The sequence below is a fragment of the Ochotona curzoniae genome, unplaced genomic scaffold (assembly GCF_017591425.1).
Source record: "Ochotona curzoniae isolate NIBS_2020 unplaced genomic scaffold, NIBS_Ocur_1.0 contig_3520, whole genome shotgun sequence".
Taxonomy (NCBI): Eukaryota; Metazoa; Chordata; class Mammalia; order Lagomorpha; family Ochotonidae; genus Ochotona; species Ochotona curzoniae.
The window spans coordinates 7,480,981-7,541,928 of NW_024465894.1; the positions used below are offsets into that span (position 1 = coordinate 7,480,981).

The window sequence follows — 60,948 nt, forward strand, 5'->3', positions numbered from 1 at the left end:
CCCAGGGGGCAAGCAACCGCAGCACAATGTCCTGGGGGAGGGCTTAGGCTGTCCTGGGAGCCAGGGGTGTGTCACCGCTATAGTGACACAACCCACAGCAGCAAGTAAGATCAAGGGTCTGGGTGGTTCCTCCCCATGGGGAAACCTTCACAAGGAAGGGGCTCCCTCAGAGTCACAGCTGTGGGCTCTGCCAAGTCCTCAGGACTGGCCCTTGTGTGGAGGAAGTGGTTTTTTTTTTTAAGTCTTATTTATTCTTATTGGAAAGGTGGATATACAGAGAGGAGGAGAGACAGAGAAGATCTTTTGTCTGATGGTTCACTCCCCAAGTGGCCACAATGGCTGGAGCTGAGCCAATCTGAAGCCAGGAGCCCGGAGCCTCTTTGTGTCCATTTGGGATCCCAGCGCGTGGAAGGCGAGAACTTTAGCTGCTAGGCTATTGTGCTGGGCCCAAGGGGGAACAGTTTCAAGAACAAAACTGGGCAGCCACGTGAAGCAGTCTAAGTCACCAAGGGATTCTGGAATGGATGAGGAAGCCGGAAGTCAGTCAGCACCGGGTGTGCTCTCTTGTGCCTTCTGTGCTGTCTGTTTCAGTGGCCAGGTCCCCACCTGTGTCACCCATATACCCAACAAGCAGCTTCTGACCTTACCCAGAATTGTTGCCGCCGTCCAACTCGGTGGCAGCTGAACCCCTCACTCCCACCAAGTCTGGCTTGGCAGACGCTTAGCATCTAGCAGAGAGAGGGAAATACAACAAAATAGCACTGTGATCTGTCAGTAGTCCTGAGGGTCCCACAGGCAGACACAAGCCCCACCCTGGCACCTCCAGGGTTCCTGGGCTTCCGGGGACTGTGGGTGGGGCAGGAGCATTGGGCTCACTCTCCAGGGCATCACCTCTGCTTGGGAGAGCACCCGTTCCTTTCTTTCTAGGCTACAGGATACTGGCTTGGGGGCAAGCAGGGGGTGCTGCAACCCCCTAGTCTGGTGCGCCCATGGTCTGCATTCAGTCCCTAGCTAGCCCTCCGGCCTCCAGCAGCGCCAGAGTGGAAACACCCCTAGGCCCCTCCCCCGTCCCTGGCGCTCTGAAGGAGGCTGGGCTGCCCGGGGGGCTATTTTGGGAGCAGCTTCGGAGATCCAATGGCCTTGTTAGGGCAACACTGACCTTTCCGTCCAGGGGGCGGGCAGCCAGGGAGGAGGGGCGGGGCCACGGTGGGAGAGCCACAGCCCCGCACACCCACTGGGGTGCAGGAGAAGGGGGCCAGTGGGCTGCAGAGCTCAGCTGGGGGCTGGGGCTGCCGCCGCAGGGGAAGCGCTGAGGACCCCGCCTGCCCACCCCCTTGCACTGTGCCTCTTCCGGGGCCGCAAGAATTTTCGTCGGACCCCATGGAAGCCCAGCTGCGGATGCTTTGTGGGGTCTTCGTGGAATCTGTCCGGCCTGATGGCCTTCCGAGGGGCAACCTGCCTCTGGCTGTCTGAGGGGCGCCTCCCAGGCATGGCTCTGCCCAGCGTGCACCCGGTGGTGCTGACCTGGCTCTTGGGCTCCTGGCGCCCTTGCTGGCCTCTTACTTGCTGCAAGGTTTTGAGGGCACGGTGGTGAGTCTGGAGGCTTGAGGGCGTCGCCCAAACTGGAGGACGGGCAGGTGGCTGGGCGCGAGGATGCGATGAGTGGGGGCCGCTTCGACTTTGATGATGGAGGGGCGTACTGCGGGGGCTGGGAGGGGGGGAAGGCCCATGGGCATGGGCTCTGCACAGGCCCCAAGGGCCAGGGCGAGTACTCCGGCTCCTGGAACTTTGGCTTTGAAGTGGCCGGCGTCTATACCTGGCCCAGCGGAAACACCTTTGAGGGCTACTGGAGCCAGGGCAAGCGGCACGGGCTGGGAGTAGAGACCAAGGGGCGCTGGTTCTACAAGGGCGAGTGGACGCATGGCTTCAAGGGCCGCTATGGCATCCGGCAGAGCAGCAGCAGCGGTGCCAAGTACGAGGGAACCTGGAACAACGGCCTGCAGGACGGCTATGGCACAGAGACTTACGCCGATGGAGGTGAGCCTGGCCGGGGGCTGCAGACTGAGGAAGGTGTGGAGGGCGGCGAGAGCCAGGGATCCTTGGCACGAGTTTGGGAGGAGGGCTAGGATGGCATTGGCTGTGTGGCTTCGGGCATACGCTGCTTCTCTGAGCTTCACTTCCTTGTTACCAAAGGTGGTGGCAGTAAGGTTCCTGAGAACATTGGCAGGGACTTTCTCACAAGCCTGAATGTAAACGCAAAATGTTGGCACGCTCAGTAGCCGGGCAGCAGGTGTCAGCTTTTGTTGTGTAGCATAGGGTTCCTTCTCAACTCTGCCATGACAAGTTACTACTCTTTTCAAGTCACAGAGCATGAGTGTTCTTTCATCCACCCACCTGTCTGCCCACCCACCTGTTCACGATGCCCCCATGCCTTCTTCCATTCACTGCATATCCTTTTGGCTAGGTATGATACAAAGAATGAGGTATCGAGAGGAATAGGTACTGGTCCCTGACTTCCAACCTAGACTAGCACACCAATTGTTACACCCCAGTTGTGTGCTGAGTGCTGGTGCAGGAACAGTGAGTGGGAAGAGACCGGGCATGTGGGTTGAGGTGAGGGGTGGGGTGGGGTTGCTTTAAGAGGAGGTGACACTGGGGCTGGAGCTTGACTGGAGAGCATGTTGGTGCGGGCGAGAGTGAAGGCTGTATAGGCAAAGCAGGGAGGGATGGGGACCCACAACAGGAACCCGGAACAGCTGCTGCTGTTCCCTCCCCTGCTGGGGGTGACTTTCTGGTCTTGGCCTCAGTTTTCTCATCCATAGAATGGGACACTTTAAATTTAGGTACAGTTCAAAATGTGGGTGGCGGACAGGCCTGACCACCAGTTAGAGATGTGAATTCAGGGTGCTGCCCTGCCTCCGGAGGCTCGGTCTCTGAGCAGCGGCCCCAGGAGATTCTGAACAAGCTTGCTAGGTGATTTTTATACATGTTTAATTTTATACTGGGTGTAGATCACAGGTCCAGGGGGCCTACTTCCTGTTCAGTATAGTGTGGAGGCTAAGAGTGGTTTGTTTGTTTGTTTGTTTCTTTCCTTCTTTCTCCTTTTTTAAAATCTCATTTTTAAAAAGACTTACTTTTATTGGAAAGGCAGATATACAGAAGGAAGGAGTTTCACTCCCCAAGGGGCTACAGTGGCTGAAGCTGAGCTGATTTGAAGCCAGGAGCCAGGAGCTTCTGGGTCTCAAATGTGAGTGCAGGGTCCCAAGGCTTTGGGCCGTCCTCAACTGCTTTCCCAGGCCGCAAGCAGGGAGCTGGATGGGAGCTGGAACAGCTGCAATATGAACCAGCCCCCGTATGGGATAGTAGTGCTTGCAAGGGGAGGATTAGCCAATTGAGCCATTGTGCTGGATCCATCTAAGTGTGCTTACACACTTCTGCATGTTGGGGAGGAAAAAGTGAAAAGAGGAACAGTGTTTTGTGATATGTGACAACTCTCATGGTCCCTAAGGACGCCCCAGTTGGCCTGCTACCTGGCTAAGCCTGGCGCTTTGGCTGTGTGACTTCTGTGGAAGTGGAAGCAGGTTGCCCCTCTGGCCATGAGTGTTGTTAACATCGGACCCAGGGTGATTGTATGGCATCTTTCTTTTTTTTTTTTTTTTAAGATTTATTTTTATTGCAAAGTCAGGTATACACAGAGGAGGAGAGACAGAGAGGAAGAATTTCCATCTGATGATTTATTCCCTCAGTGGCCACAACGGCCGGTGCTGCTCCGATCCGAAGCCAGGAACCAGGAACTTCTTTCTGGGTCTCCCACTCAGGTGCAGGGTCCCAAGGCCTTGGACTATCCTTGACTGCTTTCCTAGGCTACAAGCAAGGAGCTGGATGCAAAATGGAGCTGCCAGGATTAGAACCGGTACCCATATGGGATTCTGGCATGTTCAAGGCGCCACTAGGCCACAGCACCAGGCCCTGTATAGCATCTTTCTAGCAGGTTGTTTAGCTGGAAACCATGGCTACTGGAAGGCATGATCTCTGGTCTCAGAGGTGTTTCTAAGGGAGGGTGCTTGTCGCTGCTCTCCCCTCTTTGTCCCAGAGTGGGCCGTGGCCAGGGTGGGAGCCTGGTGTGTGGGGTGTGAAAAGTCTGGGTGCAAGGTTCATTCTTGCTTAGGTTTTGGGGTTGCTGAGACACCCTGGGGGGCAGGTGTGAGCTTCCCCAGGGGGCAGATGCCTGGCTGAGTGCTGCCCCTGTGCACCTAGGGCTCATGTTCCCTGAGTCTCTGAGGTCACCTATGGGATCTACAGGGTCCTGGCTAAAACTATACAGCCCTGAGGACAAAGCCCTGCTCTCCTGTTCACTGGCTCTGTGACCTAAAGCCATCTGTGCTAACTCCATGCTCTTCCATTCATCAGAAGTTGTTGCTGTGTGTTGGGGTCACAGCTGGGAGCAGGCTTCAGTTTCCCTGGCTGTACACTGCAGGTGAGCCTTGAGTCTTGCAGAGGTGCAATGTGCGATGCGGTGCCAGTAGGCATGTGCCAAATGCCCCCTGCCCTTCCAGCTTTGTTCCTCCCTCTGTCCACATTGAGGATAGGCACGTATGTGCCTGTGAGTCACAAGGATGTATGTAACTGGGCTGACCTGAGCGTGGAGAGTGCTAAGCAGATGCCAACATGTTGAAAAAGAGAAAATCCCATTCATTTGTTCGTTCATTCATGTGTTGTTACTGAGCCTGTACTCTGTACCAGAAACTGTCTCACTTCATGTTCTAGGGACTAATGAGCAAAACAAGGAGAGGAGAACTCAGAAAAGCGCATGGGATCGTCAGAAGTTAATAGTGCTGTGAGAAAGCAGCAGAGGGAAGGGGGCAGATGTAGATGGGTTGGTTGTAAAAGCAAGATGGGGAGGGTTAGAGAGGAGGTAAAGATTTCAGACAGAGAGTGGCAGAGGCTCTGAGGCAGGACTGGCTCAGCATGTGGGGGAGGAACAGCAAGAATGCCCAGAGAGGATGAGATTTCCAGCAAGAGCAGGCACAGCTGGAACTGTGGAGGGGAACCAGGTCACCTCGCTTTGCAGGTTCCAGGTTTTATTCCTGGTGTGCCAGGGCTCTTTAGGTCAGCTTGCCAGAGCACCTGCTGCTTGGGGTTGCCCAAGACCCAGACTTCTTCAAAGTGAGTCAGTTCCACATCCAGGGGGTCTGCAAACCTCCCTGGTTCTCTGTCCCAAGCCACACACAACGTGTAACTCTCCAAAATTAGACATGGCCACTGCTTTGGAAAATCTCTTCAATCAGTCTGTCAGCAGTCCTTGGGTGGCACTGAGGGTAATGGCAACAGATCAGATGCTGGGGTTATGGATAGGCAGGTGTCGGTAGCCGCAGGCTACCCCAGCCCCTCGTTTCATCTCTTGTCAGACTTCACTTCCTAAGCAAGGATAAAATGGAACTCTTCTTGAACCTCTTACAAGACTTTCCATGGGATAAATGAGCACGCCACTAACGATAGGGGATGTTACTGCTCTGTATTCATTCATTCAATAAGTATTCATGGACTGATGATGAAGTGAGTTGTGAAGTTACTAAGTGCTTACCAGGCTACTGCACTGTAGCAGGAGGTGGTGAAATGAACAGAACAGAGAGATGCCAACAGGGAGATTGTGCTACAGCCCAGGGTTGTGGGGGGACAGGGGCAAGAGTGCCTGCTGGAGCAAGGTGGGATCTGTGCCTCCTGGTGTGTGCAGGAGAGCGCGGGCACCCCGGCACTGCACAGGATCTGGGAGAGTAGACTAACCCTTGCCTCTCCTCCTCCACAGGTCGGGGCCGTGGGGGGGGGGGGCTGAGCTCTTATGGGTCACAGGAGCTGAAAACCGCAGTGCCCACCGCTGAAGGTGGCAGATTCGCCTTAGTGGGAAAGATCTCACAGGTTTTTAAAGTGAAAGAATAGGCTAGAAAAAGCGAGACTGTTTCATAGTGAATAAGAGAAAGTATGATTTCCCCCACCCACTGCCCCTAGGGCCTAGGGGTAGCGTACGTACATGAGTGTGTGTTCGTGTGTGTCATGATAGAAGACACCGCTCTTACCCTGTAGTCAGGGACAAGAACCTGACAGTCACAGTTCTCAAGGGGCTTGAACAGACTACAGGGCCAACTGTACCTGGCTCTGCTGCCCTCCTTACTGCCCTCCCTCCCCTCCCCGGCCTCGGCTGCCGGTGAAGGTCCCTCTCTCATGTGGAAAGGGGCAGGAGAGGAAGACATGTGGGCACCTGCCTCCCAAGCCCCTGGACACCCTCCCCCTCCTGTGGTCCTCATTCCTCCCTGGCCATATATAGCCAAGCTAAAAATAGCTGCTGATTTAAAACTGGCGCACCCCATTGCCCTGGCCATGAAGTTGGCGTGTGTGGCTGCCAGCTGTTCCTGTCTAGTGGCCACAGGGGCCATCGGGGACCCTTGCTTTCTGGGCTTTGTAGCCAGGGCCCCTGCCTTGGTTTCAGAGGCCTGGCATGTCCCCTAACTGGCTGGTTGTATACTTGTGTGCTGGGCCAGCTGGGCTTTGCTCTCAGGCTTTCTCCTAGCATGTCATCAGATTTTTTTTTAAGATTTATTTATTATTTTTATTGGAAAGTCAGATATACAGAGAGGAGGAGAGACAGAGAGGAAGATCTTTCGTCTGTTGATTCACTCCTCAAGCAGCTGCAATGGCCAAAGATGAGCCAATCCAAAGCCAGGATCCAGGAGCTTCTTTCAGGTCTCCCACAAATGGGTGCAGGGTCCCAAGGCTCTAGGCTGTCCTTGACTGCTTTCCCAGGCCACGAGCAGGGAGTTGGTGGGAATCAGGACCTCCGGGATTAGAACTGGCACCCATATGGGATCCCAGCGCAGTCAAGGCAAGGACTTTAGCTGCTAGGCTACCATGCCAGGCCTGTCATCAGATTCTTAAAGTCATCTTGTATTCTGATCTGTTCCAGAGCCCTGATAGAATTTTACAATCCCCTCTCCTAAAAGTGCCATGGCAAAACCAGCTAAGGTAGATCTGTTGCAATAATAATAATAATAATAATAATAATATTCGGAGAATGCCTACTCTGTGCTGAATGTGGTTTTAGTATTTGGGCCATCATTCACTACTTTCCCAGGCACATTAGTAGGGAGCTGAAGTGGAAGTGGGATCCTAGGACTTGAACTGGTGCTCATATGGAATGATTGCACCATAGGCAGCAGCTTAATCCACAATGCCACAATGCCAGCCCCACCATGTAATAAGTTCAAGGTGATCACAGCAGGCATTGACACAGAGCCAGGCTTTTGGCATTTGCATGGGTCCAGAACCAGTGAAGCCCATCTTCACAAGCGTGGTAATGTGCACCTGCCATGTGTTGAGTTGTCACTGCATACAGGCTCCATGCTAGGAATCCTATGTGCATTATCTTGTTTAGGCTTCTTCCTCCTTCTCCTTCTTTTGGAAAGGCAGATAAACAGAGAGAAGGCGAGAGAGAGAGAAAAATCTTCCATCCGCTGGTTTACTACTCAAGTGGCTGCAATGGCTGGAGCTGAGCCGATCTGAAGCCGGGAGCCAGGAACCTCTTCTGGGCCTGCCGTGTGAGTACAGGGTCCCAAGGCTTTGAGCCATCCTCCACTGCCCACCCAGGCCACAAGCAGGTAGCTGGATAGAGAATGGAGCAGCTGGAATATGACCTGGTGCCTTTATGGGATAGTAGTGCTTGCAAGGGGTGGGGAGGATTTAGCCATTGAGCCATCATGCCAGCTCTGTTTTCTACCCACAGCTAACAACATCAGTGCGTGGCCCCTGAAGCTAAGTCAATTTGCCAGGAAGGAGGACTGGGCAGTGCCTGGTGTTCATTGTCTGGTCCTGTAATATGTGTTCCAAGGAGACATGAGCTTAAAGAAGCTTAACCTTTGAATTTGTTCGTTTATTTACTCCCCAAAGGAATATCTTTTCTGTTGGTGTGTATTTGTCTTTGCCAGTACTGTGCTGTCTTGGTTATGCAGCCCCTATTAGTGGATCTTGGAATCAGAGTAAATCCTCCAGCTTTGTTCTTCTCACTCAGGATGGGAGTATTCTAGATAATTTCCATTTCTTTATGTATGACACACTCAGCTTGTCAATTGAACACAAAGTTTTCATACTTTTTCATATTCTGTTTAAATGTTTTATTTTATTTTATTTGAAAGGCAGAGTTACAGAGAAAGAGAGAGAAAGGGAGAGACGTTTGTCCTCTGGTTCATTCTTCAAATGGCCACAACAGCCAGAGCTGGGCTGGGCCAAACCCAGGAGCATCTCCTGGTTTCCTATGTGGGTACAAGGTTCCAGGCACTTGGGCATCTTCCACTGCCCTCCCAGGCTCATTGATAAGCATCTCTGAACTTTCATATGTTTTTTTTGTTCAATAGGGATTTTAAAATCTTCCTCAATATAAATGTGAGGGTGTGAAATGTGATGTTATATATAAAACACCGAATATAGTGTCTCTCCTTCCTTTCTTGTACTGTTTTCACACTCCAAAGGGCAAATTAACCCAGGATGGCCAGAGCCACAGCCATCCTTATTAAACTTCAGGAGATTATTTGAGTACAAAACCCAGCTTTTTGATTTTGGAGGCGTAAATAAACCAAGTCTCTGATGCACTTGCTGCTGCCTTGAGTCCTGCCAGGCATGGTTCCATTTCCAATGTGGAATCAGCATAATTGAACCTCATCTTGGAAGGCTCACATCTACATTCACAGCCAGGGGTCAGCGTGACAGCTGGCCGAGTTAATGTCTTGGCGCCTTCTCGGCATTATCTGGAGACCCCAGGGCAGCAGAGTGGACCGGCAGCAAGAGGAGGAAGTGGTCATCCTGAGTCCTTCCTCCCCATGGTCCTGCTCTGCATTTCAGAAGACTGGATGGAGCAGGTGTTTGTAGACTCGACCCTGTCCAAAGCGGGGCCCTGTCATTCATGACTTGCCTGCTGATTCTGGGCCTCCAGCAGTTGTCCCTGGAGGCCCAGCTGTCCCACCACACCCTGGAAAAGAATGTTGTGTGTCATTCACTGCCTGGGACCCTGGCTGAGGGTAGAGTGCATGATGAGGGGACAGCTGGCTTCCTGCTATAACTAGAGGGCCATTCTTGGTTTTGCCATGTCCTTGTAAGCCGGAGCTGCCAGAGTCAGCAGGCGGTGAGGCCTGACCCTCCTCACTCCCAGGAGCTTCCCACTCCTTGCATAAGGTGGAGGTGATAAGAGCTGAGTGGCAAAGCTACACACCTGGCAGAAGCCACGGAGCAGCCCAAGGCTGCAGGGACTCAGAGCTTTCCTTCTGCAGGCCAGGGATGAGCTCCTAGGGCCTAGGGATGTTTGAATGTCTACCAGTGATCATTTCTGTAGACTGTATTAGAGGCCTGAGGGTGCGGGGCAGCCTGTAGGAAGTGTGCTGGCTAGTCTCACTTCTGTGGTTTTGTTGTTGTTGTTGTTGTTCTAAAGATTTATTTATTTACTTTTATTGGAAAGGCAGACTTACAGAAAGACAAAGATCTCCATCCACTGGTCCACTCCCCAAATGACCACCATGGCTGGAGCTAAGCTGATCAGAAGCCAGGAATCAGGAGTGTCCTCCGAGTATACCATGTAGGTGCAGGATCCCAAGGCTTTGGGCCATCCTTGACTGCTTTCCCAGTCCACAAACAGGGAGCCAGATGAGAAATGGAGCAGCTGGGATACGAACCGGTGCTCATATGGGATAGTAGTGCTTGCAAGGACAGGATTAGCCAATTGAACACTGGGCTCTCAATGTCTGTGATTTTTAATTTCATTGGGATCTTTTATGGATAGAATTTTCAGCAGGTGGTCAGAATTAGCATCATCAATGATACAACAGCCTGACAGTCTGTAACCCAGATGGGATATCCAGGGAAGAATGCAACACCCTCCATGTCACATTCCTGCCCCAAGGGTTAGAGGGTTATGTCTGGCCCAGTAGGCTTGGTGAGATTTGCGGCTTCACTCTGGGCAAAATGAGGACTGGAAGGGAGAGGCCCTGACTGTGGAGTGGGATTCTTTAGCTCCTGTGTTGAGAAGAGGCTAGATGAGGACATGTGTTGTGTAAGGATGGTATCCCATCGCCGGCTTGAGTCCCAGCTGCTCTTCTTCCCATCCAGTTTTCCACTAATGTACCTGGAGAAGCAGTGGAAGATGATCCATGAGTTTGAGCCCCTGCCTCCCACGTGGGAGACCTGCATAAAGAATAGAGTAGGTTGGGGAGGAGGCAGTGCTGAGACTGTTTAGTGAGTTCATTGTCATAACACAGAGGAAGACAATGGCCCAAGTGACTGCCTCATAGCAGCCAATGAAGAGCTGGTAGATTTTGCTGGTAGTTGGATCAGAGGAATAAGAGGGATCAAGATGGTACCAGGGCTTTGATCTGGGCTGTAGAAGAAAGGTGTGGCCTGAGTTGAGATGGCTACACCGTGTGTGTGTACCTGTTCTCCTCGCCCACAGGCAGCCCCCTTTGAACCCAGACCTTCCTTTTGGCCCCATTTGCCCCCCACACTCCTACCCACTTGTTTCTGGACTCCAAAACCTTCAGGTTTGCAGACAGCCTCAGGACTGTGGCACTGCCCCAGGCTGCCTGCCCCGAGCTGTCAGCAACAGGGCCTGGCTAATCCTCTGCTTCTTGTGTGAGCCGTGGGGTGGCATCCGGGGCAGCAGCCTCTGGCTGTGGGGGCGGCGGAGCCCTGCTGGCAGAGGGAGAACTTCTCATCCTCTTGCTGCAACCCAACCCGGCTCCCTGGAGCTGCTCACAAATGCTGCCCAGTCCTCTGCTCAGGGTTGTCTGTCTGTGATCCCAGGAAACCAGAGACACGAGCTTTGATGGACAGCAGCATGTGGGAGCCTTGGGAAGAGATTTTGGGGCCAGTGTTGTGGGGCAGGCCAGGGAGTGAAGCCTCAGGCTTGTTCTGGGAAAACGCGATCTATGCGCTCACTGAAGGGACTCTCAGATTTGTCCACAAGGCCAGCTGTGGAGTGCTGTAAGCACTGGAGAGACCTAGGGAGACCCACGCATCCTCTTGGGAGAGGGACCAGAGCATCCATGGTGTCTGGGGTGCCTGTGTACACTGGGGCGTGTTCTCATGGTGGGGTGTGGGTGAGGTCAGGAGCAGCCACCCTTTGGTTTGTTTTCAAAGATGCATTTGGTTTATTTGAAAGGCCAAGTGTGAAAGAGGGAGGGAGACATCTTCCATTCACTAATTTCCTTCCTATTAATGTTTCCAATGGCTAGGGCTGGGCCAGGCTGACACCAGGAGCTTGGAACTCCATGGGTGACAAAGGGCTCAAATACTGAGGGCATCCTTCACTGCCCTCCCAGGTGCGTTAGCAGAGAGCTGAACTGGAAACGGAATAGGCATTGAACCAACACTCATATAGGATGCTGGGGTGGACAGACTTAATCTGTGCCACAATACCAGCCCCCATCTATTTGTTTTATGTAGATGCTGTAGGGAGTAGAAAAGACCAGAGAGGACTTAAGTTGTAAAGAGTGGTTCCCCCTGGGGATGATGGAGGTGTCTTTTTATGTTTGAACATTTTGCAATGATCATTTAGGACTTGGCTTCCAGATGTTTTTCTGAACAAGTTTCCTTCCCCGAAGTACACACAATATTTACATGTAGACTTGAAAGGAAGACCTTAGGACACAAAGAGTTTGAGGGGTTTTAAGCAGAGTTCCCAGCAGCGAGGCCCAGAATCTCAACTGGCTCCCCCTTTGGGCCTCTTCACTCAAGACCAGTGGCAGGAGGGAAAGGGCAAGTCTGTTCTGTGGTCCCAGCTGAGCTGCCGCCTGGCTGTGTGGCTTTGGGCAGGTTCCCCTACTTTGCTGGGTCTCAGCTTCCTCTCGATGTTATAAGGATGCTGAGCCACATTTACCTATAAAAGTAGGGTACTTTTTGCCCACACACAACACTAGCTAATGAGCTGTGGGAAAAGTAATGAGGGGAGACTGTGAGACCATATTGAGTATCATGATTGGTAAGGTCTGTTGAGGACACAGGATGGGTTAAGGTGGCCAATGAAATTATTCATTGCTTTGGTTTAGATGGTCTCTGAGCTGCACTCCAACAGGCTTTAGGTTCTCTATGACCATGTCACATACTGCAGATCTCTGGAACAGGTTTTTCTGTTCCCATGATTCTCTGCTGTCCCAAGGTGCCTCAACTCTGCCTTGGTTTCTCCAGGACACTAGGTCCCAGTCTTTACCCAGTGGGGACAGAGCTAATCTGGGGTGTCTCTTTATACAGAAGTAGCTACTCAGCACCTGTGGCACCAGCGTGGGCATCCACTACCCTGTGTGTCACTGGCCTTGGTGTGTTTGGACAAACACCGTGAGCTCTGGGCTCTGGGGTGCCCAATGCATACCTGTCAAGCTCCATCTGAATCCCTGGGGGTTGGGAGGGAGATCTGCTGATGACGCTTGTGGGGGCCACCCAGAGCATACATGCTGACCTGTAGGAGGGGCCCGAAAGGAGCAAGGATGGCCGTTAGACCAAGCTGATGAGATCAGACCCATGAGCGTCCATGGCAGGCAGGGAATGACCAAGATGGCCAGCCAGGAGAGTTCTGAGGCAGGCAGGTGCTCCGAGGTCTTGGGCAGATAGGGCTGGCTGTTGCGTTGGAACCGGGACAGTCAGGATTTCCCTGGCAGAGGGGACACCAGGAGGAGCCGGTCCTGGTTCCTGTCCCTGCATCTCTGTCGCTTCCCACGGGACACTGGCGATCCAAGCTCAGATGCTTTCCTAGAAACCAGAAGGCGCTGCGAGCCAGATGGGGTGGGTGTTGGCGTGTCCGCTCTGGCTGGAGGCGGAGTCCTTGGTTTGCCCCCTCAGTCTCCTTGCCTTCCCCTGGGTTTCTGCAATGTCTGTGTGCTCTATCCAGAGCCGGGTTTCTGGTGAGGCTGTGGGAGGGGTCTCCTTGGATTGTCCCAAGAGTGAGTTCTGCAGGGCTTTCAGCTATTTCTTTAGCAACTGTCAGTTTTTCTGCTGTCAGGTTAGAAGAGATACCTGTACCTGTCTTTGAGTTGTTTAAATCCACAATTTACTGAAAGCCCTAACTCCAAATGACGCTTAACACAGCCGTTTCTAATTGGCATGTAGTGGAAGCTACCTGTATAATTTAACATTGTCTAGTATCTGTGTTTAAAAAGGTCAGATATATTCTAATGATAAGTTTTATTTAGCACAGTACCCAAAACTATCATTGGTTCTCTGTTATCAGTGGATATTAGTGTTATTGATGGAGCTGTTTTACATTATTTTCTGTACTGATTCTTTAAAAGTTCGTGCTCAGTGACCAGATTTGGCTAGAGGATACCGTGTCACGCAGCACAGAGTTAGAACAATTGGAATATTTATGATTTAGTATAAACAAAAATCTCGGGCTGGGGCAGCCCTAGGAGGCGCATCAACAAAGGCTTCGGTTTGCAACACCTTTTCTCTGAGCTATCTACAGCAAAGCGCCTCTGCTCCCAGGGAGACTCCCTCGTGATCCCAACATGGCTGCCACAGTCCCCAGAGTCACCTGCAGCATGCATCCAATTCTAGCAGAGGGAGAGGCTGTGTTTTGCTGTGTGTGTCTCTTTGCTGCCTTCCCAGCAGGCTAACTTTCCCTCAGGTCTCTACATCAGGTTCCGTTACACACTCACCTCTAATGGAATCCCTGGTGAGGCGAATGGACTTCGAAGTCCAGCTTTCAGAGAATAGGGTTTCTCCCCGAGTCAGATGGGTTGCCCTTCCCTGAGCTCATGCAGGAGGCCGGACGCCAGAATAAAGCGGGGGCACACCCCGTTGAGATGTGGGGAATTGCTGGGTGAATGAGGCGCAGCCAGCCGTATCTGCACAGCGTCTGCTTCACCACCCGTGCCAGGCTGCCTCGTGTGAACATGATAACACGCTCTGGGCATTTCCCCAAACTGAGTTCCCTGCAACACAAATCCCAACAGATACTCCACAAAAAAGACTCTGGTAGAAAACTCAGTTTATTTCTTCATTGGGTATATTGATGAGCTACAGGGTGAGGTCTTGTGCTACGTATATTGTAGGAAGACCCAAGGCAGCTAATTAGCATATGCATCTCCGCCCCCCTCCTATCCCCGACTTTCTTCTTTGGTGGTGGAAATAGACATTGCAAGTCCTCTTTTAGTAACTTGGAAATCTACAAACCTGGTCATCCCACAGTGTGACTGGTCACGGCAGCTTCCTCTTCCAGCCTAAGTCCCTCCCATGTTTCCTGGTCCCCAACTTTCCATCTCCAGCTTCCGGATTACCATGCTTCTACTGCCTGTTGCCATGAGCTTAACCTGCAGAAGTTGCATCATGTACGTTTTCTCTTTCTGTGCCTGGGCTACCTTGCAACTACCTTGTGGTTAAATACAGTGCCCGCTTCTCGGCAAGTCTTGGCAACCACACATGTCCTTAGGGCTCTGATGAGGCCCTTATGGGAACTTACCTGGAAGTTTCTCAGATTTCTCTGACTTCAGGACTTTTTCCTTCCCCCAAGGTTGGAACACATTCACACACAGTTTACAAACATTTGTGTAACTCCTGCCTCACTGAGTTAGTCCAGCAGGGAAAGGCTTGCACTGACATATGCAACCCACGTGGCCTCATGTGGTTGGCCCCAGTAACCACTGCTCCTGCTGGGAGAAGTCCTATAGACCCTGGCGATGATGGAACACCCGGGTGTCATTACCCCAAAGAAGAACAAAAATTGATGTCCCCACCCTGGCTAACTGCATCCAAACCTTGGATCCTTACCCCATGGCAAAACTGGACATCCAAGGCCAAGGGCAGATCCAAGGCCAAGGGCAGATGGCTACTTGCATCTTCCTTGGTGATCCATCTGGCTTTCTTCTGGGGTTGGACACAGACATCTAAGAATAATCAAGTATGTTTAGATTTCTGTCTAATTCATCAGTGCCATTTGTAAGTTAGTTACTAAGTCAGCAAAAGCAGAGCAATGAACAGTGGTACACGTATCTTCTAACTTCTCTGATAACCGTGTATAATATAACGCATGGTCATTCAGCTGGTTTTGACCAGGCTCCTGTTGGATGGAGTTCCACCTTATCTTTCTTGCATCTCCCTCATGTATCATCTACAAATTTGTTTCTTTTTCTTTTTTAAAAATATTTATTTTATTGGAAAGGCAGATTTACAGAGAGAAGGAGAGACAGAAAGGCCTTCCATTTGCTGATTCACTCCACAAGTGGCCACAGTGGCCAGAGCTGAGCTGATCTGAAGCCAGGGGCTTCTTCTTTTGGGTTTCCTATGTGGATGCAGGGTCCCAAGGCTTTGGGCCATCATCTATTGTTTTTCCAGACCACAAGCAGGAACTGGATAGGAAGTAGAGCAGCTAGGACAGGATCTGGCATCGATAAGGGATCCCAGCGCATGCAAGGTAGAGATTTAGCCATGGAGTCATTGCTCCAGGCTCCAATTTCCATTTCATTAAAGACTGAAAGACAAAGTGGAGAAAATGTGTAAGCTGTCACCAATTTCTTCCCAGTCTTCCATATCTATCATATTCCTCCGAAGCCAGGTGCGGGGCAGTCTTTTTGGGACTTAGCTTGTGTTTAGAGAACCAAGAGTATGCACTCATACCACATGATGTAAATGGTAAGTATTACCAGATCACATACTTTTAAGAAGGATTCCTTTATTGCTTTGAAAAACAGAGTTACAGAGAGAGGGAGAGGGAGAGAGAGGTCTGTATACAGATTCAGTGCCCAAGTGGTCCTGATGGCCGGGTCTGGGCCAGGCTGAAGCCAGGAGCTCCATCTAAGTCTCTGACATGCTCTTTGGCTGTCTTTTCCAGGCATATTAGCAGATAGCTGGATCAAAAGTGGAGCGGGGCCTGGTGCGATAGCCTAGTGGCTAAAGTCCTTGCCTTGCATGCTTTGGGATCTCATATGGGTCCCGGTGGCCCTACTTCCCATCCAGCTCCCTGTTTGTGGCCTGGGAAGGCAGTCGAGGATGACTCAAAGCACTGGGACCCATGTGAGAGTCCTGTAGGAGGCTCCTGGCTCCTGGCTTCAGATTGACGCAGCTCTGGCCATCGTGGCCACTTTGGGAGTGAGCCAGCGGATGGAGGATCTTTCTCTCTGTTTCTCCTCTTCTCTGTGTATCTGACTTTCCAATAAAAATAAAATAAATCTTAAACAGACAAAAAAAAAAAAAAAAGTGGAGCAGCCGGGCCTGAACCCAACACCTGAATAAATTGCCAGTGTCTTAACCCACCAGGCCACAGCACCGGTCCCCAATCATCTATTTTTCTTTTAAGATTTATTTTATTTTTATTGGAAAGTCAGATATACAGAGAGGAGGAGAGACAGAGAGGAAGATCTTCTGCCCGATGATTCACTCCCTAAGTGAGCGCAACGGCTGATGCTATGCCGATCCGAAGCCAGGATCCAGGAACTTCTTTCAGGTCTCCCACATGGGTGCAGAGTCCCAAAGCTTTGGGCCATCCTCAACTGCTTTCCCAGGCCACAAGCAGGGAGCTGGAAGGGAAGTGGAGCTGCCGGGATTAGAACCGGTGACCATATGGGATCCCGGGTGTGTTCAACGCGAGGACTTTAGCCACTAGACCCCCGGGCCCCCAATCATCTATTTTGAATAATAGGCACCACTGAAGTAACCAATCATATTAAACTGAACGTGTGACTGTGGATTGGAGCCTGCGAGTGCTAAGGATGTTGGTTAGCACCTGTGACCATGGGAATGCAGCATGCTAGGCTACTGGAGGTCAGCACGGAGGTGATCAGGCCGTGTTTGGAAATTCTCTGCTTGAAAGATATGAATTCTTCCTCAGGGTGGTCACATCTGCAGAGCAGGAAGGAGCATTGTGCCATGGAAGCCACTCTGTGCTGTACGTGTGGGGTTGGGAGACCAAGGAGCAGCACCTGCATTTCCTTCCTGCTAGGGCTCTGGCCTCTGAGGTCTGCTCCTTGAGCTGGGGCCATGGGGCACGTCCCTGAGTACAAACACACTTGCTCACCGGCACCTGGACCCAGACAGGAAACTGGAGCCCGGCGCCGCCCCAAGCCCAGGGCTCCGTGTCCTGCCTGGCTCTTCCTCATCTTTCCACTTAATCCTTCCGGGCCAGCTTTCCTGGCGAGCTGACCTGCCAATGGGTAAGCCTGTCTCGAGAACCTCTGTGTGCCGAGCACTGTGCGAACCACTTCTCACAAGGTTCACTTAATCTTCAGCCCCTCAAGCCCTCCCTTCCCGTGCCACTCAATCCCAGGACCGTCCCCCCACCCCCACCTCAGGCCCCTGCTGTAGCTGCCATCCCTTTCATTTTCTGACCTAGAACTTCCATGCCATCTTGCCCTGGCACTAGACTTTAGCCCTAAAGAGGGGGAAGGGGAGCTGTGTCTCTAGCCAGCTGCTAAGAGTGCCATTCCCAGCCTGGGGAGTGTATGGTCAAATCATTTGAAGTAGCTGTCATTATCTCCATTTTACAGAAGGGCAAACTGAGGCTCAGCAGGCATATGTGATTAATGCATGTTTTAGAAACATTCAGCATCAGTTAAGGTTGAAGTTTCAATCCAGGTTACACTGCACCAAACCAAAAAGCAACTGGATCTGTTCCATCAGGAGCATGGTCTGTGTGACAGGTCTGTATTTCCCCTGGGTACAGCCTTTGCCAGCCTTTCACAGGGAGCCCAGCAGCTCCCATCGTTTGAGCTGATGGATCCCTTGGTGGGCAATGCTATCCATCGTTGAGCACCTGCTGTATACATCGTTGAGTCACGAGGGAAAGGAGGTTGGTTCTCATCCCTTGAAGAATGTAGAGGCTCTCCACAGGAAGTGACACGAATTGACCAGGTGTTCATTGGGCTTGGGGACTGTGCTGGATGCTGAGAAAAAGCTAGAGGTGGCTCCCTCATTCTTGGAAGCCCACATGGGCATGGGGGAGGTATGTCGGGTCATCCAGGAGAAGGCTACAAAGAAGGTAATGTGAGAACAGGTAGCTGTCCCCAGTAGGGGACGAGATTCAAGAGCCTGAATGAAGTCTCAGGGAAGCTGAAACTTATCAGTGAGTTAGCCAGGGGAAGGAGAGAGGAGGTGGGGAAAGGGGAGAGCTGGTGCAAAGGCCCTGAGGTCGGAAGATGAGTGTGACAGAGAAGTTCAGGCTGCAGCAGGAGCAGAGGCTGCATGGTGCTGCTTGTTGCCCTCACAGAGGCCCGTGGTGGCTGGATGGCTGTAGCCAGGCTCATTGCTGTCCTCCCCACCCCCTGCCAGGGTGCTTTCCTCCTGTCTGCCTGTGAGGACTGTCCTGTCTTAGGAAGCAGCAGGCTGGGGATGGCCCAGCACTTTGCTCTTCCCACTGCCCAGCACCCCAGAGCTCCCAGAGTTCCCAGCCTCCCCTGGGTGTCCACGCCTCTTGCCACTTGCTGCCGCTGAGTTTCCTAATATAGTCTGGCCGTTTCCTCCCCGATAGTGGCCAAGAACTAAGCGCAGTTTCTCTTGGGCTTAAAGGGACCATGTTAGCCCATCTCACATCAAACTGAGGCTGAAGGAAAGTGGTTGGATTTAGCGTCATAGCCTTGTCCCTTCCCCCATCATCATTTTCCCGTCTTTCTTGCTGTTCACTTTCCCCCTTCGCAGGCCACCCCTCTTGCTTCTGAGCAGCCAGGTGTCGGGGGGGTGGGTGGGTACAGAGCTAGGCTGGCTCATATATTAGACTCGATCTCTCGGGCAAGTCCCTTGTCCCAGCTGATGCTCCTCCAGGGAATTTTGCAGCACAGTTTTCAGACAGGATAAAGTAGCGAAGAGCTGCCGAGCTGTGAAAGAAGGCGTGCTGCCCATGTCCTCTTGTGTGCATCGTGTGCCTGCTTGGTTCTGTGTTGGGCACTGAGGGTACAGTGGAGGGCACAGGCCAGGGAGACAGTCAGCAAGAAGAGGAAAAACAAAACCTAGAGTGAGTGACAGGCTGCAAGGAGAAATAAAGCAAAGAAAGAAGATAGGGGAAGAGGAGTTCACTTTTCAGTAGTGTGGTCAGGGGAGGCGGCACGGATTGCTGAGTTAGGGCTTGAAGGTGTGAAGGAGTGATCCCCAAGGATTGCTGGGGGAAGAGTGTGGTGCACAGTAGGAACAGCCTGCGCAAAGCTGTGTGTGTGGGGTGGCAACAGCAGAGATCTTTGTGGCAAGAACTGAACCAGCAAAGGAGAGAACGGGAGCAGATAGGAGGAGCGAGGAGTGATGGGGAAGGGGCTAGGGAGGGTCTTGCGGGCCACAGAGAACTCCAGCTTTTCCTCTGCGTGAGAAGCGGCGTGGCAACATTGCCATCTGACTTAGTGCATCTGAACAGAGTCCCACGGGTGCTGTGCTGGGAACAGATCAAAGGGACAAGAGCAGAGAGATTCTTTAGGGTGACTTGCAATGCAGAAGGGCAGGAGCAAGAAGGGAACTTGCACCAGAGAAGCTGGGTGGGGGCCAGGCCATGTAGAGGCATCCGGACATGGCATATATTGCCTTGGGAGTCCCAGTGCCCCAATTCCTGGGATCCAGCATCTCAGAGATGGGGCGATCTCTGGTGTTTCCCACTCACTACTGTATACATAAGGTCTCACACTGCTTCGATCACTTGCTTAGCCCCAGATCATGGTGGCACTCAGATGGCCATGCATATCTCTTGGACACTTAGTGCTGCCCAGACATCTTCCCCTGCATTCACAGGACGGTGCAAACCCGCTCGTCTCCATTCACGACCTTCGACATTCCCACCACCTTGAACACAGGATAACTGGGGAGCACATTCAGCCTCGTGTCCTGGCAGGACCTGATTGTTCACACAACTTTGCACTTCTTGACCTGTTAATAGCCTTGCACCCTCGAGTCTCTCACACCCTTAGCTGCGTGTCACCGTTTCTTGCTCACACGGCCTTGGCTGGCCTCTGTGCACATCCTGCTTTGCACACTCCTCACATGCAGTCCTGCTGCTGCATACACTGGTTCTCTTCATGCATTTTCTTACGGGACGCGAAATCTGTGCACACGCAGAGAGCTCACCTGCTCGTGTCACTGCACATGGTAACACTGTGGCTCAATCAACCGCACCTGAGCTTACACACATGTGATCACGGCATGCTCCCACCAACAGGACTGATCACCTCATCGTGCAAATGCCTCTTGGCTTGTCTACTAGTGTTCTTGTACTCTCGTTCAACTTTCCCCATCCCCAGGGCCACACCTGCACACTCAGACTCATACACCTCACCTTTTCTTGCACACCTGTGCCCACTGATGGAAAATTCCACTTGGCTCGCCCCTCGTGGCCTTGCACACTCTTGTGACTTACTGACTGCATGACTGCATACCCAGCCCCTTCTTCCAACTCTACCCTTGCCCACCGCCCTCCCAGTGCACGAGTGGAAGTACTGGTGTCGCCCCCTGACGCCCTTCTCCTTGCCCGCAGGGACATACCAAGGCCAGTTCACCAACGGCATGCGCCACGGATACGGCGTGCGCCAGAGTGTGCCTTACGGCATGGCCGTGGTGGTGCGCTCGCCTTTGCGCACGTCGCTCTCGTCCCTGCGCAGCGAGCACAGCAATGGCACTGTGGCTCCCGACTCGCCCACATCGCCCGCTGCCGACGGCCCGGTGCTGCCCTCGCCCACCATCCCGCGAGGCGGCTTTGCGCTCAGCCTGCTGGCCAACGCCGAGGCAGCGGCACGGGCGTCCAAGAGCGGCGGCCTCTTCCCGCGCGGCGCGCTGTTGGGTAAGCTGCGGCGGGCCGAGTCCCGCGCGTCCCTGGGCAGCCAGCGCAGCCGGGTCAGCTTCCTCAAGAGCGACCTCAGCTCGGGCGCCAGCGACGCTGCCTCCACCGCCAGCCTGGGCGAGGGCGCCGAAGGCGTGGATGAAGCTGCACCCTTCGAGGCCGACATCGACGCCACCACAACGGAGACCTACATGGGCGAGTGGAAGAACGACAAGCGTTCAGGCTTCGGCGTGAGCGAGCGCTCCAGCGGCCTCCGCTACGAGGGCGAGTGGCTGGACAATCTGCGCCATGGCTACGGCTGCACCACGCTGCCCGACGGCCACCGCGAGGAAGGCAAGTACCGCCACAACGTGCTGGTCAAGGACACGAGGCGCCGCATGCTGCAGCTCAAGAGCAACAAGGTCCGGCAGAAGGTGGAGCACAGCGTGGAGGGCGCCCAGCGCGCGGCTGCCATCGCGCGCCAGAAGGCCGAGATCGCCGCCTCCAGGTAGGACCGCTGGCACAGAGGAGGGGATGGCTTCGTCCGGAAGGGGGCTTGGACCAGGGCACCTGAAGCGACCCTGGGCCTAGGTCTGTTTCTGCTGCCTTTTACCATCAAAGATTCCCTTCTGACCTTTAGGAACTTGACTTGAGGAACTTCTGAAATGAATGTCATTTATTACCCCATTGGTTTAAACATCCATTCACTCATCCATGCGCTTTCCCAGCCACCCAGCCACCCATCCACTTACCCACTCACCCACCCATCCATCCATCCATCCATCCATCCATCCATCCATCCATCCATCCATCCACTTTCTCATCCACCAGTTTGCCCATCCATCCATATATGTGTGTGTGCATATATATATATATATAACTTATTGAAAGGAGAGAGGGGGAGAGACAGAGGTCTTCCATTGCTGATTCCCTCTCCAAATGGCCACAATGGCCAGAGCAGAGCTGATCCATAGCCGGGAGCCAGGAGCGTCTTCCAGGTCTCCCACATGGGGTGCAGGGTCCCAAGGCTTTCCCAGACCATAGCAGAAGCAGGATTGGACATACAGCAGCCAGGGCTTGAACTGGTGTCCATTTGGGATGCTGGTGCTGCAGGTAGAGGCTTATCCTACTATGCCATGGTGCTGGCCCATTCCATCCACCTTTCTTCTAATATTCACCTGAAAACCATTTTTCCATCTGTAATCCATATCTACTCCTCATCTGTTCCTCTGCCTTCTGTAATAACCCATTTGCCCATCCACCTAATCCCATCAATCATCTAATTTGTTTTAAAGCTTTATTTATTTTTATTGGAAAGGCAGATATAAAGAAAGGAGAGACACAGAGAAAGATCCTTTGCTGGCTCATTCCCTAAGTGGCCGCAACTGCTGGGGCTGAGCCAATCTGCAGCTGGGAGCCAAGAGCTTCCTTCAGGTCTCCCACATGGGTGCAAAGTTGCCCAAGGCTTTGGGTCATCCTCTATTGGTTTCCCAGGCCACAAGCAGGGAGCTGAAGGGGAAGTGGAGCAGTCGGGCCACAAACCAGCACCCATATGGGATGCTGGCACTTGCAAGGCAAGGATTCAGTCACTAGGCTACCATGCTGCGCTCCACCAAATTATTATTTTTTCTTTTTTTTCTTTCTTCCTATATCTGGGGTAAGTGGGGGAGATAAAGGGAGAAGCACTACCCAGCCTACCAACCATTCCAGGGTCCCCGATGTGGGGCATGCTCCGAGGGCACTGCTCACGTGGTTTTGAGAGTTCAGCAGTTCTGAATTGTTGCCAATCTCACCATTCCAAGCACGATGAAATCTTTCCAGCATCCACTGGTATTTTTAAATACCCACATGAATAGCCACCCATCCACTCAGCCATTTCAAACTTTCTTTTAGGTGCCCACTCATCCATCACCCATCCATCTAACTACACAGACAGCCATTCAACTATCTGTTCTATCTACCAGTCACTGGCATTCACTCAATTGCCTAGCCACCAGTCCTAACATCCAATTACATATCCACGCATCCAGCCATTGTCCCTCACCTCAACTACACTTTCATCCATGGAACAACATCATTCCCCCGCATCTAATCCTCCAGCTACCCCCATCACTCTTTTATCAACCACCTCCATGGCCCATCCACACTTGCAACAGCCATCACATTTCCATTTACTCAGCCAGCTTTACCCACCATCCTCATCCACCCATCCTTCCATCCACCAAGTGCTAACTCTGTCCTCTCCGTATCTTCTCTTTGTACTTAAGATAACATTGTCTCCTTTGTAGTATGTGGTATGTGTACGACAGTTTTAAGTGGTTTATAAATATCGACATATGTTTCTCTCTGAAAACCCTTGTAAGATATTCTATTTATATGTCCATTTTCCATTTTATTGAGCTGGACAAGACAAGGTGAATTGTTCAGATTTACCCATTAGTGGGTGGCCTTTCACAGTCTGTGCAGCCTCACCTTGTGGCACTCTTGCCCTGGGCCTGGGTCTTTTTCCTCCGTGGTAGGTACTCTGGCCGGGGTCACCCTTCTTGAGATGCTCTTGCCAAATGCCTTTTGTGCTGACTTACCTGCCGTACGGCTCCTCTTCCACCTGCTGTCCATGTGATCCCACCCCTCTCCCAGCTCAGGTCAAGCCGAAGTCCCTTAGAGGGCCGAGAAAGTCCAAGCCCCATGCAGACACTCCCTTGGCCTTACGGGTCTGACCTCAGAACACGGTGGTTGTGACTCCACATCGCTTGCATTGTTTGTGGACAACCCACCATTCACTAGAGGGCTGCCTAAGTGCCAGCTGCAGCCCTGAGACCTTACATGTACTTGTTCATTTCATCTTTCTGAAGTCTGGTCGAGGTAAGTACTATATTCCTGTTTCACAAATTGGGAGTGAGCAGCAAGGACAGCCGTGGCTGTGGCAGGGCAGAGGTGAAAGGCACCACTGGTGCTATGAATGGCCTGGGCTGTGGTGCATGGCCTTTAGAATGTAGCAGACCCAGGACCAAATCTACCTCTGCGGTCTTGGAGCTCAGTGATGGGGCCAGATCCCTTGGCCTGTGAGTCTCAGTTTTCTCCTCTGTGATGCCACCATTTCTTTGTTGTGTGTCTTTGCTGGCTTGAGAGGTCCCATCTGTAATCCTGAGGGTTGGGGCAGTTGGGGCCAGGAGGGAGAAATTGCTCAGGCTTGGGGATACAATCACAGTGTTCACCACAGACAAATGACGAGTCCTGGCCATCCTTGACTGAATGTATTTGACACATATGGATACTGAGAGCAGAGGGAGAATGAAATATGCCCAATGCTACTGGCAAGTAAGTTGGAGGGCTGGAGCCTTGGGCTTTTATTTTCTAATGCAAAAGGCTTAACTAGCATGTTCTGCTCTCTGTAACCAATCACATCGTTGTGATTGTGTGATAGCATCACTAAGGGCAGAAGGTTGATGGCTTCTTGGCTTGGAGATGCTATGGTTTGACTGGCACCTTAGGAGCTCATGCCGAATGCACCCACCGTGTGATGGGATGAAGGGGTGAATGGGCCATGAGGGCTCTGGGTGGAGTTCTTGCTATTACAGAAGTGTGAGTTCAACTCCCCTGTGCACCTTGACCACCCCCCTCCCCCGCCTTTCTCCTCTGAAGGCCACAGCTTGCAAGGTACCATCTTGGGAGATAAGAACGGCCCCACCTAACTCCAAACCTGCTGTTACCTTGGTCTTCCCAGACTATGGAACTGCAAGTTAATGCATTTCTGTGTTGGTCACACAGTACCCAGCCACAAGTATTTTGTTATAAAAGCACAAAGGGGCCAGGAGAGAGCAGACCTGGGTGTATGACCAGGTGATCACATCATTCTGTCTAAACCTGGCTACTTTTAGGTGGGGACACCTGCAAAATTGGGGACTCACTGCTGGTGCCACCAGCTGGTGATCACTTGTTCAGGGTAGTGTCTACTCAGTCCTCAGATATAGTGTAAAGGCATTTTGTTCTTTGGAATGCAGATGTTAAATTCAGCCCACCAAGAGGCATAGGGTCTGGGATCAAGCTTCCCCAATTGGGATACCTGCAGGTGTTATTTTGTTATATTGAAGATTTATCCCTTCTCCTGCAGGGAGCATTTTAAATAGCCATGCCACATATGTATGGTTATGACAGGTGTAAGCCAGGGCTAGGCAGAGGTGCCCTGGAACGTGGAGGTGGGGTGGAGGGAGAACTCAAATACATCACACAGAAGACCGAATTGGAACCCTAGCTCCCTGTTGACAAGCTGTGTGGCTTGCTCAACTCACTCCACCTCTCTGAACCTTGGCCCCTCTCCCTCGCAGGGGAAAGCCATGGGTTGAGGCCTGTGAAAGGCTTGGCACAGGCTGGCAATGAACACGGTCATTGCCATCACCCAGCAGCTGGGTTTCAAAGTTGGGAAAGGAAGCATGGGGGCATGGCGTGGGATTCCTCGCCTCATCTGTAGGGGTGCAGTCTCGCCCCTCTCTGTCCTCCATGCCAGTGCCGTTTCCTCAAATGGGCAAGTGCTGAACTCTCAGCTCTCCCCCTCCCCCCTCCCCTTGCCCACCAGAAGGTGACCAGACCCGCGTCCGAGGCTCATGTCTGCAGTGAGAGGTCGGTGCTGTAGTCCCACCTGCCATGCTGCTATGCACGGAGTGGAGGTTGAGTCTCTCCTGTGAGGAAGGAACCCTGTCTGTCCCAGGGGGCTGGCACCATGTGGGTAGGAGGGGCGGCTGCCTGGCTTGGTTTCCAGCTGAGGTGGAGTTTCCAATTAAGGGAATCTCTGGGATGTGTAGAAAAGCGGGACAGCAAGTGTCCCTGCATCCAGCAGTCTTCTGGCGCCCAGACAGGTCTGGGCTCTATCCACTATATCCACTTGGGTGGATGTGGAACTTGTCAGCTCAGAGTCTCTGCTTGGCAGAGTCTTGTAGGAGAAGGGCAAGGGCTAAAACGGCGCCTCCCCTATAGCTGGGCTGTGGATTGGGCAAGAGGCTAGACCTGTGTGACATATGTGCCTGTGGAAACACACACTGGGTTGCATAGACTTGTTATCGGGAGAATGTAAAGGAACCTGTTGATCTTAAAACATTGAATATTTGTTGAATGTGATTACATTTTAGATCAAATGAGTTAATTAAAATACACATGGGAATTTGCTTCACCTGTTTCTTTTTAAAGATTTATTTATTTGTATTTGAAAAGTAGATTTACAGAGAGAAGGAGAGATAGATTGTCCATCTGTGAGTTCATGCCCCCAAATGGCTGCAATGGCCAGAGCTGAGCTGATCTGAAGCCAGGAGCTTCTTCCAAGTCTGCCACACGGGTGCAGGGTCCCAAAGCTTCAGGCTATCCTTTACTGCTTTCCCAGGGCACAAGCAGAGGGCTGGATGGGAAGTAGAGCAGCTTGGAACACGAACTTGTGTCCATATGGGATCCCAGCACAGGCAGGTGCAGGATTAGCCAGTTGACCTATTGTGTGGGCCCCCAGTTTTACCTGTTTCTTTTTCCTTAATGTATTACTAGAACTTTTTAAGATCAAGATTATATTTGTGTTGGATAGTTTTGCTTGACTTGTCCAGGACCCTTGGAGGTAATGCCACCCCTTCCTCTACTAGATAGAGGAATTGAGAAACAGAGAAAGATGTGCTCCAGGCCATTCAGTGGTCAGCAGGGAGCTTCATCCTTGCTTTCTAATTTGGTGCCTCTGTGCTGCTGACACCTTTGACAGTCGTGGGTGTTGAGGGTTGCCCATGCTTGTCTGGTTGCCACGCCAATGCCCTGCTGAGTGGCTCCCTTCTGCTGGAGCCCCGGAGGTCACTCTGCCTTTGCCTCTGGCTTGCTGTCTTATCTTCTCTCCAGACCTCTTTTTCAGAAGGAGAGTAGTGCGGTCTTCCAGAAGTACTTTCACATGATCTAAGGCAGAGCTTAAATATGAAACAGTTAAACACCTGGAGTAGGGCTGGCATATAGGAAGCCACTCCCTACCCGCCCCCCCCCCCCAAAGAAACAAAAACAAACAAACAAAAAAACCTCAGGTGCAGTTGTCTCCCACTCTTGCTGTGCTCCAGGCCGGGCACAGTTGTGCCTTGAGGAGTCCTGAGCCACTCTGGGATGTGGGGTTGCAGCAGCTTAGGGTGGCACCACCCACCCGGCCTCTGGCCCTTCTCCACTCTCACCCTTATCCTCTCCCCAAGTTGGCCTGTGGAGCTCCTGTGTTGAGCACAGGGGTGGAGTTGGCTTTGAGAATTGTCAGGTGCCCCAGTGGTGCGGGGGCTGTGGCGCCAGATAGATCTAGGTTGGAGTCTAAATTCATTCTCTTACAAGCTGGGTGACCTTTGTCCTTCGACCTTGACCGGTGTTATCTTGCCTCTCCAGGGCTCACTTTCCTCCGCAGTCAAGTAGTATTAAGTCCTTGTGCTTAGTGTTTCATCAGGAATGAGAGAAGCAGCCCATGTGGATGGGGGGTACTTTGCAGGCATGCGAGGGGGAATAAGCCATTATGATGACCCATGTATGATGCTGTACTGAACAAGATTCTCCGTAGAGACAGAAATCTCCACAAATGAAGGCCATGTCTTCCGTCATGGTCCACACAGTTGTCTTTCTAAGTCCCTTATTTAAGCTGGCATATTTAATCCTCAGAACAGCCCCATGAAGAAGGTGCTGTTATTCCCCCTAAGTAGGTTAGGAGACCGAGGCTCAGACACGGAAGCATGTCACATGAGGGCATGCAGCTGAGTTAAAGGCTCCTCTGATTCTAGAGAAGGAGCCAGGAGGTCTGATTCCAGAAGGTTCTTTTTTTTTTTAAAGATTTTATTTTTATTATTTTTTATTGGGAAGGCGGATATACAGAGAGGAGAGACAGAGAGGAAGATCTTCCATCCGATGATTCACTCCCCAAGTGAGCCGCAACGGGTCGATACTATGCCGATCCGAAGCCAGGAGCCTCTTCCGGGTCTCCCACGCGGGTGCAGGGTCCCAAAGCTTTGGGCCGTCCTCAACTGCTTTCCCAGGCCACAGGCAGGGAGCTGGAAGGGAAGCGGGGCTGCCGGGATTAGAACCGGCGCCCATATGGGATCCCGGGCATGCAAGGCGAGGACTTAACCACTTGCGCCACCGCGCCGGGCCCATGATTCCAGAAGGTTCTTGACCATGGTCTGGTTGATTTTCTTCCACAAGCTTTGACCAGCTCTCACTTTAGGTGGGGATGCTGGATATACAGTGGTAGATTGGCGTGGGCAGCATTCTCTAGGCACCCGCAGCCCACCAGGGGAGATGGGACACAGCCAACGATGAAGTGGAGGAAAGAACAGGCTGAATGCAATAGGTCCAAAGCCAAGAGCAACTCATTCTTCCGGGTGTGTTGGAGGGATAGCTGCCTGCAGGTGGCTGCCAGGTCGGGGAAAGGGAGAGGTCGCTCCAGGTAGAAGCATTAGGATGGGTGAGGGCCTGGAGGTAGGAATGTGTGTGGTGTATTTTGGGAGTGATGAGTCATTGAGTGTGAGAGTGGGGTGGGGGAGAGATTAAAGTGGGACTGGGCAGGCAGCCTCGGCCAGGGTAGTTTGGGCATTGAGTGCCAGTACCTGATGTTACAAGTTTAAATATTGCAGCGCTCAGGCAGGTTGTAAGTGTGTATCCGGTTCGCTGGGGACCTTCCCAGGCTCCCTTGGGATGGACCATGGCTTCCTAGGGGTAGAGCCCAGGGCCACAGCCTGACAGGTGTGGACTTGCCACTGGTATGGTCCTTGAGTTTTCAAGAGAAACTGGGGATTTACATTTTGACACAAAATCTCCTCTATTGCCATGTCGTTATTATAGGAAAAATTGGACATTTATGAAAGTGGGGAAACTGGCATATGGTACCCATGTGTATTCATTAACTGACGTCAGTAATTGTTCACAATTTTGTCATCATTGCTTCTCAAGTAAATGCTGGCTGTCATGAGACTACTTGTATTAACACAGTTTACAGTGAACTCCTAAAGCATCAAGGCATTCCTGGGCAGGTGTTAACAGTGCAGTAGGTTAAGACATCACTTGAGATGCTTGCATCTCATCAGAACACTGTTCAAATCCCAGCTACTCCTGTTCAGATCCAGCTGCCTGCTCATGCACCCTGAGGGGAAGCATATCAGATGCCTGGGTCCCTCCACCTGTCCAGGAGACCTGCCTGGAGTTGTGTACCTCTGGCTTTGGCCTGGCCCAGCCCAATCCTGGCAGTTGTGAGCACTTGGGGAATGAAGCAGTGATGAATTCTCTCTCTCTCCTTTCCCCCTGTCACTCTGCCTTCTACTAGGTGAAAATAAACAGACTCTAACATAGTTCTTTAGGAGTAATTCTTGCTCCATGTTATCCAGCATGATTCCCACCTAATGTATCCAGATGAGGAGTTATTTTGCTGATTTTGATGTGTGTTTTTCCCCCTGGTCACTAGCAATGTTGAGCATCTTGTGGGTTTTGTTTTGTTTTTGGCTGCCCATGCCTCTTCTTTGGAAAAATACCTATTCAAATCCTCTCATCACTTTTAAATATTCTTTTTATTATCAGCTGGGGAGAATTTTATTTCAATATAAGTCCCCTATCAGATCAGTGATGTGCAAGTATTTTTCCCCAACCTGTAGATTGTATTTTAAAATAATTAAAAAAAAATTTTTTTTTTAAGATTTATTTTTATTATTTTTTCATTGGAAAGGCGGATATACAGAGAGGAGAGACAGAGAGGAAGGTCTTCCGTCCGATGATTCACTCCCCAAGTGAGCGCAACAGGCCAATACTCTGCCGATCCGAAGCCAGGAGCCTCTTCCGGGTCTCCCACGCGGGTGCAGGTTCCCAAAGCTTTGGGCTGTCCTCGACTGCTTTCCCAGGCCACAGGCAGGGAGCTGGAAGGGAAGCGGGGCTGCCGGGACTAGAACCGGCACCCATATGGGATCCCGGGCGTGCAAGGAGAGGACCTTTAACCACTTGCGCCACCGCGCCGGGCCCGAATTTTTTAAAAATTTTATTTGAAAGGCAGAGTTCTAGGCACACACAGAGAATCTGATAGTTCACTCCCCAAATGGCTGCAATGGACAGCTTCTATGGGATGCCAGGGTCACAGATGGCAGTTGGCAGTTTAACATAGAGTACCATCATACCATCCTTTTTTTCACTTTCTTGATGATACTTTCTGAGGCCTGAACATTTTTAATTTTGAGAAGTCGAATTTATCTGTTTTTTCTTTGATAGCCTGCGCTTTTATGTCATGGCCAAGAAAACATTGTCTAATCTAATTTCTATTATTTTTTTTGGCAAGACTTTTCTCTCTTAAGACTTTAATTCTTTCTTCTTTTTCTTTTTAATATTTATTTCGTTTTATTGGAAAGGCAGATTTACAGAGAGAAGGAACTTCCATTCACTGAATCACTCCCCAAGTGGCTGCAACAGCTGGAGTTAAGCTGATCCAAAGCCAGGGAGCTTCTTCTGGGTCTCCCACGTGGGTACAGGGTCCCAAGGGATTGAGCCATCCTCTCCTGCCTTTCCATGCTACAAGAAGGGAGCTGGAAGGAAAGTGGAGCAGCTAGAATAAGAACTGGTGCCCATATGGGAGCCTGACACTTGAAGGGGAAGATTGAGACATTGCACTGATTAGAGTCCTAACAATTCCACTTCTGATCCAGCTCCCTGTTATTGGGCTGAAAAAGGCAGAAGTCGATGGCCTGAATGCTTGTGCCCTTGCCACTCATGTGAGAGACCTATGTGAAGCTCCTGGCTCCTGGCTTCAGCCTGGCTCAGCCCTGGCTGTTGTGGGCATATTGGGAATGAGTTCATGGGATGGACAGTCTCTGTCTCTCCTTTTCTCTCTGTAACTTTTTCAAACAAATAAATACATCTCTTAAAAAGAAAAGGAAGATTATTGTCAGGGAGAGGCAGATCTACAGTTAGGTTTTCTATCAGTGGATTCGCTGCATCCATAAAATTATCAACTTGAATGCTTATAAGAACTCAGCCACTCTCCAATTTACCAGCCCCCACCAGGTAACTGGAAGAACATGGCCCTCCTGCCCTGGGGGTCGACACTCAGTCACTTCTGATCTTGCATCTGGCTTTGCCAGTTGTTTGCAGACAGTTGGTGTTCCAATACCATCTTAAATATCACCCCCCCCCCCCCAACTCCTGGTCCTTACTCCTGGACCAAGTTATCCTTGCTCGGTGTCCCTGCTCTGCCTCCAGAGACTGCTGCTCCTGTTGAGTGAGGTGAAACTGCGGGGGCCTGGGCCTGAAACATCAAAGGGCCCGTGCCACAGACACCTGCCCTCCCTGGAGACCCACCTCTGTAGATCAGCAGATGCAGATGACATTGCCTCACACCCAGGGCCTGAAGCCTGGGGCTGGAGGAATTTCCTGAGCTGTCAGAATGGGATTCTTGTGGTGTACATGAGGCAGCTGGGACTGAGAAGTTGAGCCAGGGGTGGGGAGAGAAGCACTTGCCTGGTCCCAGTCATGGTCACTCTTGTCATCATTCATCTTCTTACCTAGAGGCCAGTGGGACTTGGTGATGCCAGTGTGCCCCTTGTAAGCTCCCCCTTTTCCAAATACGTTGAGCTCCCCTGGGTTTCCAGAGCCTCATCCAACTTCCACTTGACTTCCTAAGTCCGTATCAGCAATCCCTGTGGTCGGGCAGGGAGTTAAAAATAAAGCCAGCCTTCAAATCCTTCAAGTAAACACCCAGCTTGCTAAAAATAGCCCCTGTGCCGCAGGTCTTGGAGCCGGGCTGGGCCTTGGGATGTGGCATGTGAGGCTGGTTCTCCAGGCCCGGCTGGACCTGGATAAGGCCTGGATGTCAGCCCCTCCTGCCTGTGGAGCCTCAGGCCCTGTGGGAGCTGAGCACACTTGCCTCCAGCCATTTCTCTCTGCCTCTCCTGCCTGCAGCCCTGCCTTTTCACTGTCCCTGGCAAGGGTCCCTGCCTGGTTCTCCACTCTTCTCCCTGACCGCAGCGTTCAGCTCTCAGCCTGAGACAGCAGAGGCTGAGACCAGGATTGGCTGCTGGTGATTGATTGGGGAGGTGATGCCAGGAGGGAGAAGGTGAGGCAAGGGTGGGGTGGATGAGAGAGGAGGGGAAACCAGGGCAAATGGGGAGGCATCATTGCAGGCCACTGGGGATGGGATCTAGCTGGGACCTCAGTGCTCCCAGGTGGCCCTGAAGGCGGGGCTTGGTTCCAGTCCTAGGAACACGGCACAACTCCCCTGGGGCTGGAGTGTCCCCTGGCCCCACTTCCAGTTGGCAGTTATTCTTGGGGTGATGGTGAATGAAAGCAGCTTCCCGCAGCCTCCTAGCAGGCTCTGGACACCTGGGCTGGCTCTGACAATGCAGGCCCTGTAGGATCGCACATGGAGCTGTCTGCCACTCCCGGGGTGATGTCAGATCTAAGACCAGGATGTCTGCTCTTGGGCTCACCTCCAGCCCCCACCAGCACCACCAACCCCCATGTTGCCCATAGCTATGCCCCTCCAGAAGCTGCCCTCCTTGCACCTTGCTCCTCCTGTACGGTTTTCCTCAACCCTGCCCTTGCTAACACCTGCTCGTTCGGCCACTTGCTCAGCTAGACTGCTCTGTCCTGGGGAATCTCTGCACCTCCTCCTAGTTGAGGTCCCCAGGTTGTGTGTTCTGGATGCACTAGTCCCAGACACCAGCACCTGGTCAGGCCCCTGCTACCTGTGTAGAGCTTAGGGAGCATGGGTAATAAACTTTAGGGCTATGTCATCTTCAGTTGGGAAACCCCTTGGGATAGAGGCAGCCATTGTTTTACTCTGTTAAGCCCTCACACACATTTGGCAAAATTGCATTAAGAGCTGGCTTTGTGTGAATGGTGTTCTGGGCCCATGGGGAAAGAAAGGCAGAAGATCTTGCCTTCCCAGCTTTCCCATTCAAGTTAGGCAGGCAGATTTTAGAGAGAAGAGAGACAGAAAGATCTATCTGCTGGTTCGTTCCCCAGATGGCCACAATGGCCAGAACTGAGTCGATCCAAAGCCAGGAGCTTGGAGCTTCTTCTGGGTCTGCCGTATGGTTACAGGGTCCCAAGGCTTTGGGCCATCCTCTGTTGTGTTCCCAGGTCACGAGCATGGAGCTGGATGGGAAGTAGAGCAGCTGGGACATGAACTGATGCTTATATGGGATGCCGATACTTGCAGGTAGAGGATTAACCTGTTGAGCCACTATGCTGGCTTTCCTTTCCCCTCCCCCATGGCATTTTCTCTAAGTGGCCATGATAGGTCTCATGGACTTTCCTGGGAGACAGACAGATGGACAGAGCTTCATATGCTGGTTCACTCCTGCAGTGCTAAGCCAGGTTACAGCCTGGGTTTGGGGACTCTATGTGGGTCTCCTGCGTGAGTGGCAGGGCACCAGCTCCTTGGGTCATCATCTGCCGCCTCCCAGGCAGGACAATGGCGCCCCTAGCTAGCGATGGCTGAACAGTGGCACCTAATGCCTGTTTTCTCCATGTCTTACGTAGAGCCACGAAGGGGCTGGAAGTGTTGTTCAGGGGTGCCAGGGAGTATGGCAACTGTCAGATCAAGCAAGGAGATGCTCTGGGCTTGTGTACTCTGGGGACGATAGGGGCACTGGGGTGGCCGCAGTGGAGGGAAGTGGAAAGGAGGAGAGGAGGCGAGCACATGGGGCAGGCGGGAGCAGGTGTGCCTAAGGTCACTGGAGGTGCAGAAGTGGGAAGGGTGCTTTTGCAGCTGCAGTGTCACATTGGCTGGCACTGATGGAAACTGCTGTCTGTGCCACCGCAGATTCTCCTCTCAGGTCACTGTGTGGCTGACACGCCTGCCCATGCATAGCTGGGCACGCGTCCCAGACTCCTTTCCTCACCTCTCAAAGTAGGTGTGATAAAGCACACAGGACCACGTGCTCCAACTAGTTCCTGTCGTCCTCACTGAGTTGGTGTCTGTCGCCGCCCCTTTGTCTGCAGGCATGAGGAGCTCCTGGCCTCACGAGCAGGTGCACATCTGTGAGAGGCTTTGAAAATGGAATTGCAAAAAGCAGAGGGACTTCTGCCTGTCTGGGGCTTCTGCTTACGGGCCCCTGCCGCTGAGGGCTCCGTCAATGCTGGCTGTGCCCACAGAGCATTGCTCAGGCTGACTTTTGCTGCTCCCAGGACCAGAGAGGCAGTGTGCGGCCTTGAGCTGGGCCGCACTGCCATCTTTCACTCCTGCTGACCTTATGGAGTGGCCTTTATCCTCCAGCTCCATAGATGCCAGCTGAGACCCTCACCTCCTCTGCAGGTGCAGGTCAGAACTCTGCAGCGTCCCCTTGTGGATTTGCCCTTCCCTGGGAAGCTGGGAAGGTGACAGTTCAGCTGCAGATGTGTGATGTCCCTGAGCAAGACTGGACCCTTGTGGGGGCTGGGAGGAGGACTGGGCATTGCTGAGTGGTAGTCACCACCTGCCCCTCCTGGCATCTGGCAGAGACAGGAACGTTCCGCCTCCCATCTGGAATCTCTTTAGCTAGCACCCCCCCCCCTTTTTTTTTTAATTTTTAAGTTAAATTTAAATTTTTCATGATATAGTTCCATAGGCTCAGGGATTTCTCCTTCCCCCCTTCCCCTTCCCTCTCACTGTTTCCCTCATGTTATTATAATAGTACAGTCCTTCAGCAACAGTGGCAAGTCCATCACTCTGCTATGTAAGTGTAACATAACATTGTAGATATAGATAATGGTAGGAAGCCCAGGCTCCTACTGTCAAGACATACTTATTTATTTTAAAGATTTATTTTATTTGTATTGGAAAGGCAGATATACAGAGAAGATAAAAGTCAGAGAAGAAGATCTTCTGTCCATTGATTCGCTTCTCAAGTGGCTGCAGCAGCTGGAGCTGAACCAATCCAAAGCCAGGAGCCAGAAGCCTCTTCTGGGTTTCCCACGTGGGTGCAGGGTCCCAAGGCTTTGGGCCATCCTCAGCTGCCTTCACCAGGTCACAAGCAGGGAGCTGGATGGGAAGTTGGGCCACCAGGATTAGAACCGGCACCCATATGGGATCCTGGTGCTTGCAAGGTGAGGACTTTAGATGCTAGGTTACCGCGCTGGGCCCAAGACATGTTTAGCAGTTTCATTGGAGGTCCTCCTTTTATTCAGGAGTAGAGATGCATACTGCAATATGTCTCCACTTCTCGGTCTGCCAGGTGAATACATGTATATACATGTGTACTTACATATCTATTGATCTTGTATTTTGCATGAAGTTTGCTTTAAATAAAAAAATTTAAATATGGTATTTGTCCTTTTGGGGTTGGCTTATTTCACTGAGCATAATGTTCTCTAGTTGGGACCATTGCATTCTTTTCAATCAGCTGCCCCCTTCTTGAGCCTTGGTGTTCTGAGTGGAGAAACAGGGCCACAGGCATCATTAATGGCAGGAACCTGGCCTTGGAGTGAATTGTCATGTTCCTTGGACAAGGCCCTTTCCTAAGCCTCAGTTTCCCCAATGTTGGAAGATGGTGGAGATTGAGCTCATTGTGGAGGCTGTGGCTGGGCCAGAATGAGGTCCCCCGTGGAGCACCGACCACAGCACTGGCCGGTGGTGGAGCTCACCCCACAGGGACAGGTGCATTTTCCTTTTTCTTCTCTCTTTTTAAAAAGAGTTGTTTGTTTGAAAGAGTTACAGGGGGTTGGGGGAGAAAGAGACAGAGAAATCCTTCAATTGCTGGTCCACTCCCCAAATGCTTGCAACAGTCAGGGCTGGGCCAGATCAAAACCAGGAACCCAGGAAGTCCAACTGGGTCTCCTACCCGTGGCCGACATGGACCCCAGTACTTAAGCCGTTCTCTGCTGCTTTCCCAGATGTGTTAGCGGGGAGCTAGATCAGAGACAAATAAGCTGGAACTCAAGGCAGTGTTTTTCTGTGGGATGTGGTCCTAACAGTGCACCATAATGCCCACCCTGCAGTGGTGGTTTTCTTCCTTGTAGCTGTTCTTACTGCTGAATGAAGGACCAGAGCCCCACAAGACAGAGTAAGCTGTCTGTGCATGCTGTCCCCATCCTCCCAGCAGAGGGCCTGTCTGGAACCATCCCTAGGAGGAGAGGTACAATGGAGATCCTTCTGCAAGGCCAGCTCCGGGCATGCCACGACCCTGTCCCCACATATCGCTGACCTGTTGCATTACTGCTGAAATGCCATTGCTTGAGCCCTGGCTTTATGCAACCCTATCTGGGAAGCAGGTGTTATTACCACAAGGTCACGGGAGCCTGGTGCCAGCGTCCTGACCCCGCAGGGCGGGCTTGCTCTGGCTGGGGGCCCCAGGTCTCTGACTCATCAGGTGGAGGGGGCAGTCTCCCAGCTGGTCCTGGGAAAGGGTCCCAAGGCTTTGAGCCATCCTCTACTGCTTTCTCAGGCCACAAGCAGGGAGCTAGATGGGCAGTGGAGCAGTCGGGATACAAACTGGCACCCATATGCGATCCTAGCAATGCAAGGCGAGGATTTAGCCATTGAGCCAACGTGCAGGCCTGCCAATGCTGTTTTGAATCCTACTATTCTCTTTGCTATGCCTACATTGTTTTTTTGAATCCAGAACTTTTCCCATTTACTTTCTTTTCTTTTTTAAGATTTATTTATTTTTATTGGGAAGGCAGATATACAGAGGAGGAGAGGCAGAGAGGAAGATCTTGCGTCCGATGATTCACTCCCCAAGTGGCCACAATGGCTGGAGCTGAACCAATCCAAAGCTAGGAACCAGGAGCTCTTCCACATCTCCCACGCAGGTGCAGGGTCCCAAGGCTTTGGGCCATCCTAGACTGCTTTCCCAGGCCACAAGCAGGGAGCTGGATGGGAAGTGGGGCTGCCAGGATTAGAACGGGCATCCATATGGGATCCTGGCATGTGCAAGGTGAGGACTTTAACCACTACGCTATTGCGCCGGGCCCCCATTTACTTTCACACCTGAATGGCATTCCATTATCTAGCTGTGTTGTAACATATTTCCCTAGGCCCTCAATGTTGTTTGTGGCTGTTGAGGTTAGAGCTACACACACCCCAGGTAGCCCATGGGCCTCCTCCGGCTCATTCAGAGAATGCCTTCCTGAGTCGTGTCCAGGGTGAGCTCTGCCTCCTGTCCTTATGTCCTACTGGGGCAAAGAGTTTATCTCATGCTGCAGCTTGCTGGAGGATCCCTGGGGGAGGATCCCTGGACCACTGTGGTCCCCCTTCTCTGCGCTGGTTTATGCGAGCAGGCGATACACCCACTTACCCATCCAGCCATACAGATGCATACATCAGATCAGCTTCTTTCTTGCTCCTGTGAAGTTCCAAATGCGTACTCCCCTTGGCTGACAGCTCTTCTCTGAGTGACAGTTTAGCGACCTGGGTTCCTTCCCTCCTTGGCTCTGCCACCTTTGCTCATGGTTGCCATGCTATCCTGAGTTAAGCCAGGAGGAAGGAAAGCACATGGAGTAGTGCCCATGGAAAGTTTTCATTGGCTGGGTTGAGGACACAGGCTCATTTTATTGGTCAGTTACATGAGCATCCATTCTTGTCAAAGAGGTGGAGAAGCTGAAAGGTGTGTGCCTGGGAAGAGGAGGCTGATGAGTTAGTGAGCTGTGAATTGGTGTCAGCCATGCTTAGTTCACATAGTGGCCTGGGTCCTTTGGTATCTGCCGCACGCTCTCTCTTCATTCAGTCATAACGTTGGTGGGTTCAACTTTCTTCAGTCTCTTAAGCGCTGTGTGTGTGCAGGTGTGTGTGCACCTGAGGATGTGCGGACATCTTTTTGTACCATGGATCTTGCAAGGGAAACCCCTGTGCTCTGCTCTCCTCTTTCCTCTGATGGTCAGAGCACAATCGGCTGTGCCAAGTAAGACCACATGCTCTGGATTTAAAACAGGACTCCGACAGGTGCTCAGAGTCCCACGCAGGGTGAAGAGAGACTTGTGGGAGTGTGCTCCTGGGCTTCCTCAACACTTTCACTGAGCTTGCAACAACTTGTCTAGGACATGCAGCCATCCAGGACCGTGCTGAGAGGTGTGCTGTGCTCAGCAGGGGAAGGGGCGGTGGGTGCTCAGACAGCCAACTCTGAGAGCTGCTTTGTTAAGGGAGCTGGTGATTCTTTTCTCCCTTCCTTCCTTCCTTCCTTCCAGATTCATTTCTTAATTTGAGAGATGGAGGAACAGAGAAATCTTGCATCCACTGGTTCACTCTCCCAAGTCACTGCAATGGCTGGGGCTGCACCAAGTCAAAGTCAGTAGGCCAGAACTCCATCTGGATCTCCCATGTATATGGGTGGCAGGGGCTCAGGTGCTTGGCCCGTCTTTCTCTGCCTTCCCAGGGGTAGTAGCAGGGAGGTGGGCTGGATATGAAGCAGCCAGGACCTGAACTGGGGCTCCTGTGAGATGCCGGTGTGGTAGGTGGTGATTTAGACTGCTGTGTTACAATGTGGAACCCATGATCTGCTTTACATAGTAGGGTCACAGAGGCTGTCAATGGTGGGGGTGGATTTACTGAGAGCATTCACCTCTGACTGGTTAGCATTTATTGTAAGATAGGAGATAGATGAAATGGTGCATGGTGCCCTGTCTGCTAACGTGGGCTGATTCCCATGCTGTGAACGCTCCCAGCATGGCTGATTGCAGCTACTCTGATTTCGTTCATGGGAGGGAGTAGACGGACCAGTTGTGGCCCTCTGGAGCAGGCAGGAGCTGGTGGGGCGGCCCGAGAGCTGGGCTTAGCAAGGGGCCAATTGCTTCATCTCCAATTCTGCCTCAAGCTGCAGTCCAGAGCTATCATCTTAAGGGCAACTTTCCAATCCCTTTCACCTTCTGGGCTCCTGTTTTGGAAGAAGCTGAAGCCGTCTAAATCAGACAGTTTCCTTACACACCTTCCTTTCTAGTCCTCAATCTCCCAATGGCTGGAATGTTGGCTTTGAGTTTTCTTTCTGTTCCTGTCCATGCTCCACTGGCATCCCTGCTGAGTCCTGGGTGAATGCCAGTGGGAGGTGCTCAGCATGAGAATGCCAAGAGCATCAGCCCAGGGGCTAGACACTGCCCCATGTCTTGGGCAACATGACTTTGGGCCACTGCCTCTCCTGTTTGGCCTTGCTTCCTCATATATAAGAGGCCATGACTATCACTGCAGACATATGATGGTGAGATTAGTAATAGCTGGTGTCTGTTCTTTCTGCACATTATTTTTTTATGAAGTGTCTGCCTTGAGTCAGACCCTGCTCCACCTGCCATGAACGCATCAATGAACAGACCCAATCCTTGCCCTGCAGTATTTCCTCTCTGCTTTTGCAGCATGCTACAGGCATTGTCTTGTGGCTGGGCAGAGTTTGTTTTACTGCTATGGGAGACTGAGTCCCGTGAGCTGCCAAGCATCAGCCAGTGTGGAGAAGGTGACAGGACCTGCTGGCACCTGCTTGTGGCACCTGTGCCCTTTCCCATGCTGGCACTCCTGCCCAGCACGCCCACTCCTGCACACCTCTCTGCTTTCATCTGAGTGGATCCCACTGCCATTCTTGAATGACCCCGATCTGATTTGATGCTTCTGTGGACACAGCCTTCCAGCCCATTCAAGATATACTCCCTCCCTGAAGGTGTCTTCTATGTCAGCCTCTGGCTCCAAAGCCTCCCTCATGATTTAGCCAACCATAGTCGTTAATAGGAATGGAATCCTTTCCTTCTTCTTCTTTCTATTTTTCTTTTTTAAAGATTTGATTTATTTGAATGGCAGAGAGAGAGAGAGAGAGATCTTCCACCCACTGGTTTAGTCCTCAAGTGACTGTAATAGACAGGGTTAGGCCAGATGGAGGCCAGGAGCCAGAAACTTCTGTCTGCATCTCCTATGTAGGTGCAGGGACCCTATAACTTGGGCCGTCCTCTATTACTTTCCCAGGCGTCTTAGTAGGGAGCTGGATTAGAAATGGAGATACCAGGACTTGAACAAATACTTCAACATGGGATGCCTGAGTCACAAGTGGTGCCTCCTGGGGCCCCATCTTTGCTGCCCTGGAGACACTTATCCACGGGGGAGGTGATTTCCCAGGGCTCTGGGATGGGCTGGTCCCTCCTTGTGGCTTCTTCTCCCCTGTGCCTGTGGCAGCTGGGATGCCAGCCTGCCAGAACAAAGGGAGCTGTATGAAATCCCTTCCCAGCGCCCCTGTTGGCCTGCAGAGCAGCCGTGACCCTGGGCACCCTGGGGAAGGGGGCCTGCTGGAATGTTCAGGGAGCCCCCACCTGAGGAGGGGCCGGAGGTGGGGGTGGCACTGGGCAGGAGGGCTCAGCTGTCACATTCCTGGGTGCCTTGTCCTTATTTAGGCAGCAGGCGGCTGCTGACTTAGGCCTTGTCAGATGCCAGCACGTCAGGGTGGGGCGGGGACAGGGTGCTTCCAGGGCCAAGTCAGCAGGCTCTTGAACGCATGGGAAGAAAAATGTCTCAGTGATAGTAGCAAAAATAGCAGCTTCCCGCCTTGGAGTGTCCACAGTGTGCTGGTGTGCTGCAAAACTAGGTTGAGAGCTCTGGAAAGGGAGGGTCTCGCTAGTCACTGTTGTCCTCCTGGGTCCTGGCACACACTTGGTGGTCAGTAAACACTCGCCACAATGGAATGAATATGTGCCGCAGTCCAATCCACTTTATCCTTGCAGTAGTGCTAGGTCTAGCTATGTGCTTTAATGATCCTATTTTACAGATGGGGAAATGGAGAGGTGGAGATCATGTGAGTTAGAAGTGGGGGAGCTGTGGTTTAAAATCAGGTCCTCTGACTCCAACATAAACCAGTAATCCATCCTCTTACTTTGACGGAAGCCACCAGGAGAGTGCTAGCTATTTTCTGTTTTCTTCCATGTGAGTTGGTAGAATTACTTTCATCCTTGTAAGATGGGAATCGACTATGGTATCCACTTTAGAGACTATTTTGAGGATTAAAGGAGATAGCACAATGCTTTAGCATACTTCCTGGCATGTGGCAGGTGCTCAGCCAGTGTTGCTTATTAATGATGGATACCGTGGTGGTGGTGTTAATGATGGTGGTGGTGGTGTGGTGATGGTGGTGGTGGTGATGGTGGTGGTAGTGATGGCAGTGGTGATTGTGGCAATGATGTTAGTGATGGTGTTAGTGGTGATGGTGGTGGTGCTGTTAGTGTTGGTAGTGGTGGTAATGTTAGTGATGGTGTTGATGGTGGTGGTGATGTTGATGATGGCAGTGATGGTAATGGTAGTAATGGTGGTGGTGGTGACGAAGATGGTGATGGTGGGGATGGGCTTCAGAGCATTCAGCCTCCTCCTGCTTGGTTGCAGCCAAGTAGCAGAATTCCAGCAGGCTCCATCCACCTCCTGGAATCCTGACAAGCCCTGGTCCTCTGGAGGGGGTGCCAGAGTCATTGCCCTGTCTCTGGTTTCCTAAAGAGAAACATTCACTGTGTCCTAGGCCACAGAAAGTGCACCAGTTTTGCAGAACAAGAGGCCAGAAGAGGGTTTGAGCCTCTCCTCATAGCTGGAACATGAGCTCTCTTGCATCAGCTCAGTTGCCCACAGCTTCTGTGAGCCTCTGCTGTGTGTCAGACCCTTTGGACCGCATCCCTAACTGTCTGTGCCTATGGGCACATAATTGAAACACAGAGGGTCTTATTGTGTCATCTGTCCACTGACAGCTTTGTGACCATGTCTGTTTCATCAGATGTTGGAGTGAAATTGTAGAAAGTACGAACCCTGAGAAAGGGGCCTGTCGAGGCCGACACTGTGGTATAGTGGCTAACGCATCCCATATGGGCACCAGTTCGAGTTCTTGCTGCTCCACTTCTGATCCACTTCCTTGCTACTGGCCTAGGAAAGCAGTGCAAGATGGCCCAAGTACCTGGGCGGGCCCCTTATGCCCACATGGGAGACTTGGAAGAAACTCCTGGCTCCTGCCTTTGGATTGGCCCAAGTGCAGCTGTGCAACCTGTTGGGGAGCAAACCAGTGGGTAGACACATTCTCTTCCTGTCTGTCTGTGTCTCTGCTTCACCTTTTCTCTCCACAACTCTGCCTTTCAAGTAAGTGAGTAAAGGTATAGGAAAAATAAAAAAGAACGGAGTCAGTTGTACAGCACGCAACCCTTAAGATGTGTCTGTGGTGCAGTAGTCATCACTGTGCCTGGCTTTCAGGAGTTGGTCATTGAAACTGACCAGTGGGCCTCCCTGAGCCTTAATGCACCCGCTGGTCACTCCATCACCACCATTAGATGAGATGCTTTCTGGCATTTCCTCCAGCACTATGCAAGTCTCACAATCAAATATTTGCAACCCACATAGCAGAACATTGATCCAATAAACACTTCGTGAGCCTGAATAGTTGTGGATTCAATAGGTGTGCTGTGTGCCAGTCTCTGGCTCGTGGCACAGGCTCACAGACTCATCAAAGGAAGACAGTGTTACCTGGCAGCTGAGTGTGAGGGTCCGTGAGAGCAGAGAGCTGGCAATCAGGGCTAACTGTCCTGGGGAAGGGTCCTGAGGGATGAGTAGGAATTCACTCAACACAAAAGTGGCTTGAAGGTGTGGACAAGAATTCCCAGGAACGAAACTGCCCCACAGGTAGAAATGAGAACTTGGATGCAGGAGAGGAGTTGGGAACTCCTGTCTGAAGGGCTAAGTAGGGAGGCTGGCCCTGCTGTCATAGGAAAGAGTGATGCCAGGGTTGGATGTGCTGGTGGCTTCTGGGGAAGGCTGCCCAGGCAGAGGGGGCATGCAGGAAGGAGAAGTCACATCCAGGCTCAGTCTCTTGTCAACCTGCAGTAGGTCACTCATGCCAGCTGGTCAATGCTGAGGTGTTCTTGGCTCATTGATAAGTAGCAACTGTCCCAGGTCCCTCAGAGAGCCCCCTTCCCTGCCACCTGCCCAATGCCCTTGGACTCCTGCCTGGGACATTGTCTTCCCCAGGGGCACCTCCACACCAGCCTCAATGCAGGGGTGCCTACCCCATCACATCCAATACTGAGTATCTTCTTTGTCCCTGCTTACCTCCCAGGCAAGCCTTCCAGCTCCAAGGAGGCATTGGAGAGCATCAGAGAGGACTGAACCAGCCCGGGAGGCCCAAGCTTTAGCACATCCTCGCTTGCTCTGCTGGGTGAGCCTAGAAGGACCTCTTGGGCCATCTTGCATTGACTGATCCCTGGGAGATCCCTGCAGATACATAGCTCAGGCTTTGGAACTGGCAGACCTGCGGTTCTGTGTCAGCAGGCCAGCATTTCCAGGCCATGTGGCTGATTGCAGAGCTTTCCCTGTCTATTGGGTGGACAGAAGACTGTCTACCCCGTATGGTTGCTTAAGGAAGAAATGACCCTGTCATTCTTTTATTATTATTATTACAAAGTCAGATATACAGAGAGGAGGAGAGACAGAGAGGAAAATCTTCTGTTTGCCAATTCACTCTTCAACTGACAGCACAGCCAGTGTTGTGCTGATCTGAAGCCAGGAGCCAGGAACTTGTTCCAGGTCTCCCACACAGGTGCACGGTCCCAAGGCTTTGGGCCATCCTTGATTACTTTCCCAGGCCACAAACAAGGAGCTGAATGGGAAGTAGGGTTGCCAGGATTAGAACCAGCGCCCATGTGGGATACTGGCACGCCCAAGGCGAGGACATTAGCTGCTAGGCCATTGTGCCAGGCCCAACCTCGTCATTCTTAAGGCCCAACACTTACATATGCCCAGTGAAAAGCGTAGATTTCCAAATTTTGGAATGAGTCACATTATGTGCTTGCAAAAGGGATCCGAGAGTTGTGCAATCAGGGTTTTGGCAGGAGAGGGTCTGTCCCATGGGGTGACTTGAAGAACCTCAGCGCAGGTAGGAGATGTGTTCCATCATGTGTCCTTACAGTCAGTGTTAACTACTCTTCTTTGTCTTTGTGTCCTTTTGCACAGTTTGGGATATTTCTTGGTTAGATTCCCAGAAGAAAGTTGAGAAACACATAAGTATGTTGATTCTGGATTTGTGAAGAAGAACGGCTGAGCAATGTGAAGTGTTAACTATGAACGTATGGGAGTGCGGCAAACGTTTAAGGAAGCAATGCAATAGTGACAAGCTAACACTTGCATGGGGTATTTTCTGAACCAGACACCTTTGGTTCTAAGCACTTGTTTGATTTTCCCAGAAGCCCCACCAAGTGGCCATTATCATTATCCCAATGTATATTATTATTATTACTATTATTTTAAAGATTTAGTTATTTTTATTGCAAAGTCAGATGTACAGACAAGAGAAGAGACAGAAAGAAAGATCTTCCATCTGCTGGTTCATTCCCAAGTGACCACAATGGCCAGAGCTGAGCCAATCTGAAGCCAGAAGCCAGGAGTTTCTTCTGGGTCTCCCATGAGGGTGCAGGGTCTCAACGCTTTGGGAAATCCTCTGTTGGTTTCCCAGGCCACAAGCAGGGAACTGGATGGGAAGTGGGGCCGCTGGGACAGGAACAAGTGCCCATATGGGATCTTGGCGCATTTAAGGCGAGGACTTTAGCCACTGGGCTATTGCGTTGGGCTCACATTATTCTTTTTTTTTTTTCTTATTAATAAATTTTATTTTGACATTCTTTACATAGTTAATTAGGGTAAGAAGGTTCAAGGGCTACAGGAAAGTGGATAATACTAGTATGTTTTCCATATTGTTAGCTTCATATTCAAAGGGGGGTATTTAAGGGAAAAGCCCACCCAATTTCCCACCCTCCCCAGGTCCCGGATATAGGGCATGCTCTGAGGTTCTTGCTCAAGTGGTCTTGATATTGCCACAGTTATGAATCACTGTCAATCTTGCCACTCCAAGCACTATGAGATCTTTGAAAAATCCACTGATTGACATAGTCCATCATAGCTGAGATGGTTGGTTGACCTGTTCTGTCTTCTTCGTTAGGGTTCTGAGTCTAGCATTTAGATTAGGAAGATCTCCAAAGAAACTTCTTGTATGTGCTAACAAGTACAGGGCCTGGCACCGTCCATCGCTCCAATCAGCTGGTGGTTGCAATTCCTGGGTTGGTTCTGTTTTCACTCCCGACTTCCACTGGAACCAATGGGTGTTGCAGTCCAGCCTGGTTCTGCCCAGCACATACTTGGCCCTCACATAAACCAGCAGGAGCTGTAGCCTAGGTTGGAGCGACCCACAATAACCCCAACCAGGCCCACCCCCTACCCTGGTTTGCCAGTAAGTGTAGCAGTAATCCAGTCTGTCCCACATCCCATTCCACCCCAGCCGCTGTCTTAGTTTTATGTCCTCCCATGGAAGTGGTAACCCAAGAGGGATGAGGCTCACATTATTCTTTATAAAAATTTATTTGCGGGCCCGGCGCAGTGGCGCAGTGGTTAAAGTCCTCACCTTGCATGCCCGGGATCCCATATGGGCGCCGGTTCTGATCCCAGCAGTCCTGCTTCCCATCCAGCTCCCTGCCTGTGGCCTGGGAAAGCAGCGGAGAACGGCCCAAAGCTTTGGGACCCTGCACCCGTGTAGGAGACCCAGAAGAAGTTCCTGGTTCTCGGCTTTGGACCGGCATAGCATCGGCCGTTGCACTCACTTGGGGAGTGAATCATCGGACAGAAGATCTTCCTCTCTGTCTCTCCTCTCTGTATATCCGCCTTTCCAATAAAAATCAAAATAAATCTTAAAAAAAAATTATTTGAAGGGCAGTGTGAAAGAGAGGAGGAGGAGAGAGAGTACATCCGCTGGTTTGCCCCCAAATAATCACAATGGTTGGTCTAGGCTAAAACCAGGAGCCCAGAATTCCATCTGCGTCCCCACCAGTGTGGTCAAGCCCTTGGGCCATCTTGTGCCTTCTCAGACACATCAACAGGAAGTGAATCTAGAGGAGAGCAGCTTGGGCGTGAACCAGCTCTGTGACATGGGATGCTGACATCACAGCTAAGTCTGCTGTGCACTGATACCAGCTCCAGTAGTTGTTATCTATCTCTGCCTTACAAGTTTTCCCCAAAGTAGCCAATGAAGGCAACATGTATGTAAGTCCACAGCCTTTGTGAGAGTTCAGTGCATGGCTCAGCTGGGTCCCATGGCTCAGGATCAAGCATGAGACAGAAGTCAAGGTGTCAGCTACGGTCGTGGTCCTGCCTGAAGGCTCCATGGGGCGGGGGATGGTGGTGGTCGTGGAGGAGAAGGGATCTGCTTCTGGTTCACCCACATGGTTGTTAGCAAGATCCCCAGTTTCTTGTACGTCTTCAGGCTGAGGGCCTCAACTCCCACCCTCAGCTTCTCGCGTTGTGGGTGCTTCCTGTGTACACCTCACTTCATCAAGGCTGCAGGAAAGTCTGCAAGGAGAGTGTTAGAGGTGTCATTTGCTACTTTTCAGGGTACACATTAGTAGGAAGCCAGAATTGGAAATTAGAGCTGGGACTTAGCCCTGACCCTGTAGTATGGGATGCGGGCATCCCAAGCCATGTCTTCACCTGCATCAAACACTCACCCCGATAGTGTAACTTTATAATATCAGATATAGGAATAACAGAATGTATTTGTATAGTTGTCTCCATACATTATAAAATGCAGATGACGAATCTAGAGCCAGCAGATGAACCTTCTCTGCCCTGTAGCTCTCCAGACCTCTCACCTTGTTTTGTTTCCCACTAGACTCTACAGCCTTCCAGGGGAGGGTCCTTTCCTAATAATAATAATGGGTAAGTGACTTTGCCTCTCTGTGCCTCACTTTTCCCATCTGTGAAATGGCCATAGTTCTTCCTTATGGGACTGTGTGAGCTCGTGGGTTGTTTGTCATTTTTATCTTGTGAGAAGCAGTGTCCCTGGGTCTAAGCGGAAGAATCAGAAGCCTGACAGAAGCAGACGTAGGAGGAAGCCTCTGTGACCAAACGCGGATTGTGGAAGAATAAACACACAGGCAGGCTTAATTGAAATGTGGCACTTATGTGTTTTCAAGGGCATTATCAAGAAACTGAAAGCCCACAGACCGAGAAAACTATTTTCAAAGATTTGCTACGAGGGGGGACTTGTATCTAGACTACATACAAGGACTTCCACAACCCAGACAAATCCCAGATGCATGCAAGTATTAATAAATACTTCTAATAAGATGCACAGGTGACCGCTGTGCTCAGCATCTTCAGCGCTCAGGGACATGCAGATCAAACTGTCATGTAGAGACAGCACTCGGAACACCAGACAGGCCTGAGACAGGTGCAGCAGGGGTGGAAAGAGACTGAAACCTTCCTGTGTTACTGGATAGGTCACAGAATGGTGCGGCCACTTTGGGAAAGTCTTCCACCCTTGTGTGCACACCCCCGAGGAGTGGCATGCTACGTCCACTCAGCATTGTGTGTGTGGACGTTCGCAGCTGCCATCTCCACCACAACTTGAATGTGGAAGCAGCCTGGGTGTTGTCCTCTGCTGAGCAAGGCCACAGGTACAGATGGCTCGCATCAGGAAGGTTAGCTCCAACACAGGGTGAAGCACTGACCACCTGCCACAGCATGGGTGGTAGGCAAAACCGTGCTTAGTGGCATATCCTGGTGTGTTGCAGAGGGTGGAATTTTGGGAGGGAAGGCTCCTAAGTGTGATCGTCACAGTAATCAAACAGACTGATGACAGCCTCTGTGAAGTGCTTAGTGTATGTTGAGCACCTTGCTGCTGTCTCGTCTCAGAGGACCGGTACTTGCATGAGAGAATTATCCCCATGTCGCAGCTGGGGGTGTTGAGACCAGATATTTAGACTAGGACACAGCTGAGCATGTGCCCCGCCCCTCTGGTGAGGGCTTTCCTCGCCTGTGTTGCCCATCCCCTCTGGCACAGGGCCTCACACAGCAGGGGCTCAGCAAGGCTTGCAGAATCCCAGGTCAGGTGCTCCCTGCCTGTGTCCCAGGGGCTGGAGGGGACTTGCTCTCTGAGAGCGCTCTGGGCCAGGCTTGGAAGCCCAGCTGGGATTCCTTGTCTTAATGTGTGGGATCCTGGTTGTTCTGGGGAAGTGGCCATGGCCAGCCAGTGTGGGGACCAGGGGGCTATTTTGGGACAGGGCAGGGCAGTGGCATCTGAAGCATCCCCAATCCCAGGAAGACACCTGGCAGTGCTGTGCTGTAACCACAGCTTCAGGCTCCCAACAGGCTGAGAAAGGCTGGGGACAGGGGGAGGGGACTGATCAGCGAGGTGCACTCTGTCCCCCATCGGCCTCTCCTAAGGAAGGATTTTCCTTTTCATTCTAAGAGGAACAACTGAGTGAGATGCAACACATTTATTTATTTGAAAGGCAGAGTTACAGGGAGACAGATCTTAATAAATACTTAATACCAAAAAGTTAATAAATACAGATCTGCTGGTTCATGCTTCAAATGGCCACAACGGCCAGAGTTGGGCTATTCTGAGACCAGGAACCAAGAGCTTCTTCCAGGTCTCCCAAATAGGTACAGGGATCCAAGGACTTGGGGCCATGCTCTGCTGCTTTCCTAGGCCATTGGTAGGGAACTGGATCAAAAATAGAGCTGTTGGAACTTGAACCTGTGCCCATATGGGATACTAGTACTGCAGGCAGCAGCTTTACCCACTATACCACCATACCAGCCCCTGGCTGTATATATGCCATGTAAATGTATGTATTTATCTAAAAGGTGGAGTGACAGAAAGAGAATGAGACAGAGATCTCTTATCCATTGGTTCACTCCCCAAAGGCCTGCAATAGCCAAGTCTGAACCAAGCTAAAGTTAGGTGCTAAGAATTCCATTTGAGCCTCTCACGTTGGTGACAAGAGCCAAAGCACTTGGGCCATCTTCTGCTGCTTTCCCAGGCATGTTAGCGGGAATCTGGATTGGAAGTGGAGCAGTTGAGACTTTAACCAGTGTTCCCTTATGAATGCCAGTGCTGCAAGCAACAGCTTAACATGCCTCACCATACTCGTCCCTTGTTCATTTTATATGACGAGCACTAAATAGCACGCGTCGTGCCCCAGCCCCCAGGGAGCCATGCAACTATGACCTATTCACTCCTGCAGTTTCTCGGGGCTGGGTGCTGCTTTGTCTCCACTTTACAGGAAAAAAAAAACTGAGGTTCACAAAGTCAAGCCAGAACCTGCACCCCAGAAACCCAGCCAGGCTTTGCTCTGAGCCCCTTTCTACTTGTGGGGATGTGGCCTGCTTGGCCTGGTGGGGTCGCTTCAGACTGTGCGCTCTGCAGCCTGAGCTCCTGTGCCTTCTTCCTCTCTAATCTTGGCCTTGACACATGGAGGACCTGGGTCAGAGTTGGTGCTTGGGAGGGAGACAGCAACAGTTGGGCATCTTCTGTTGCTGCTGTGTGGCCTTCTAAAGGAGACTGCAGCAGAGTTGAGTACCAAGCGTCTGACAGGTGATCGAGGCTGGTGACTGGTTAACAAGAATAGCAGAAGAGATACTTGTTGCAGAGAGAGAGAGATGCTTGTTGAATGAATGCATTAGACTGGGGGATCGGAACATCTCTTCTGTAAGTCATGGCATGTTTTTGGCTTTGTCGGTCATAGTCTCCACGGCAACAACTCAGTTCTGGACAGTATCAGTGAGCATGGCTGTGCGCCAATAAAGTTTTACCGATATGGACACTGCTGTGTAAATTCCGTGTGGCTTTCACATGTCAAAAAAGATTGTTTTTGTTTTGTCCAGCCATTCAAAATCATGTGCTCCCCTGCACTAGAATGGGAGCCCCCACATGGATGTTTGGATGTTGGGTTTGCTTCTGTAGGTGTTCACCTTGTATCTGACAGATGGACTGAGGTGCTGGCCCTTTAAGGCTGGGGGTGTGTAGGGACAGGAAAAGCATTCCAGGCAGGGAACAGCTGTGACAAAAGCCTGGAGTCAGGGAGAGTACCCCAAGTACCCCTCTGGGGTCCTCTGGAGTACCAGTGACTGGTGGTGGCAGTGGGGCAGTCAAGGGTATGGAAAGCAGGTCAGGCTGGGATGCCAGCCCCTAGAAGTGGTTTTGTTGAGTGAAGGCCCTGCCCCGTTCCCAGAACCACTAGCCTTATTTTTAACCCTGCTGACGAAAGCTAATCCGAATCCCTGCCCCTCCCCTTGCCCCAGTTACTGCTCCCCGCCCCCTTCATCTGCCCCCAGCAGGGGCAGAGGTCCTGGGAGACCCTTGCCTGCATGCCTCAGGCCGGATGTGCCGGATGTGCCGAGTGGTCCCAGTAGAAATGGCTGACATATTTCCCAGGCAGGGTCTTGTCTCAGAGCTCTCAGGGAGCTGAGCAGGCAGGGAGCAGCCCCAGGCAGAGCTGGGCTTTTGACGACTGTGCATCTGCTGACAGAGCTTTCCAACGGCTACACACCTGCTCACTTCTCAGACTTCACTGAGCACCTGGCTGAGGACACACAGATTCCTGGGCTCTGTCCCCTCCTGCTGTGATTCAGTAGAGTGGGGTGGGGCTCTGGGATGGGCCCATCTGAGAAGCCCCCAGCTGGAGATGCTGTGCTGGGGCAGGGCGCATGGATGGCACAATGAGTGGGTCTGGACTAGAATGGCAGCTGCTGGATACCAGGAGCTCTGCCTGTCCCTGGCTCCTTGAGCACCTGCCGTCCCCCATGGACACTACCTCCGGCAGGCAGGTGGACTTGGAGAACCACAGGACTTCATTTTGAGGGTGCAAGGAAGCCTGGCAAAAGTTTGAAGTGAGAGGTGAGGTCATGAATGTCTGGGTCCTGTGCTACCTGCTTACGTGTGCGGGGACAGCTGGGAGGGGGCTCTTGGGGACTGTCAGGGGTGCTGGGAGATGGGCAGGTTTAGGAGGTGCAGGGAGAGCAGGAGAGATAGGAGCTGCGGAGGGAGACTTGAGCAAGCCTGGAAACTGGAAGTTTGCCCTAAGTCTGAGAGGCAGGGGCTGGCAGAAGGGGGCTGCCAAGGGGGCTTTGTGTGGAGCCAGGCTAACAGCGTGGACAGAGAGGAGAGAGTGTGCATCCTACATCCTACCAGTGCCCCTGCCCTCCCTCCCCCTTACACCCCAGTCTGGCTGCCACAGTTGATCCCCCAGTATCATCCAGAACTCTGGGTGGAGGCTGGCCCACAACACGGCTTGCCAAAGCACTGAAAATGAGCGTCATTCAGCTCACATGACCAAAAAAGGCCATCTTCCCCGGGGCTGCCTGGCCAGCGCTGGCCCTCCTCCCCACCTGGGTTTCAGGTTCCCAGGGAAGCGGCTTGGAAGGTCTTAGCCTGACAGGCAGCAACGGGCAGGGCTGAAAGTGAAACGTGCCCAGCGCCGTGGGTGCCATCCTGGCTTGGGTTCCAAGTCGCCCACCTTGTTTTCTTCCCGTGACTGGCACTACCACCACCATCATCACATGGGCTGAGCACTTCCAGGGGCTGCCTCCCACGGAAGGGGGATCATTTCCACATGACAGAAAGAGAAACTGAGGCACAAAGTGGCGAGAGCCGTGTCCTGCACTCCCAGTGGAGTCAGAGCTAGGGTGAGGTGGGGCGAGGAAGGGACTCGGTCTCAGCCTTCAAGCCAGTCTGTTGCTAAGAGTTCATGATTTGTTCATCAAGTTTTTTTCTTTTGGCAGTGATTTGACTAGTACAAATGCTACATTAAGGGTCTCTCTCTCTCCACGTTTAGAAGACGTCCCATCCCCTGAGTCCCTCCTAGGAGGTGCTTTCCTTCTTTTTCATATCAACTTGTTCATTTTGCAAACAAACTCCTCTGTCTGCAACTAGGGAAAAACTCTTGTATTAAAATATGACTTATCTTGATTCCTGGCCTTTCTTGGCCTCCCCAAACATTCTGTCACTACGGTGAGCACCCGAATCATCTTAAACCGTCCCTAGACAAAGCCAACACTGGAATTCTGGGCCACTGATCCCCAAACCGTGCTCTGCCTCTCCCCTCTGCTGCCTCTGTGCCTGAGAGTGTGTGAGTATGTTCATGGCTGTGTCTGTGTTCACAGCTGCCCACAGGTTCATGGCCATGGGGCTATGCATGTTCATGCATGTCCCCCTTCATTCGGGAGGCAGTAGTGTAATGGGAGGGATTCGGAAGTGGGACAGTTCTGGGTTTGGCATCTCATGCCAAACCCATCATGGAAGGGAAGAGAAATCCTGTTGTGCTTAGAGCCAAAGCCTGGAGCCCAGAAGGCCTTGGTTGGGTTCCTTACTCAGTCATTAGTTGTGTAACTGGATTGGGAGTCGGGGGGAGGGGCGAGGACAGGGTTCTTGCACACTTCCCCATTGTGCTGGGTTTTCCTCCATCACATAGCTCCAGGGGCGATTAGATGAGTTCATCTTGGCTTGCCCTTGGCTTGCCCTTTGCACTTTGTGGTCCCTGCTAGTGTGTCCTTCAGTGGGTACCTGTCTGAGTCTGTCACTATCACCACCCCCAGCCAAGTGGAGCAGGGAAAAGCTGCTAGAGGCCCCTTGAGGTCTCAGAGGAGGTCAGCATGGGGCGGTCAGCTCCCCTGTCTGGGCCCACTTCTATGCTAGACATGGAGATAAGTACATGGGCTCACTCAGACCTGACCCTGCAGTTTGCCAAGGCACCAAGCTCTGGGACCTTCTCAGCCTTAGCACATGCTCCCCTCACTGCCTGGCTAGCTGGTCCCATCCACCTCTCACAGCCCCAAGGTTTGTGTTCCTGTAGACTTCAAGTTAAAAGTGTTGTATTGCCTGACCAGCACACCCATATCATGGATCCATACTAATTTAAAATCAATAAATATTAATTAATATATTCTCATTCTATTCTCTACTTTTCCTTCATGAGATGTCTCATAATTTTAATTGTAATTAAATATTTGGAAGATGTATTCATTTATTTAAAAGGCAGAATGACAGAGAGAAAGAGACAGAAAGCCCCTGGCTCCAGGTTTTGGATGAGTCCAGCTCTAGACAACCAGTTGGGTAGTGAACCAGCAAATGGAAGATCTCTCTTTCTGTCTCTCTCTCTGTAATGCTTCCTTTCAAATAAATAAATCATATATATATATATATATATTTATAGATTTAATTGGAAAGGCAAATATATAGAGAGAAGGAGAGAAAAAGATCTTTGTGCTGTGTGCTAGTTCACTCCCTAAGTGGACGCCACGGCCAGAGATGAGTCAATCTGAAGCCAGGAGCCAGGAGCTTCTTTTGGGTCTCCTACGCAGGTTCAGGGACCCAAGGTTTTGGACCATCCTCGACTGCTTTCCTAGGCCACCAGGGAGCAGGAAGGGAAGGGGAGCAGCCAGGACATGAACCAGCATCCATATGGGGTCTCGGCGATGCAAGATGAGGATTTAGCTATTAGGCTATCATGCTGAGCCCATAAGTAAATCTTAAAAATAAAATAATAGTCATTAATAGACCTGCTAGGTATTCTATTTGATGCATTAATAAAGAGCATACACGTTTGTTCTGTTAAGTAAGTTGGTAGCAGTGTGTGGCTGTGTCCACACCCCTTTGTAAGTCTGTGTTTTATGCATTTGAAAGCATTATTCCAAGAAGGGGCTCATAGGGCTCACATGGGACCTGTGATGAAAAAGAGGTTCCAAGTCCTATTCTGGGGCCTTGGCCTCCTCTGCGTTCAGCCAGCAGCTGGGGAAAAGCAGAGGATAGAGGTGTTGTTATAGACCCGGCCTGGAATTACATATGTCCCTACCTGCCCACAAAACATTGAGCAGAACTCAGACACCTGACCCTGCTGAAGTGCAGAGGATCCTGGGGAATGTAGTCTGGTACAGCAGTTTGAGTCACAGGGCCAGATAAACCATTCACTGTAGAGGTGGGCATTTGGCGTAGCAGTTAAGACACATCCCACATCATGGTGCCTGGGTTCCAACACCCAGCTCCTCATTCCATCTTCCTGCTGATGCAGACCCTGCAAGGCAGTGATGGTGGCTCAAGTGGCTGGGTTCCTGTCGCTCATCTGGGTGACCTGCATTGAGTTGCAAGTGCCCGGCTTTGGCCTGGCCCAGTCTGATAACTGCAGGTGTCTGGGGCATGAACATGTGCATGGGAGCACTCTCTCTCTCCTTCCCTCTCTCTCTCCTTCCCTCTCTCTCTCTCTCCCTCTCAAAGAAAAATTGTTCAGTCCTCCCTGGCAGTCTGAGTGAAGGAATGCTCTGTGGAGTGTTTCCTTGCAGGCCGAGAAGAGGAGCTGGGAGCTGGTTTTTCCTGGGGTCCTGAGCCCCCTGCCTATTGTCTTTGTAGGACAAGTCACGCCAAGGCCAAAGCTGAGGCCGCGGAGCAGGCTGCACTCGCTGCCAACCAGGAGTCCAACATCGCCCGCGCCTTGGCCCGGGAGCTGGCTCCGGACTTCTACCAACCAGGTAGGACCAGCCGCGTGTGGGGTGGGCGGGCCTTGGGGTGTGGACTTCCTTTTGCTTGCAGGTCAGCTGTGCTGCCCACATGCACCACTCTGGGGCATGGTGCAGGGGTGGCATGGGCCATGTGAGGTGCGGGGCAGACACATCTCAACTTCATGCTGGGTTGGTGGCAGTGGTGCTGGGGTGGTGCAGGCCAACCTGGCTCTTCCCTCTGCTCTGGGTGATAGAGCTGGGCCCGGTTAGAGGACCAAGGAGCTTCTGAAGGCTGTTGATGCGTGTTGACTTGTTGAGTGTTTGGTGTCAGGCATGTGCTGCAACACGGGGGTCATAGCCAAGCCCAGAATCCAGAAGGGCCAGAGAAAGCATGGCAGTGGGTGGTGAAGGGACAGAGTAAGTCACCAGATCACACGTGATCCAACCCTGACTCTGGGGCTTCTCAGTCATGAGACCTAGGGCAAATGCTGTCACCTCCAGGACCCTCAGCTCAAAAGATCTGGTGAGTGGGAGGAAGGATGGCACCTGCTTTGCCCTGCGGGGGGTGGGGGGTCAGTGCATGGGACTGCATGCCCAGGTCACAGGTTGCTCTTAGTTGTAACGCCGTGAGGAATGAACCCTGCACAGCCCCAGGTGTGCTGGATGCTGGGAGCTGAGAACAGGTTCCTGGGAACTTGTGGTAAGTTCTTGACCTGCTAGAACAAGAGCGAGTGTTAAGGGAGGCTGCTCTCAGGAGAGGCCACTTGAACCGGAATCCTGAAGGCCAGCGCAGGCCCAGTGGGTCTTGAGCATGACAAGTGGTTCAGCAGGTTTGAGGGGAGCCTGGAGTGTGCACCCCTCAGGGAGATCAAGGGCTGTAGGTGTGGCTTGGCCAGGGCCACATTCAGAACTGCTGCCCCAGGAACGTTGGGTGGGACAGGTGAATTGATGGAAGGAGAGTGCAGGTGCAGGCAGGGGGTGGTCAGCAGCTGGCAGGCCAAGTGGAGAACTAGGTCCAGCTGGGGCAGGGAGGTGAGGTGGCAGAGCCGCTCCCGACTCAGGCTCAGTCGCTGCAGGGTGGGCGAAGACCAGGAGGAAACTTTCTCAACCGAGGAGTTTCAGGGGTGCAGCGGGCAGACACTTGGGATGCCCAACAAGAACAGGGCAGGGGCACCTGAGATACGCGCTGGAGCTGAGTCACTTCTGGTCACAGCGCTCCCTCTGCTGGTCAGAGTCATGGCTACCCCTGCTTGGACCAGGTTGCTCATGTTGATACAGGTAGGTCCAGTGTGGAAAGATAAGCAACACACCTATGGGCATCATCCAGGCAGTGTGGCTCCACCCTTGGCTGTGCGACCTTGGGTACTTCGGTTCAGCTCTCTGTGTCTCCCATTCCTGCCTCTGGGAATTGGAGGTTCGCAGTAGCCACAACCTGGGGTGGGGGAGCTGGTCAGTGAGTTGGGGTCTGGGAATGAGGACAGAGCCTGACACCACAGAGTCCCGCCGGGTGTAGCGAGGGAGGGTCAGTCAGAGAAGTCAGGAGCCAGCCCGCGACCCGGCTGTACCATCCAGCCTCCCCGCCTTGCCCCCTGGCAGGTCCCGAGTATCAGAAGCGCAGACTGCTCCAGGAGATCCTGGAGAACTCGGAGAGCCTGCTGGAGCCGCCGGAGCGGGGCGCCGCGGGTCTCCCCGCGCGGCCCCGCGAGAGCCCGCAGCTGCACGAGCGCGAGACCCCTCGGCCCGAGGGCGGCCCCCCGTCACCGGCCGGGACGCCCCCACAGCCCAAGCGACCCCGACCCGGCGCGTCCCAGGACGGTCTGCTGGGCCCCGGCGCCTGGAACGGCGAGTCCGGCGGCGAGGGCAGCCGGCCGGCCACCCCGGCGGGCCCCGGCCGCCGCAGCCCCTCGCGCCCGGCCAGCGAGCACATGGCCATCGAAGCGCTGCAGGCGCCACCCGCGCCGTCGCGAGAGCCCGAGGTGGCCCTGTACCGCGGCTATCACAGCTACGCCGTGCGCACCACGCCGTCCGCGCCGCCGCCCTTCGACGACGAGCCCCAGCCTGAAGCCGCCGGACCCGACTCAGCGCCCACGTCCCCGGCCGCCGCCGCTCCCGGCCCAGCCCCGGCGCTCCGGAACCCCGAGCCTACGCCCGAGACCCCGGCCAAGTTGGAACCCAAGCCCATCGTGCCCAAAGCCGAGCCCAAGGCCAAGGCCCGCAAGACTGAGGCCCGAGGGCTGACCAAGGCCGGGGCCAAAAAGAAAGCCCGGAAGGAGGCGGTGCAGGCGGCAGAGACGGAGGTGGAGGTGGAGGAGGTGAGGCTGCGAACTGTGGTGGGTGGGGAACATGAGCTGCAGGCAGGACTGGGGTGTCCGTGATTGGTGGTGGTAAGTAGCAGGATCTGGCTTGATCGTAAAGGATTTGGGGCTTAAGGGACAGCATAGGGTGCTCCCACCTTGGACCAGGTGGCTACCTGAGCACCTGGTATCCTATCAGCCTGAGCAATTCTCAGAGCACTGGGCAGCTGGAACATCCTCTGCCCAGTCAGGGGGCTTTGGGTACCCCCAACAGCAGGTATAGCAGGGAGGGCTTCCTGGAGGTGGGGCAAGGGCACAGCAGAGCTGCTGGCTCGTGGGCGGCTGGGAGCTGGTATTGGCAGCAGCAGAGAGGAGGCTTCCTGGGACAGAGCGATGCCTTCCGGAGTAGCTGGCAGCCAGGAAGATCCCAGGCTGTTTTGCCTGCTGGGTGTTTCGGGATGTGCCCTTGTCCCGGTGGCCCAGAAGAATCTGTCTGGATAATTATTTCTAAGAATCTTTCTGGCTGTGATGAAGCTTGCTCCCAAAAGGCCCAGCCCGGTGGTGATGGGCGGGGTGTGGGGGACTTGACGCCACAGCCCGGGGGACTCAGACAGCCTCTGTCCCCTCTTCCAGGTGCCCAACACCGTCCTCATCTGCATGGTGATCCTGCTGAACATTGGCCTGGCCATCCTCTTTGTGCACCTGCTGACCTGAGCCTTGCTCACCAGGTGTGGTGTGGTGATGGCGGGACTGGGTGGGAGCCTCTGGGGCAGAGATGGGGCACATCTGGTCTGGCCGTCCCAAGGCAATTGCAGGCAGGACTCAGAATTCGATAATCCCGCCTGCCCCGTCCTTGCCCGGCTCATTGTTCAGTTGCTGGTTTTGTAGGCCCCACAACTCTGAGACCGTGGTTCAGATGGTCCTTGGCAGGAAATGACTCCCCGCCCCTGCTGGGTGTTCTGGGAACAGAAGAAGGGGAAATGGGGGGCTGTGCACCCAGCTTCTGTCCTGGGACTAGTGGAGGATGCAGGGAGTGACAAGGAACAGACCCTGCACAATATGCATGTATACACACACGCACCCTCCATCAGCTGGCCGTTTGTAGAGCACCTGCTCTCTGCCAGGTGAACTTGCAGGCATCATTCCCTCATTCCTTCCTTCCATTGGCCAGTATTGACTGAGTAGCTGCTCTTCTGGGCTTGCGGCGGGCAGCAGGGGCTCCTGTCTGAAGACACTGGGTGAACGCTGCTAGGACAAACCTTCCTCTTTAAGCGCTTCATGAAAAAGTCTGGCTATTGTAGCACCAAGCCACAGGTCTCTGGATAGCCTCGTCCAGGCCCCCAGTCTAGACCAGGCTCACTTGCGACGCTGGAACCTTCTCCCACTGGTCCTTTCCCTTACACCCCCAAAGCCCCACTCTGTCACTTGGTGCCACGTGTGTGCCCTTAGTCTGAGGAGGCTGGGGACCAGTGACAAGGGCTAGGATGGGCCGGAGGAGAGTGACCCTTGCTGGTCTTAGGATCAAGTGTGCAGCAGGCCTGTGAAACCTTGCTCGGGGACCAGTTTTGGCAGCTGGGGCCCTGTGGGGTGTCTGCCTCTTGCCATATCCCCTGCCAGATCCCAGCTTAGGATCCCTCCCAGTAACAATATCAGCCTGGTTACCACTGCTGCTTCCTGGAGGACCTGCTGAGGGCCCTGATGATTTCAGCCTGGGACAGAGGTGGGGGCGTGTGCCAGCAGTGCATGGGACAGAGATGGGTTTCCTGGGGCTGGGAAAGGCCTCTGGAACTTGGCTGTGGAGCTTCAGAGTCAGAGCAGAACGCAGTCCTGGGGGTGTGGGACAGGAGGTAGCTCCAGCCTGAAGCTTACCCCTCAGGCTGGGAGGCCTGTCCCATTCGGTCCTGGCTGTCTGGACTCCCCAGCCTGAGCCTGTCACTGTCTCTGCAGAACCGGGAGGAGTCTGCTGGAGATGCCAGGACCATCGTTGCACCTTGCCTCACCGGTGGCCCAGGAGGACTGAACTCTGGACCTGCAACTTTGGGCCAGCTTGCGTCCATACACAGATGTTTAAGGAGACCTCCTGTGGCACCTCTGCTTGGTGACTGTGTCCTGAAGGATAGAATGTGCTAGAACTCTGCAGGAGGTCCCAGTCCCCATCCTCCTCCACTGTTCTCTCACCCCCGCCTGACCCAGGTCACCCCTTCTTGGGCTTTTGTGTATTTCCGGACAAGTCACCTAGATGCTCATGATATACCTCCTCCTTCCTTCACCCTTTCGCCTCTGCACTTGAGACCTCCTGGGAAAGCCGGGAGGCAGAGGGACTGAAGTGGGCCAGGGAGCTCCCTCTCCCCAGACTACTGTAACCTTGGCCCAGCATGCACCATGCCCCTGGCTGATGGACATCTGGGTGAGGCTCAGCAGGACCGGCCAAGGGTAGAGTGCTCCCTGACCTTCCGTTGCCAGAAGCAGGAAACTTCAGCCTGGAAGCTGGGAGCCAGGTGGTTGGCACCAGGAGGGCTGAACAGTGCTGGAAGAAATGTTGGGGTGCAGTTCTGGTGGCCTCTAAGAGTGAGACTACAAACTTAGGGTCACTATTGCAGGAGCCCTGCACAACAAGATCACTGCGGTGCCCTGAGGCAGGTGCCCACCTCAGGCTGGGTGCTAGGGAAATTTCCCAAGAAGAGAGAAGCAGGTCTAGCGATCCAGCTGGGTGTGGTTTGTGTGGCACAAAACCCCTTGGGTTTGCTTGGCAAAGGGTGATCATGCATGTCCCTCATTACAGATGTTTGGTCTCACACGGGGTCTCTGGTTTCTCAGGTGCTGGGGAGGGGGAGGAGCTGAGTGCTATTGTTCTGGACCCCAGGAAGCTGGAGGGAAAGGGCTTCCGGACCCCTCCACAGGGAGGCAGGAGGTCAGGGAGGCAGGAGGTGGCGATGATGGCCCAGAGGAGCTGCTGCCACGTGGCCTGACTTGCTTGGGACCTTGGAGGCTGCAGATGGTGGCTGCACCTCCTCAGGCCAGCGCTGGGACCTGGACCACAGCTTTCCCACTTCCTGCGTGGAGATCCTCCTGTCCAGCCTCCCACTTGCTGGGGGCCTGCTGCTGGGACGGACTTCTGGACTGTGTTTCTGCTGTGACACGCCTGCAGAGCCCCCATGGCTGCCAACCCGGTCTGCTCTGCCTCTGTGCCTGTGCTGCTATCGAAGCCCAGGGAGTGGGGTGGCTGGGGTTGGGGCCTCCCAAACCCCAGCTCCAGGGCACACGCTCCAGTAGGCTTCATCGGGTCCCATGCAGGGCCAGGCTCTCGGGCTGCCAGAGCTCCTGGCCACGCTTCGGGGCTGGCACTGGGTGAGGTTCCGGCTGCTGCAGTCATGGCAATAATAAACCCGCATCTGCTGACGGGCTCAGGCTGGGCTTCAGTGGCTGTTTGGGGGCCCAGGACAGGGCACGGGCAGGAGGAGGGCAGCCAGGAAGCTGGGGCATGCTGGGTCCTGCCTCCTCTAAGTCTGAACTTCTAAAGCACAGTTCCAGAACAGTCTCTGTACAGTTTACAGTGGAAGCCAGAGCCTGCCCTTTGACATGGAACTCCTCCCCCACCCCTGCCGCCCACTACCAACTTGCATCTTGTCCCTGGGGGCCTCGGTCATGGTCCAGCCACTGTCTTCAGTTTTCTGAACCTCAGTGTCTTTATCTGTAAGATGGGCATGATTGCAGTGCCCTCCTCCTGGGGATGTAGAGAGGCCTGATCCATGCTACAGCTTACAGAATGCCCTGCTGTGGAAGGCAGTGGGGCGCTGGTCTCCGCGTCTCTGTCCAGCCACGGGACTCTCAGCCGAAGACCCCCAAGGGCTGGGGGGTGATTCAGGCACTGGTGGTCCAGACACATCAGGTCTCGATTAGAAGGGGATCCAGCTGCTGTACCCTCCTGCCAAGAACTTAGAAGAGCAGGGTCTTCCCAAGGCCACACCCACAGCAATCCAGCGTGAGTGGGAGAGCAGTTCTCTAAATTGTGGCCATTTAAGTCTTTCCGAAGCCCTCATCCAAGGAAGGGGTTGGAGGGGAGGGGGTCCTTGCCCATCGGGAGGCTCCAGTTCAGCTGCCCCCAAGAGTGATCTGGCTGTCAGGAGCCTGGCTCTCTCCCCAGTGACTCCTCTGACTTGTCATGTGTTCCCTGCCTTCTCTCCCTCCCTCTGTGCCTCAGTTTCCATTTATGCCAAGGAAACTATGATTCTCGCCTTATGGGCTAAATTCGCAGAGATAAACCAAAGTTTTCATGATCCTGGAATGACCCAGGGTGGTCCCTGCCCTCTCCAGGGGGAAGGGTGGGCTTGGGGGGGAACCCAGGAAGGGAAGGAGTGTGGGGAGTAATTTGCAGAGATTTAATAAAATTCACGATGGGGAGGGGCTAGGCAGCCAGCGTGGTGGGCAGGGGAGCCGGCTGGCTGTGTGTGTACATTGGGTGTGCATGCACATGCGTGTGCGTGTTTGTGCACACACATATGTGCGCATGCTCAGGATGCCCACATTAGAATCCCCGCAGGTGCTTGGAAATGGCCCCATAGCCCCAGGATTGGACTCAGACAGGAGAAGTGGGTTGGAGTCCACGTTCCCTGGTGGGTAGGGCCCAGAACACCCCCTGGCCTTGCCTTGTCTTCCTTCTAGATGGCCTTCAACTCTGGGAAGTTGGACCTGTCGCCTGTCACGTCCTGGCTGCAGGAAGGTGTTCCAGGCTCCTGGCT

General features: G+C 52.8%; 1 protein-coding gene across 1 annotated transcript; it reads left to right on the forward strand.

Moving 5' to 3' along the window:
- Positions 1 to 1,658: 1,658 nt before the first annotated feature.
- JPH2 (junctophilin 2) lies at positions 1,659 to 59,116 on the forward strand. The gene is made up of 6 exons (XM_040981444.1): positions 1,659 to 2,037; positions 20,459 to 21,248; positions 53,827 to 53,945; positions 55,512 to 56,227; positions 56,843 to 56,937; positions 58,157 to 59,116. Exons 1-5 carry the CDS (start codon positions 1,659 to 1,661, stop codon positions 56,921 to 56,923), a joined length of 2,085 nt encoding a protein of 694 aa, XP_040837378.1. The 3' UTR covers positions 56,924 to 56,937; positions 58,157 to 59,116.
- The last annotated feature ends 1,832 nt before the right edge of the window (positions 59,117 to 60,948 follow it).

Excerpts from the sequence above, each read along its gene's own strand:
- JPH2 (XM_040981444.1), top strand. The coding sequence starts at position 1,659 with ATGAGTGGGGGCCGCTTCGACTTTGATGATGGAGGGGCGTACTGCGGG. Across the intron at positions 21,249-53,826 it reads GCCGAGATCGCCGCCTCCAG|GACAAGTCACGCCAAGGCCA; the intron begins GTAGGACCGCTG and ends TTGTCTTTGTAG. Across the intron at positions 53,946-55,511 it reads TCCGGACTTCTACCAACCAG|GTCCCGAGTATCAGAAGCGC; the intron begins GTAGGACCAGCC and ends GCCCCCTGGCAG.